The sequence below is a fragment of the Coptis chinensis genome, chromosome 1 (assembly GCF_015680905.1).
Source record: "Coptis chinensis isolate HL-2020 chromosome 1, ASM1568090v1, whole genome shotgun sequence".
Lineage (NCBI taxonomy): Eukaryota > Viridiplantae > Streptophyta > Magnoliopsida > Ranunculales > Ranunculaceae > Coptis > Coptis chinensis.
Window position 1 is genome coordinate 38,667,566 of NC_141456.1, and position 72,089 is coordinate 38,739,654.

At 36.6% G+C, this 72,089-nt stretch overlaps 1 protein-coding gene and 3 long non-coding RNA genes across 17 annotated transcripts; 3 read left to right on the top strand and 1 right to left on the bottom strand.

Annotated features, from left to right (window-relative positions):
• Window positions 1-10,733: 10,733 nt before the first annotated feature.
• Window positions 10,734-15,525, top strand: LOC147523902 (putative glycerol-3-phosphate transporter 4). Its single transcript, XM_086600782.1, is given in 4 exon segments — window positions 10,734-11,587; window positions 11,590-12,045; window positions 13,914-14,465; window positions 14,998-15,525. Coding segments are annotated over 4 exon segments (1,620 nt in total). The 5' UTR covers window positions 10,734-11,013; the 3' UTR covers window positions 15,036-15,525.
• Window positions 15,526-24,300: 8,775 nt separating this feature from the next.
• On the bottom strand, window positions 24,301-37,839 carry LOC147523903 (uncharacterized). The gene is made up of 4 exons (XR_015196810.1): window positions 37,689-37,839; window positions 37,021-37,126; window positions 25,179-25,244; window positions 24,301-24,410 (listed from the first exon to the last, which is right to left on the bottom strand). It is a non-coding gene; the product is annotated as an uncharacterized LOC147523903 (long non-coding RNA).
• Window positions 29,937-34,442, top strand: LOC147523904 (uncharacterized). 14 transcript variants are annotated; one of them, XR_015217974.1, is made up of 9 exons: window positions 29,946-29,963; window positions 30,096-30,117; window positions 30,737-30,920; window positions 31,825-32,060; window positions 32,307-32,386; window positions 32,491-32,649; window positions 33,159-33,244; window positions 34,003-34,095; window positions 34,174-34,442. It is a non-coding gene; the product is annotated as an uncharacterized LOC147523904 (long non-coding RNA). The 14 variants fall into 14 exon arrangements; XR_015217983.1 differs by lacking the exon at window positions 30,737-30,920 and having other exon boundaries at window positions 31,825-31,861; window positions 31,944-32,060; XR_015217993.1 differs by lacking the exon at window positions 29,946-29,963 and having other exon boundaries at window positions 29,998-30,117; window positions 30,737-30,797; window positions 31,825-31,861; window positions 31,944-32,060.
• Window positions 35,079-35,824, top strand: LOC147523905 (uncharacterized). Its single transcript, XR_015196809.1, has 3 exons — window positions 35,079-35,200; window positions 35,323-35,403; window positions 35,499-35,824. It is a non-coding gene; the product is annotated as an uncharacterized LOC147523905 (long non-coding RNA).
• Window positions 37,840-72,089: the final 34,250 nt, after the last annotated feature.

Here is a 72,089-nt window from a genome sequence, read left to right on the forward strand (position 1 = left end):
ATTCCCGTCAAAAAGAAACCATATGCGAACAAGAATAAAGCGGTCAACCTCACTTTAAAAAGAAACCTTACAATCCACGAAATTCATTGCTATATGTATGCGGATCTCGAGGTCATATAGCCCGGTTGTAAATTCAAAAAGGTCGAATGATGGGAAGAAAGACAAGGCACAAGCAAATGTAGTTCGGGATGGTAACTTTTTGCTGTGGTTCTTGAGGTTAACTTGGTGAGTAACATGGTGGTGGTGGGTAGACAGGGGGGCTACCAAACACATCTGTGGCACTAAAAGTGCATTTCGTCCTTCTCTCCTCGGGAGAAGGAGAAACATTCATGGGTAACTTCATCGCTTCAGAGTTGAAGGAAAGGGGACATTAATTTGAAGTTCATACGGAAATGTTCTTAATTTGAAGGATGTTCTTTATGTTCACGATATAAGGAAAAATCTGGTTTACGGTTCCCTTTTAAGTAAGAAGGGTTCAAACTTGTCTTTGAGTCGGACAAATTTGTTCGACTAAGGGGAACCTTTGTGGGTAAAAGGTTATTTAGATGAAGGCTTGTTTAAGCTCAATGTGGCGATTTTGAATTTAATAAAGCATCTACTTCTTCTTATATGGTTGAGTCATTTGATCGTGGCATAGTAGACTTGGACCGTTAATAATGTTTCAATTAAAAAGCCTGATGCATCTAGGTAACATATCCAAGAATACTATTTCTGAAAATAAAGAGATGTGAAGTATGTGTAGAATCTAAATATGCTAGGAAACCTTTCAAAAAGGTAGAAAGAAACACCGAGTTGTTGGCATTGATTCACTGCGACTTATGTGATCTTAAAGGTTACATGACTAGAGGAGGTAATAAATATTTTGTTACATTCATTGATGATGCTTCACGTTTACGTCATATTTATCTTCTTAAGAGTAAGGATGATAGTTTAGCTAAATTTATTTCCTTTAAAACTGAAGTTGAGAACCAGGTTAGACAAGAAAATAAAAATAGTTAGGTCCGATAGAGGAGGTGAATATTACGGTCCTTTCAATAAATTTTGTGAAAATAATGGTATTGTACATGAGACCACTGCCCCTTATGCTCCCCGATCAATGGGATAGCGAGAGAGGAAAAATAGGACTCTCAAAGATATGATCAATTCAATGATCAATAGCTCGGGCTTCTATGAACCTATGGGGAGGCTTTGCTAACTTTGTTATATTGAATAAGATACCTTTTAAAGACACGAGATAAAACTCCATATGAGATGTGGAAAAATAGGACACCGACTTATAGATTCTTTTAAAGTGTGGGGTGTTTGGCTAAGGTATCTATACCAACACCCAAGAGGACTAAACTTGGCCCTAAACTGTAGATTGTGTCTTTATTGGGTATGCCGGAATAGCGGTGCCCTCTGGGTTTTAGTCTTCAAATCTAAAAATAAATTTGTTGATGATAATACCATTATTGAGTCTAGGGATCTTTGTCTTTTTTGAGGATAAATTCCCATTTATTGAGATCGGGGAGGGACTCAGGAGTTCTTCTACACTTGCTCTAGAGTTAGAGAAGATTCTTGGCGAAGATGAAATTGAACTTCGGGAGAGCAAGAGACCTAGGACTAACACCTCTTTTGGACCTGATTTCCTTACTTTCTTAGTAGAGGAGGATCCTCGGACCTATCCGAGAGGCCATGTCATCTTTCGATGCCGATTTTTGGAGAGAGGCCATTCTAAGTGAATATGAGTCCATTATAACCAATAACACTTGGGATTTTGGTTGAGTTGCCCCTGGTAGTAAAACTATTGGAAATAAATGGTTATTTAGAAAGAAACTTAAAGGCGGATGGATCCATTGATAAATATAAAGCGAGATTAGTAGCAAAAGGCTATAAGCGAGAGAGAAGGGTTTGATTTCTTTGACACCTACTCTCTGTGGCCAAGGATTACATCTATCGAATGTTAATAGCCTTTGCTTCTACTTCGTAATCTTGTAATTCACCAAATGGGCGTTAAAAGCGGCATTTCTAAATGGGGAATTACAAGAGGGAGATATATATGGATCACCCGAAGGGTTTGTTTTAGAAGGCCTTGAGAGAAAAGTTTGTAGGCTAAAGAAATCTCTTTCTGGTCTCAAACAAGCTCCTAAAGATGGCATGAGAAATTTGATAGTGTGCTAATCTCTAATGGTTTTAATATTAATGAGGCGGATAAATGCATTTATTGTAAATTTGAGAAACAATCACGGTGTAATTATCTGTTTATATGTGGATGACATGTTGATCATTGGAACCGGTTTAGAGCCGTCAATAAGACTAAATCTTTTTGAGTAAGCATTTTGACATGAAAGATTTGGGTATTCATTTGATGTCATTCTTGGCATTAAGATTGTGTATAATTCTGATGGAATTACTTTGTCTCAATCTCATTATGTAGAGAAAATGCTTAAAAGATTTAATCAATTTTTTGTACGTATACCGCGAGAACACCATATGATCCTAGTATACATTTGACAAAAATTTGGATTAGGTGTATCTCCTTTAGAGTTTTCTAGGGTTATAAGGTAGTCTCATGTATCTTATGAACTGCACTAGACCGACATAGCTTACGCCGTAGTAAGCAAACTTAGTAGATACACCATAAATCCCAGCAATGAGCATTGGGATGCTCTTTATCGAGTATTGAGATATTTGAAATACACTTCAAATTATGGTGTTCATTATGGCGGATATCGGTATCTTTGGAGAGGGTAGTCTGATGATGCCAATTGGATTCTTGATTCTCGAGGAATCTAAATCCACTAGTGGTTATGTGTTCACTATGGCGGGGGGTGCAGTGTCTTGGAAATCATCTAAAGCAAACTTGCATTGCCCGTTCCACTATGGAATCTGAGTTTATAGCTTTAGACAAAGCTAGTGAGGAAGCGAGTGGATCGGGGAATTTTTGATGGATATCCCGCTTTGGCCTAAACTGTTCCACTTTGTCTCTATTCATTGTGATAGCCAATTTGCTATCTTGAGGGCCAAAAATACTTCCTATAATGGGAAATCTCGACATATTCGTGAAGACATAACTCTTGTCTTGGTTGTTGTTAAGAGATGGGATCATAGCTATTGACTTTGTGAGGTCGAAAAAGAAAATTTAGGCGATCCTTTAACTAAAGGCTGGCTAGAGAGGCTGGTTTTAGTACATCGAGGGGATGGGGCTAAAGTCTATTAAAGACTAATTGCCTATTTTATTAAATCACCGAGATAAGCACGACACTGACCTTGGTGAATGGAGATCCCGGGATCAAGGTTCAATGGGAAACAAGTTATCTGCGTGATTTGTGGGGGGTACTACACCTAGAGTGAAAACTCGTACCCATCCCTATGATGTAGTAGTACCTTACGTATCTTTTAAAGGATGAGTGAATACTCTTAATGCTTTCTATAGCTGGTTTTTCGATTGGGGTGTAATGATCTGATACACTCCTCGATAGAGGCACCTATATGAGTGAGGAAGTAAAAGCGCTTCCTATGAGAACTTATAGGCTTGTTCTCTAGAGCACTCATGAAACACAGGAAGCTCATGGCTATCACGAGCCTGTTGAGGGAACTCTATGATGATTTTTGAAGTTATGTGTGTTACTGTTGACTAGGCTTACATATATGTTGAGCAGTTCAAGACTAAGGTCAGCGGTCAACTAGTAATCCCGACAGGACAAACACCAGCGAAGGTTCAAGTCAGTATGACACCTTGACCCATTCATAACTTCTTCATACTCGGACATTCTTGTTTTGTTTTTCTTTTCTTACGTTTCTTAATAATTCCATTCATGTGGGGATTGTTGGAAATGTGAATGAATTTGTGTCCTCATGGGTTTGAACCCATGACCTTTTATATCTACTACACTCTAATGTGGGGGCTTTAGTCCAGCATTGGTTACTAAACTTAAGACTCTTAAGTTTATATTGGTTGCGGTCCTTATGGAGGGATAGTGTAGAGATATAAGGAGGTGCTGCTCAGCGCACACAAGGCGTCCTTGGTTTGGGGGCTCTCGGGAGGTGGGAGCTCAGAAAACCTTAGTCTTGGCGTGTGCCCACACACGTCGTGCGCCGAGGGAGGGGTGCAAATCCACCAATTGGGCTTCAGCGTGGAGTGCATCGTCTTGGGCTTGTTTTTGCAGAATCTTTTGGTCTTCTTTCTTTCCAAAAATAAAACGTAACCGTTTCAAAATCTTTCCCTTGATTCGAGTCAACACGTTTTTGCTCTCGGACGTGACTCTCGCCTTGAGGGGCGAGTGGCAGATCTATAAAACAAAACACTCTCTTGTTTATCCAAAAGGCGAAACGCAGCTTATTGTTTTAGTTCTTCAAATCAAAAACCTAGTCCGGGTATCCCGAGAGTTTCTCCGAAAGCTGGTCATTGGTGGTGACACGCATTTCGTCCATTGTTGTATCTGGGAGGCGACGGCTTGAATTTGGCGGCAACCATACGGGCGGCGTTTTTTCGTCTTAAGGAAATTGTGCCGAAACACAATCCTCGATGATAAGTTTTACCGCTTTATTATTCTTGTTTTTCAATACTAGATTACTACGGTGGTGATTTTACTTGGAATGCACTTAGTGGTAGTGTCCATTTTGTAGTACATGTTGCCGCCATTTTTGCAAAGTCGGGCTTACTAGTGTTGAAAGTGTGAAATAAGTTTTTGGTTGGTGTTGTTGGAATTATGGTGTTTTTATAGTAATGGGCCGGTTGGTTGAGATTTTAATGGATTTAAGGGTCGAAGGTTGTGATGAATTGGATGTTTAAGTTTTTATTAGTGTCTTGCTTGACGGAGAAGACGATGGTTTGGAGAAGAATGTTTGAGAGTAAGACTTTGGTCTAAGTTGGTTCAAGTTTGGTCTTAAAAGGGTAAAGTTGGCAATATGAAAAATATCAACGTTTGGGTGACGGATGAATGACAAAGTGGGAGCAATTACTAATGGTTTTGAAAATGGAGGGTTTTCACGAAAAAAAAGTACAAATTTTGGGGGATTAAGTTAAAAAAGCCCGGTCCTATTTAGCATGTAAAACCGTTCAAATGGGAGTTTTTTTTAGCGAGGTTTATGTTTAGGTGAGCAGACGAGACAATTTGTTAGGAGACATGGATAGAGGGCAGATGTACTAAAAATGATCTTCAACTCTAAGTTTATGCTTAAATTATGGATTTTGTTATAAGATAATTAAATAGAGATATCATAGAAAATACTCTTATGAATTCTAAATCAAAACCTTGACCAATAAGAAACAGTCCCAACTAATTAAGAGACTTGATTTTCTAAACATTGGCAAATTGGAGAGAATCCAACTAATACAAATATTTGCTTTTTGTTATGAAATCCATGGGCTTATGTGGATGCCCACCATTGATAGGTGTTATCCTAATCTTGGTATTTATCCTGATAACCTTCTATCTTGATGTTTATCCTGATCATCCTCTATCTTACTGTTTATCATGTTAATCCCTTATCTTAGTAAGGAGGTTACCTAGTTGTATATAAAGGTAACCTCCTCCCATTTAGTTTTATCTGAAAGGAATAAGAATTATCTCTTTCTCTCTCTTTTATTGATTCAATCTACATGTTAAGTTAATGTTAAGTTAGTGTGGTGTTTTCTCCAAATCGGTTTAATTCTAACACTTTTCTCTTTTTTGGGATTTTATCCCAAAACTAAATTAGATTATGTGAGTTTCGGTTTTTTTTGTTCTAAAACTCATATTACAATTTACATCATCCTGTTCATTATTAGGTAGGTACATTGCCCAAAATTTAGGGTTTAAATTGGGATTACAAATATCATTGTTTGGTTATTCTAAGACAAAATATCATAGTTTGGCACTATTGGTATCAACAATAATTTTGATTCGTGTATTTTTTGTTTCTTTCTATTATCCATGTTATATAAATATTTATCATAAAAATTTGATGAAACAATAAGCATAAACTTGTCTAAATCAATCCAAATATCTCAATGACATTATCATATGCGAATCGATTTCGCCAATTGCTAATGAGGCATATATGGAAATGTTATCCCAATGTTAATTGTGACCAATTTGTTTTTTTTGTAGATCACAACGTCATTTTTAGTCAATAAATTAGTTGGATGTTAGTCATTTGTCTCAAGCAATATTTGCAAGACCTAAACATCTTGTATAAAATAGTCATATCTGGGGATCCTCGAAATACCCAACATCTCGTGTGAATTGTGCTAAGCTCTTGGGCGCACGCGTCCCACAATGACTGCAAATAATTGGAATATTTATTGTATATAAATGATGTTGTGCCTTATATACGACATAGATACGCGCGTCTTCGGCGCCCCCAATGCGCATCCCGATACGTGCGTCTTCGGCGCCCCGGACACGCATCCCCCTCCCGTACGACACATATACGCACGCCTCTGGCGCTCCCGACGCATCCACCCCCGATATGACACATATACATACGCCTTCGGGTTTGGCGCCCCTGACTCACACCCGCCTCCTCCCTCTACTCATGTTTTCAGAGCCCAACATCTCATTAAAGTTCAGCCCAAAAATAGTCCACACTTTTTTGGGTGGGGTGGGTGAGATGAGAATTTTTTTTAAACTCACTCCAAAAAATTTATTAACTCACCCCAAGAAAATAATCTAGTGGCTATGGTGAAAGGGTGGCACGACCAAATATCACCTTATGAGGTGGAATTTGTCGTCCCACTTCTCTCTTCTTTGTTATATAGATGGGAAAAGAACAGTGCATATGTTAATTCAATTGACTAAATTACAAAAGCCCAAATAAAACAAATTTAAGTAAATTTTCGTCATTTAGATTTAGATTGAACATACTTCTCCCAAAACACTTGGTCCAATGTACATGTATGCGTATTTTTAACAACCCCCGTACTTTAGTTTATTTACGAATTAGCTATGCAATCATACTATGATACTAGTTGATTTAGAAATCCAACAATTTTAGATATAATCTAAGGGGGTGTGCATGGTGCATACGTACTGCATAAGCCAATGGGTCGGAGTTGAGAAACTAAAGACGGATTATTGGGGGTGTGCATGGTGCATACGTACTGCATAAGCCAATGGGTCGGAGTTGAGAAACTAAAGACGGATTATTCATGTTTTGGGATCTGATTAAGGGACAAGCCCAAAAGATCCTTGAGCAAAGAATCTTTGGACAACGTTGACTACATTTATCCATTGAACAACAACTTTTCACCAATAAACTAGAATGCGTCGTCCTCTTAATTTACTCATGTTTCGCTTCTCTGTAACTCATTCCCACTCTCACTATCACTCGCCAAAACTTGAAAACATCGACTCTTCAATTATTCATATTTCGCAGCTTCTCTAGTAACTGATTCCCACTCTTACTCTAGCTGCGTGTTATTATGGTGGTTCGATTCAACAACTTCAAATCTTCAATACTATGGACTCCCTCAGGCTGAGCAACATTCACGATGTGATATCTCTGTCGTAGGTAAGTGTGACACCAATTTCAAACTGATTAGATTTTTGTTCTCAAAGTTTAAATTGATACAATTGTGTTTTTATATATGTAAAATTCAGGTTAATTCTGAAGAGTTAGTCATTTTTAGAGAGCTTAACGGGAGACAACATGGTAGAATAACTGCTAAAAACATTGTCTTTATCGAAGGATTAGGTGTGCAAACTATTCATCTACTAGAGACGTTAACTGTAGTGCTTATGGGAGGCAACCCATGTTTTTATTTTTGTTGAGTCTTTTGTGTACATATCTCATACATTCCACTCTAGCACATTTTCTCTGCCTTTTTGTAGACGTGTAACTCTATGGAATGAGATACGTGACATATTTTAGTCATTGTAGTAATTTGGTTCCTTGTATATATTATTACTCTTATGTCTTTTGTGAGGTATTAATTTCTACAGGTGACTCGAGCTTTTATTTTTCGTTCATGTAGCCATTGGTAATCTATTTCTTTATTCTTCACTTGTCAATGATGTTAATTAGTTATTTCATTTGCACATATAGGTCAACATTGAGGACAATGTCTATGATAAGTTGGGGGTAGGAACAAAATGTTTTGTTTAGTGAAATTTATTATTTTATTTTTTTTATACTATGCACTTAGTGATAATGATATTATTTCATTTTCTGTGATGATAATAGTTTAGAAGTCTCACTTTAGGATTACAATTAAAAGTATAGTTTTTATAAATTTAGGTTAATATGTTGGTAATAGTAATTGCATTTGCTCGTAAATGTCTTGCATGAACATCATCATGATTGTACTTGGCAGTATTTTTCTGAGACCTAGGTTAGAATGTTTAATTTCACATATCCTGTAAGAATCTAGCCTAAAAGCCTCATATGAGTGAAATATATGAGCGATGACACAAAAGAGTAGTCAATTCCGAGTAGAGAAATCACACATCCACTTGTTTAATCACCGCACTATATCCTAAGCGATAATTTAGGCAATTTTTGGATTGATATAGCAAGAACTTCCAACCTTAAAGAATATTTTTTCCGTTAGTCGGCCTACTGAGTTTTTCATTAGCCTTTTCATAAACCACAAATTTCTTACCCTATATAAAACCCAAATAAAAATATAGTCTACCCATCTTGATAAGTTTGAGAAATATGATGAAATGAAGAAAAGATAAAAGAAAAACATGTGCAGAAACAAATATGGTTAGTTGCTACAAAAGAAATAGAAAGAAAAATAAAGTTTCCAAAATAAGAAAATCAAAGTTAGAATTCCAAAAATAAAATAAAAATGAGTCAAAATCCAAATCAAAATGACTAAGTATGGAACAAAAGTCTATAAGTAAAGCAAGAACAAATGTTTTATCTAGTAATGTAATTTATTTGAAGACCCTAATTTCTCAGACTTGTCTATTTAGTTTATCTATTCAATTTATTCTTAAACCATCACCTAAGTCGTACATAATACCTAATAAATACCTCTATCTTAACTAGCTAGGAATATATTAGTGTGATAGTAAAAAAACAATAAATTGGTCCTCAAGGCCTATTTTAAAGTAAAAATCACTCTCAAAACCACCGTTTTTTTTAATCACTCTCAATGACAAATTTTCGGGTGAAAATAACCTGGAAAACCAATTTTCGAGTGAAAATAACCCTTAAAGATAAATAACCCGGATTTGAAATAAATATTTTCCAATTTTATCTTTTCTGTCGTTTTGCTATGAACAATGAATGTTTATAACTTATGCTGATGTATGAACAATGATTGTTTATACCCAAATAGGTGAACGTCCCTCGTACAATATATTGATGTATGATCAATAATTGTTCATAGTTCATGTTGAGGTATAAACAATGATTGTTCATACTCCAATAGGTGTTTTTACTGATAATACATTATGTTTAGGGTATGAACAGTGATTGTTCATACCTATAAACCGGGTTGTTTCGGTATGAATAATCACTATTCATACTATATACACGGGGTCGTTTCGGTTGGACCGGGCAGTTTATTATTTCACACTAGGGATATACTTGACATTTCATCTACCTAAGTCTTTTTTAATTTTGCGTCAAGGGTATACTTGACCTTTCATCTATCCGGTCTTTGCGAGTGATTAAAAAAAAATGTGTCCTCTAGAGTTACTTTTTTCCCAATTTGTTATGGATAGTCACTTCTTATTAAAAAAAAATCGCTGATTTTGAGAGTGATTTTCACTCGAAAATGGGCCTTCGAACCAATTTAATCTAACTACTTTAAAGAGAAAGGTTTGGTGAACAGTGTCATTTGCCGATTATACCCTTATATGATTTTAATTATTACGATCACAATCAAAAGGGCATTATGTAATAACATAGTTGATGGAGGGGTAAAACTGTCTATATGTACAGTGAAATTCAGACGTTTCTCTCTTGATTTATCACAATGCTCTCTAATTTACGAATAATTGTGAGATTGCCATTGACCGAAAATAGAATTTTTGTATTGTCCGGCCCAAACTAGCTCACTCCACACGTGGCGTAGACACTTGCCAGTTAACTAGTTTATTGTAAAAGCATTTTCAATGCAGTCGACTATTATTCATCTCCATGTAGGCAATATTTCTCCTCTTTTCCACCGTTTTGGTGAAAAACAAGGTGAAACTGCCCAATGCAAAGGTGAATATTAATCTCGAATGGGATGTTAGATTCAGTCTGGATGTAAAAATCGAAAAAACGCTTCGGATGGAATGAAACATCCCGTCTGAAATTAAAAAAAAAAACCGAAAAATCATGCGAGACTGAATAAAACATTCCGTCCGAAAAATAAAACCCATTTAAAAAAGAGAAAAACACACGAGATGGAATCCAACATTCCATCCGAAATTCACAACTCAGTCACTATCTCGACTGAAGATTTCATCTTCGTTTTGACTTGAGAAAATAGTCAATATGGCAAAAATTAAAAAAAAAAAAAAAAGTGAATAAATTGAAAAACCCACCGTATCCACCTGCTGCATTGGGAAATGCTCTTAAATCGAATAGCCCAAGCCAATTGACCAATCTCTAGAATAAAAAATATCTAATAAGCCGGGCCATTGACAGCGCAGTGAACTATGCAGCCCAATTGACTTACACGTTGTCTGAACTCTAAACAAATTTTCCATGATAGAGACGCCTGATACACCACACGTCCACACCAGTTCCGGATTTCCAGTCAACAAAATCAGATAGGCCACCCCAAAACTCCAAAACCAGTTAAACCCAAAAAAACCTCACGTGTCATCACTCACGTTAGCAAAAAACAAGGTTTCAAAGCCTATAAACCCGCCACGTCTTCACGTCAATCCTACATTCAAGGAAACACAAACACTCAAAACTGATTCACCAAAACAAACCTAAAGTCCTCGAAAACGACATATATTGAGGAAGAAGAAAATTAAATCATTGTCTTTTTCCGCGTTGTTTTTTTAAACTTTATATCTATATAAACTGCAAAAAAAAAAAAAAAAAAGGGAAAATGTTTTTTGAGTAGTGTTAATTGAGTTGTTTTGTTTTTGAAAGATGAGAAGAGGAACACCACCTGGAATAAAGGTAATTGGAAAAGAATGGAGTTTAAAAACATATAGATACGTAGTTTTACTACTTACTTTTATAGCTTATGCATGTTATCATGCATCGAGAAAACCATCTAGTATTGTCAAGAGTGTATTAGATCGTGAACCCATTGATCACAATATTAAGCATTTTAATTATCCGTGGCCACTTGGTGAGGTTTTCGTCAAAGAAAATGGTAATGTTAATGTTGTGGGAAATGGCGGAAAGGGGTGGAGACCATTTAATGGGAAAGATGGGACAGTGAAGTTAGGAGAGATAGATGTTGCTTTTCTAGCTTGTTATTCATTAGGAATGTATGTGGCAGGGCATTTAGGGGATACTTTGGATTTGAGATTGTTTTTAACAATGGGAATGATTGGGAGTGGGATTTTTGTTGGACTTTTTGGTATGGGTTATTTTTGGAATATACATGTGTTTGGGTTTTATCTTGTCATGCAAATGATTGCTGGCTTGTTTCAAGCTACTGGGTGGCCTTCGGTTGTTGCTGTTATTGGTAATTGGTTTGGGAAGAGAAAGAGGGGTTGATAATGGGTGTTTGGAATGCGCATACTTCTGTTGGGAATATTACTGGTTCGCTTCTTGCTGTTAGTGTTTTGCAGTATGGGTGGGGTTGGTCTTTTATACTTCCAGGTGGTTTGATTTGTTTGGGAGGGATAATGGTTTATTTGTTCTTGCCTGCTTATCCTGAGGATGTCGGGCTTCCTTGCCCAAATGGATGGGACACTAATAAGGCAGTGAAAGAGGATGAAGATGTAGAATCTTTACTACCAAATGAAAATGCTATGCGAAAGGATGGTGTTGTAGAAGCGGAAACTAGTGATCTACAAAAACATGGGTCACTCAGTCGTACTAGTGCTGTTGGACTCGTGGAAGCTTGTATGATACCAGGAGTGATCCCGTTTGCGTTGTGTCTTTTCTTTGCAAAGCTGGTGGCTTACACTTTCCTGTATTGGCTGCCCTTTTATCTGAGCCATACTGGTATGTTTCGGTTCATAAAGTAGTCACATTAGATGAAATTGATCTAGTCAAGTAGACCTCTTGTAGCTCTGAAATTTGGTTAGTTTTAGGAATTTGTCTGTTTTAGTTGAGGAATCTTGGTCATAGTTACCTAATACCTAGGTTAAACATGATTATCACTCCTCATGTATTTGGTTTAATCTGCTGAATAGGTTGAATTTTTTTAATACAGGGTTCTGAATCTGAGTTTATAATTTAGCTTTCCAATTATTATCTTTGATACATTTCTGTTCAATTTTACTGATGAACGAACAAAAAGAAAAGATTATGGCCCTGGTCGGTGAGTGAAGCTGAAACTAAGAAAGTAGTCTGGAGTTGGGCAGTAGAATGTTGTACATACCATAGAAAATCAATAATGATATAGAGTGAGTGTGAAATCTTTAATTTGTTATTTATGTAGCAACTTTAGTGGCTTCAAAATTGACAACTCCATCTATTTGTTATTCATTTGGAGTCTTCCAGCATGAAACCACAATCTCTGATATAATCAACTGAAGTTTTGAACTTCATTGCAAACTTATTCATGCGATTACTATTTACTCTGGTCCCTAAACAGTTTATGGTTACTACATTACACACCATTCTCTGCGAAAAGAACCTGCAAATTTTTTTTGTTGGTTCATTTGCCTCAGATTGCGATAATATATATTTTGAGCTCCTCTCAACCTATTGTCTGCAATTATCTTAGACCTTCAAGTACAGTTCTTTTACACGTCTTGTCTTGGTTTACAGATTTGTAATATTTTGCGGATTTGTTCTCCCCACCTCTCCGCATTTGCGATATTTTTCTCGTTTTATAAATTTGCGATTATTTGTAAATCTTATTTTCCACTTGTTCCTCTTGTTTCAATTGAGTCTATAAGTACCCATCTTTGATATTTGATGATACTTTAAACCACATTTTTTTTCCCTTGCTTTGCTCCATAGATTTTTGGGATGTAAGTGGTTTGTCTTTTTGTTTTAGGACCACACAGAGGTGGTTTTGACTACGACTGATTGCTTTAAAGATCTATAAAGACTATAGTTTAGTTACATAATGTGTAGTGAGATGACTGAGATCTACGGTCATAGGAAGTTTTAGGTGTTCGGAGTTTTATTTTTCGCAGTTCTGTTTTTTTTATTTATCAGTTGGACATACAAAGTTTGCATGCTCTGACTCGAGGGGAGTGTAGAAAACTTTACAACCTTAAATTACTAAACAATGCCAAATTACTTGCTTTAGAATTATACAATCTGTTACTTCTTTATTGCTACAGTTATACCGAACTTCCAGGACTTGTGACTTCTTTGGGAGTTTTAATTCATTCTTACCACTAGTATTGTAAGAATTCACCTGTTACTTCTCGAACACCATGTATTTACTCTCAAATTTTATAAATGTGGCATTGGGCAAGTCTTAGCATTACTTTTAGAAGAATCATTTCTTGTATATTTTGACTTAAAGACACGTCTAAGCATTGACAGGATTGAAAGGGCTCCCCTTTCATTTAGGTTGCATCTTCATGGGATTATGTTATATGTAATGGCTGATAATTTGTTATATATGCGTTATTTTACGTATATGTATGTTCTTTTTTTTGGACAAGTGTGAACATTTTGATCATCTCTAGACATGTCATATAGCGTGTGGTGTGGACACAGGGTTCTCCAAGTTTCTTTGGATTTGGTCTGGTGGTGTAACTGCTAGGAGATTGATGGTTTTAGAACCTCTAGTGGCCCCAACGGCATGCCTGCATTTTCTTGATACTATTACTGTACCTAATGTTCCTTTAACTTATGCAGTACAGCTTAAACATAAAATTTTGACTCTACTTTGTTTTCTTTTGCAGCAATTGATGGGGAGTATGTGTCTGTGAAGTCTGCAGGAAACCTTTCCACTCTGTTCGATGTTGGGGGAATTGTTGGTGGAATTCTTGCTGGCTACATATCTGACAAACTAGAAGCTCGGGCTATTACAGCAGCTAGTTTTATGTATGCTGCAATTCCTTCATTGCTTCTCTACCGGTCATATGGAGGCACTTCAAAGTTTATGAACATTCTTTTGATGATGATAGCTGGGTTGTTTGTGAATGGTCCCTATGCACTTATCACAACTGCTGTTTCTGCGGATCTGGGCACACATAGCTCTCTCAAGGGAGACTCTCGAGCACTGGCAACAGTAACTGCAATAATTGATGGCACTGGATCGGCTGGCGCAGCTCTTGGGCCTCTTCTCACTGGTATTATTTCCACAAAGGGTTGGGATGCAGTCTTTTATATGCTTGTCATTGGGGCTTTTGTTGCTGGTCTTCTTCTGTCTCGCCTAGTTTTAGTGGAGATTCTAGAGAAAACTTCAAAACAGTCACCTCCATCTGATGTCTCAACGCAGCAAAGTATCACGGGTAAGACTTGCACCTTCTCATATAGTTGTATTTCTTTGAGTTTAGAGTTCTGGTCTTAAAATTCAAAGTTGATATTTTACTTTCTTAGATTGGGGAAGCTCGAAGTTAGCTTTTTATGGAGAGAAAGTATATTGCTGACTGTTGCTCATTTGTTCCCTCCCTCATCAGTTCTTAGGACAACGATCAGATGAGCTCCTTGACCTATTTGGTGTTTAGGCTGTGCTTGCTATTTATGCAAATTGAGCATTTGCACTAGGCATAACACACTAATCCCAGGATTCTGTAAAAACGTAACAATATTTTTTGATTTTCGTCCACAATCTTTTAATTTACGTCCAGCAAAGATTTGCGACGAAAAAATAAAAGTGAATAATTCTCTTAAACCCATCCCTTAGTAGTAATAGACTAAATAGTAGTCGTTGTAGTGGTGGTGGTTGTTGTTGGTTTTCATTTTGTTTTGTTCTTCAAGTAATAGTTTTCCTTTTTCTGGCCTCAAATGATATCTCACTTATTTAACATTATCCCTTTCCAGGTTCTGCATCTCAACCTCTTCTGAGAGATCAAAGGTGAGATGGTCTATATTTCAAGGGATACCTTCAGAATTTTGGAAATTTAGAGCCAGAAGTTATAGAGTAGAACGGTGTTACAATAATCAATCATAAATCTTTTTGAATTAAGGACGGAAAATCCTTCTGGCTTCATACTTACTGTACAATTTTGTCAATCTAGAGTTGTGTTTGGTATGTTTGTCTTGCTAGTTGCTATGCAGTTGATACATGTCTGAGATTCTTTACTTAGTACCACACTCGGAATAATTCTTTGTGGTTCAACAACATTGGATAAGTGATTGATCCAAAGGCGATCCTTCTGGAACGATGTATTTTAGAGCGTACCTTGTAATAATATCTGGCAAGGGGCTGCTTAACCTCAACACATCATAGTAAATAATAACATTTGCCGTTTGTGGCTCTATTACCTGCTAATACACAAATATTTATGTAGCTATCCTGGTAAGAACTGGGTTGGAGTACAATCTTATATAATATGGTTTTGGTTATCAGGATCTTATAATATTTTGAATCTAAATTGGACCTGGCTATACTCTGGATTGTCATTTCTGTAATTGTCAACTTGTTCATGCCATCTTCAACTAGTTTGGTAGTTTCGTTTGGTGGTGATTCCATCGGGCACTCATCAAATTGGATTGGGCAACCCTAAAAAAAAAAGAAATTTTATAAATTTGCCATATTACAAGTTTGCCATCAAAGCCCAAGCCCAGCAACCAATTCAACCGGTATTGCCAAAACGAACCCTAAGGTCGTTCGTTGTTTCTATTTCAAACGACTTGGCCAAGTCGTTTGAGTATACACACAAACGACGTGACCACGTTGTTTGAGTGTACACTCAAACTACGCGATCACATCGTTTGAGTGTAAACTCAAACTACGTGACCACATCGTTTGAGTGTTAGTTTGAGTTTGAGTTACACTCAAACTACATGGCCAAGTCGTTTGAGTGTATACTCAAACAATATGGACAAGTCGTTTGAGTGTTACTCACACTAACACTCAAACTACGTGACCATATCGTTTGAGTGTATACTCAAACGACTTGATAAGTCGTTTGAGTATACACTCAAACGATATGGTCACGTAGTTTGAGTGTTAGTGTGAGTAACACTCAAACTACTTGTCCATGTAGTTTAAGTGTACACTCAAACGACGTGGTCATGTAGTTTGAGTATACACTCAAACGACATGGCCGCGTAGTTTGAGTGTACACTCAAACGATATGGCCGCGTAGTTTGAATGTTAGTGTGAGTAACACTCAAACGACTTGTCCATGTAGTTTGAGTATACACTCAAACGACTTGGTCATGTAGTTTGAGTGTACACTCAAACGACGTGGACATGCACTCAAACGATTCCAAACGCACTCAAATGCATCCAAACGCACTCAAACGATTTCAATTGAATTAGAAAAATTGAAACCCGATTTAAAAAATTGGGTTAAAAACAACACAATTACATCAATAAAACTACATGCACTCTGCACTCTTTATCTGTTATGACATAATATCTTTATAACCAAGTTAAAACATGTAATCAAACATGCTAAAATCTAAAATAATAATTTGTTTTATATATAAACTTGTTATTATTATTATTTTTTCAATTGTGAATCATAAACTAGTTTGGGGTTTGGAGTTCAGAGTTCAGGGTTTAGAAATTTCGTACCAACATATTTCACTTAATTATTTGAAATAATAATTTGTTTTATATCTAAACTTGTTATTTTTTATTTTATTTTTAAAATTGTGAATTATAAACTAGGTTGGGGTTTAGGGTTTAGGGTTTAGGGTTTAAGGTTGTTTACAAATTTCATACTAACATATTTTACTTAATTATTCAAAATAATAATTTGTTTTATTTATAAACTTATTATTTATTATTTTCTTTTTCAAATTTTGAATCATAAACTAGTTTGGGGGGTTTGGGGTTTGGGTTTAGGGTTTAGGGTTTACAAATTTAAATGCAGACATAAAAAAATTTAATTTCAAACATATTTCACTCAATTATCCAAATCTAAAATAATAATTTGTTTTATATCTAAACTTGTTATTTTCCATTTTTTTTTATTCAATTGTAAATAATAAACTAGTTTGGGGGGAGTTTAGAGTTTAGGGTTTACAACTATATATCACTCAATTATTTGAAATATATCAAAATTTCAAATATATATAGAATACTCATTCACTCAGTTTAGAGTTTAGGGTTTACATAGAATACTCAAGTTTCTCTACATACTCAAGTTTCTTTACATATTATAATACTTAAGTTTCTCTAAATGGAACATGAAGATGAAGAAGAAGTATTTGAGGTAATGTTTGAGGTACAACAACAAATTAGAGAAGAACAACAAATTAGAGAAGGAGAAAATAGAAGATATGTTGAAAGTGAAGAAGTGGAACAAAATGTTGAAGGTCAAGGTGAAGAATTTGAAGATGCGACAAGTCGAGCAAATAAAATGCCGAGAAATCGTCGACGACAAAGTGTAAACCTAAATAATGAGGTAACACTTGATTAAAATGAATACAAAATACTTGATTGATTGAATGAATGAATGAATGGATGCAAAACGAATGAATGCAAAACCCGAGCCCAAACGACATGGCTGGGTCGTTTGGGAACACTATAGAACTACATGGCGGTGTAGTATGAGAACACTATAGAACGACATGGCGGTGTAGTTTGAGAACACTATAGAACGATATATCCATGTCGTTTGGTTACACTATAGGACTACATGGCTGGGTCGTTTGGTAAAACTATAGAACGACTTCTCCGGGTCGTTTGGGGACACTATAGAACTACATGGCCGGGTCGTTTGGACCCTCTATGAAACTACATGGCTGGGTCATTTGGACTAAATTTAATTAAAAGTTTTTTTTTTGTGACTTTGAAACTAAATGCAAATTGTTTGAGATTCTTGTTTTATTCTTCTATATGTATAATTCTTTGCCGCTATCTGGGAACCGATCCTCTGCAAACTCGAATGATGTGGATTGTCAACCGATTTTAAGTGATATAATAGAAATTTTTACTACGAAAGAGGTATGATTGAGTAGGCATTGATTTTATTTTATTTTAAAATTTTCTAAATATAATTTTATTAGTGTATTAATAATAGTTGTTGTTTTTTATGTGTTTATGTCTTTCATACACGTAGTGAGGCAATCGGTTGGGCAACCGCTAGAGGAAGACAAGTTAATGTTGTTGTGGTCATTGAAAAGTCGGAGTGTGCCAAAGGAAACCGAGTAGCAAGATTGAATTTGGCTTGCGAGTGCTCGGGTGTGTATCGGTCACACAAGAAGGAAGGCGAAGAGAGGGCTAATAAGAGAAGGTCGGGAACCAAGAAATCGGGATGTCAATTTAAGTTAAAAGGTGTTTTCCAACACGGCACTGTCGATAGTTGGAAAATTGTCGTTCTTAATGGTGTTCACAACCATCCATTAGCGAAGACCCTTGAAGGACATGCATTTGCTACTTAACTAACCGTTCCAGAGTTCGAGTATTTGTCAGAGATGAGTAAGTGTGGAATAAAACCTAAACAAATATTGGATTCCATCAAGAATAGGTATCATGATAACATCTCTAGTATATCCCAAGTCTACACTGCAAGGCAGAAAGTGAGGAAATTGGATATGAACGGTCTCACACAATTGCAGAGATTGCGTGAGTTGTTAGCAAAAGAACATTATTTTGAGGAGTTGAGACATGATGAGAATACCGAGGAGATAACGGAATTGTTATGGGCCCATCTAGAAGGTGTTAAATTGGCTCAGACTTTTCCAACAGTTTTCATGTTAGACGCTACCTACAAAACTAACAGGTATCGGTGGCATTTCGTACAGTTTGTTGGGGTGACTTCAACGTGGAAATCTTTCACCGTGTGTCAGGTGCTGCTTCAGTCTGAAACAAAAGTCGACTATGAGTGGGCCTTGCATCATTTTAGTGGCTTGCTTGGTGACATAAGCCCATCCGCGGATGATAGGTGTTCCGATAGGGACTTGGCCCTGATGAGTGCCGCTGACAGAGTTTTCCCTAACGCACACAAGCATCTATGTAGATGGCATATCGCTACGTGTGTCCTTTCAAAATGTTACGATATTTTTCCAACTACAGAACTTGTAGAGAAGGTCCAGTTCTCATGGAACACTGTAGTCAAATCGAAGACGGAGGTTATTTTCCAGCGTAGATGGGATGCTTTGGAAAAATATTACAGGGTTGAGTACCCCAATTTTGTTTGTTATTTGCGAGAGACTTGGTTTCCTCACAGGGATCGATTCGTATGTTGTTGGACTGACCAATACATTCACTTTGGGAGTACAATGACCAATAGAGTTGAAGGGTCTCATGCTCAGGTGAAGCGTGTACTAGGAAATGCAAACTGTCATGATTTTTTGAGTATGTTTAGCTTAATCCACCCAATTCTAGAGATCCAGATGTTCGAGATTAGAGCTACCTTCGAGAGAAGTATGATTGTAACTCAGCACCACCACCGGATTCCTTTGTTTCGTGAACTCAGAGGCCTTGTCTCACGCAAGTGTTTGGACTTGTTATTTGAAGAAATAGATACCCGCGTAAAGTGTGTTAAAGATGGAGAGATAAGGTGTTGGTGTTATTTGCGCACGAGCCATGGACGCCATGTGCTCATGAATTAATTGAACTTGAAGAGCAAGAGCGGTCCATCCCTTTGACTGCTATCGACCCCTTTTGGAAAACATTGTCTGCTTCTCCCAATATGTCAGTGGGTGTTGGTCCCGATGTTGCACCTTCGATGGACTTGTTCATGAATAGGTTTGCAATGGTTTCTGAAGAAGAGCAGAGGGTTATAACTAGGAAGCTTATGGAGATTGCCGTACCAAAAAGTACATGGCTAGTACCGCCTCGTGAGGAAGCAAAAACCAAAGGTCGGCCGAAAGGTAGCTGTAGCAGAAAGCTTCCAACTAGAGATGATAACTCTTCAAAGCGAGATCCATCTCATTTTGAACATTCTCAACGTGACCATGAAGAGTGGGTCTCGTCACAACCAAACACTACGCCCACCCAAAACACCCACACCACACCAAGAAAGAAGTCTTCTCCAAAAATACCAACCCAAAACATCCACACCACACCAACAAATAAGCCTTCTCCAAAAACACCAAAAACAACCACACCAAGAAATAAACCTTCTCCAAAAATACCAAAAACAACCACACCAAGAAATAAGCCTTCTCCAAAAATAGTCACACCACGAAATGTGAGAGATGGCTTAGACTTTGGAAAGACGAGGGGTCCTAAGGATTACGGGTTGGATATTCCTAAAGAAATGCATAAATACATTGTTAGAGTCCATGACCCTGTTGGCGATGGAAACTGCGGTTATAGAGCTTTCTGCATTACATTAGGAAGAAGTCAAGAAGAATGGCCATAGATGAGAAAGGAGTTGTACGAAGAGCTTACTGACAACCTCCCCCTTTATTGTACTTTGTACAATCAAAGTGACGTTTTTTATTCGATGAAGGAAATCCTACATGAAGAAGGTTACACACCCTTAAATAAGTGGATGAGCATGCCCTTTGCTGGATACTTATTTGCTTCAAGATTTAATGTTGTTGTTCTGCATTTAAGAGCTCGTCAGTGCTTCCTTCTCATGCCGCTGAGAACCCAAGCAAATCCTGAGAGAGTGACTCAAGTGTTGGGTAGCGCACATATTGGTGGAAATCATTTTGTCAATGTTGAACTTGTTGAAGATTGTCCGGTTCCTCCAGTAATGCGCCAATAGCTTAGAGCTCGATATGATATTGTTGAAAGTTGGAATTTGGCCTTGACAGCAAGGCAATTGCAATTTATGGCATTGAACATTCCCAATTTAATATGGGAAAACGAGCTCGTTGAAGACCCAACAGTACATGTTATCGACTAAGTTGTTTGTATGTTGTCGATATGATATTTTGATGTAATTTGTATTTTGATATAATTTGGAACAAGTGTAATTTGATTTGATTTTTATGTTATCAATGTTAGGGCTTTTATTTGATTTGATTTGGAAATCGAGTAATCGACTAAGTTGATTCGGACGGCAATCGAGTGATTTGGAAATCGAGTGATCGACTATGTGATATATTGATGTAATTTGATATTTTGATGTAATTTGGAACAAGTGTAATTTGATTTTATTTTTATGTTATTTGGAAATAATGTTAGGGCTTTTATTTGATTTGATTTGGAAATCGAGTGATCGACTAAGTTGATTCGGACGACAATCGAGTGATTTGGAAATAGAGCGATCGACTAAGTTGATTCGGACGGCAATCGAGTGATTTGGAAATCAAATGATCGACTAAGTTGATTCGGATGGGCAATCGAGTGATTGACTAGTTGATTCGGACTGCAATCGAGTGATTTGAAATAATGTTCGTATGTTGTCAATAATGACCGAAACTACACGGTCAAGTCGTTTGGCTTTAATCCCAAACGATCTAGCCACATCGTTTGGGATTAAAAAAAATGACATGAGCAAGTCGTTTGTATTTTATACCAAACGATGTGACCATGTCGTTTGGTATAAAAGTCAAACGATCTGGCGAAGTCGTTTGGCCTTTATACCAAACGATGTGTCCATGTCGTTTGGTATAAAGGCCAAACGATGTATATGGGTCGTTTGGGATTAAAAGAGAACGATCTGCCGAAGTCGTTTGGTATAAAGGGAAAACGATCTGATGAGGTCGTTTGGCCTTTATGCCAAACGATGCTGGGTCGTTTGGAAATTTTTTTTTTCAAAATTCATTTTGTTTTTACAACACTTTCATATTCATCAAATTCCACTTAATTCCATTCAAACATCAAATATCAAACACTCATTCATCAAATTCCATTCAAACATTTTCATTCATCCATTCAAACATCCAACATTCATTCAAACATCATATCCATCCATTCATTCGAAGTTAACAAAATTACAAACCCTAAACTGAAACAAATTACATCCATCAAACTAAAACTGAAACAAAGTTAACAAAGTTTCAAATAATCCATCCATCAAACAAATTACAAAGTTACAAACTCTAAACTGAAACAAATCAACTATAGCGCCCACCAATGTACTTGCACCTAGTTAAGTTATGCGCTGTTGAAGGAGGACCTTGCTTCCTCCTCGGCATATCATTCCCGACCAATTGCAGACCTCTCTCTAGCAAGCGACTGGTTTCATCGATGACGCCGTCATGTCGAAAAAAGGAAAATCAAGATAAGTTACCAATCGAATGCAAAAATCACGCAGTTAGAAACTCAATTAAAAATCACAATACTTACAATCGGTGAACGGTTAAGTGTCTCCAGGGAGGGATGAATAGGAAGAAGCTCAGGGTTCACCAAAACTACATGAGAATTCCTCACATACCAAGTCATATAGTTTTGATGACACTCCCATGGATAAGACGAGATAGGTCCTTGGTTGCAGGGTTGGATCAAGTGATTCTGCCACGACTCCCAGTAAAGTGGCCCAATATTGGTCCAGCTCACCTCATACCTGCGTCCTGCCACAGTTCTTGTTCTCCAATTTGGTATTGAAGGATCTTTAGGTACAAGCTGTACGTGACCCAACTGACGCACCACCCTTGCGACAGCGTAAAGCTCGACAATGTTGAAAAAGCATAGCAATCCCTCAAAAAATGCAATGTCATCGATCGGGTTTGTATCTCTGACATTTTTGTAGGGATGCCAAACAACTTGAAACAAAATCAAATGTGTCATTAACAACTCCAATGATCAATTACTAAAAAAAATAAATATAAACAAACTTAAATACTTACATACATTGAATTTAATACTTATATTGAACTCATTCAAATCATCAATTATCGCTTGATAAAACTGCAATGCATACGTTGTATCATAATAGTGTGGAACAACTGGGATGTGTCTATGAGCACGCGACTGAGACGAGATATAGTTGAAGTTTGGGACTGTCATGAATACCGGAAAATACTCATAGATCCATGCCTAGATATACACAAATAGTTAATATATTGATAGAGTAATAAAATTAACATTAAAAAAAATAAACTCTAAAATACTCAAGTTTTACCTGTAGAAGAGTCATATAGCCTGTAACCCCTTTCACCTTCACACATGTAGCAGCCCCGAGACCTCTATATAAAAACGCCAAAATTGTTGCTCCCCATGCATACTCTTCTATCTCACTGAATTTCAACAACGGCCTCAGATAACATATAAGCACTCCAGTCCCAGACTTGTCAGTAAAAATGGCACATCCAAAGAAAAACAGGATAAAAGCTCTAACAGTCCGTTGAACATCCTGGAAACTCGAGGCCTTCTCCACCACCTTCCCAGCAGCATCACATATAGGGCTATCATGAACCTTGTTCGCAAAATGCTTCCGAATGAATTCTAGCCTTACTTTTGAAGTGAACCTGCTAGATTCCATCTCCGCCCTAATCAAATCAATAGGGAGCCCCAGACCAAGATGTAGGAGATTTATCGATTGTTGTAAGTTCAGCTCACTGTCCCCTTGCACCGCTCTTCCTCTAACTGTGACTCCACAGATTTGGACAACATCGTCCAAAGTCACAGTCATCTCCCCAACTGGCATATGGAAGGTGTTGGTCTTCGGATGCCATCTCCACAAACCAGAGATCAATGGTGGATCCATATGCTCGTGATAACCTTCCATGAGATCAAACAACCCGATCCTTCTCAACCGCGGCAAATTTAGGAGACTTTTCACATTCATTTTTGAAATCCCATTGGGATAACCGCTAAGTGTGAAAACACACTTCAACGCTCCGCGATCCTCACGAAACAACCGAAAGCACGCATTAGATATATATGAGCGAAACAAAAGATTTTGTAAAAGAAAATCAAAGTACACAAGAAAAACAAAATATTACCCTTCTCTCCCAAACATCGCGAGCGACATGCACCGCATAGTCATACAACAACTCTGACTCATACGGGCCTCCCCATACACACCTTTTTTGAAACTCCAAATCATCATTGGATTTTCTTACGAAATCAATACGGAGGTGCTTCTTCCACATTTGGTGGTGCGTCTTCTACCACATATTCTTCCACATCATCATCCTGCTCATCCTCCTCCTCACTCTCCTCTTCTACTATACTCTTCCCTTTGTCCATATTTACATCTAAACCTACATTAGTATCACTATCTACACTATCTTCACTAAACGAATCAACCTCAGGAACCTCTTTTTCCAAATGGTCCCCTCTACTTGGCCGATCTTTGTTAAGCCGTCACGCGCTTTGTCTTTTCTTCCAACTGCGTCACCGCTAGAGGAACCGCCACCAAACAATTTCTTAACACCCTTGAATGTAGTTTTCGCTACATTCTTCACATTCTTTGATCGAGGACCCATCGCTACAAAGAAAAATAAAACAAGTATTAGTAAACCATATTTAAATAAACAATGTACAAAGAAAACCACTAGAAAAAAGAGATCATCCCAGTCGTAAAACTAATATACTTATAAGCTTGCTATGATAACTCCAAGTATATATGAAGAAATAGAATGAGGCGTTACACTATCCAAATTCTATCGAATTTTGGGCAGAGTTTCCTTTGTTTAGTCAACATTTCGTATACTTAAACCTGTCATAACCTGGAAATCAATAATGACATCCTTCCAACAACCATATGTACATAACACCCTATAAAATATTCAACCCACAATATAATTTCTAGCCACATAATAGGTGGACCCAAGTAGAAGGAAAAGATAGACTTCCAAAAGAAAAGTTTTTGTTCTTTCAAAACGCCATGGTTATATGTCTTGTAACTTGTTAACAATATTAACAGTATTAAGAAAGGACAACCACTACAAGTTACAAGAAACTATTAACAGATGTCAAAGCTCGAACAACTGATTATTTACTGACATGTGAGATCGAACAACCATATGTACATATAACCTAATTTTTACACGACAATGAAAATGTATATATATACAAGACTGTTTCTGTATGAACCGTCATTTATGTACATTAAGTATTACAACAAAATAACTGGACTCTCTCTACAACAAAATGAACTTGACTTTGTCCCTCGTCAAGCATAGGGAAACCACAAAAAAAAACCACCTTGATTGTACATTCAGTAAATTTGATAACCAAAGAAAGAGCTTCTCACCTATAATGCTTTACCGCTTCAGTTTTGTTCCCCTGTATCCAGACCTTAAGCAAGTACTCGTAAAAGCTGCATGTGATCAAGGTCATTACTCATTAGTCAAGACTCAAGAACATAAGCAGTATGAAAGGTGAGTAACAGAATGTACAGAAACACTAATCATAAAATGGTAAAAGTATCTTCTCTTATAACATCAGGCCCTAAAGGAAAATACTAGGTATGAAAGATGAGCACTATGAAAGTTTAAGCCGTTGCGGTAGAATGCTAAGATTGCTAGGGCTATTGAATCAAAAGATTGCGGTAGAACTAAAATGACACAGACACTTAGCCACCAGTCATCAAAATATGCTAAATGCCGCACCAAAATCATACAAGGAATCATTAAATATGCACCACTTTTAGCTGTTTTCCAATCCTTTTAATTCACAAACAGTAGTACAGCCCTACAGAAAAACCAACCAACCCAAGTTTTAATTTTCTTGCTCTTTTCTCTTTACTCTTTTCTCTTTTGTCCCAACAAGTCTTGCAAGATAAATACGTAGTCATGGAACATTTTAGATCCAAGTCATGTGGTGATGATAAGATGCAGATAGAGAGTTATACATGAGAAAGACAAACTTCTCACGGTGTGCATGGTTTTAGAAGTTACAGTACTTCTTATGCATCTTCTATGCCACAAGTTCAGATGGATAACAGAGAGATGAAGTTTAAAAAAGGTCAGGGTGGTGGGTCATCTTCTAAAAATTGGAGTTTCAATGATCCTGAGATACAAAGGAAGAAAAGGATTGCTAGTTACAAGCTTTATGTTGTTGAAGGCAAGATGAAAGGGTCTTTCAGGAACTAAAATGCTAGGATTGCTAGTATATAATTTTTTACTAGAATGCTAGGATTGCTAGGCACGGATTGTTGTGAAGTCTCTACCTAGTTCTTTCTTCTATCCTGATTATATATATGTTACCATTTCCACCAAAAAACTAAATAAGAGCAAGAGAACCAATGAGCCTTGCCACCGATTACCAGCACCCACATGCACCTCTATTCTTCTCTATCTCAAGGGATAGAACCAATCAACTTTTCTTACATTTACCCCCAACGACAGCCTAGCACAATAGCTAGCAACTTATAAAGAAACTTGCACTGGACTTGTATCGTTTTGAAAACTTGGTATGGTGTGCGTCTTTGTGATGCCTCCAGCCATAGTATGTAATATTGTATTTTTACGGCGATATGCTAGTGTTGATATTTGTAATATAATTTGCCAGTCCAGTGCAGTGCTCGACTAGCTAGTGCTGCAATTTCAGCCAAAAAACACAACTCTAACGGACGGTTCTGCTATGCCTCCACACCTACCTTGTGCTCGACAAATTGAAACATGTTTCAACAATTTTTTTTTACGGTGAAGTCGGAATATCTCAAAAACAGTTGTTCTCATTGTTTTTTACTTTGCTTTCTTAATTCAGGTAACCAATAACCAAGAAATTTGTTCCAGACCAGAATTCCAACAGGAGAGAGTAAGAAATTTTGTTCAAGACCAGAACCCCCACAGTAGAGAGTTAGTCAAGAATTAAAACACATAAAACAAAACAAAATGACAAATAAACTATTAGTTATCACTATTGTTGAACTTCAAACGGAATAAAACATAAAGATTACAGTCTTCCAACTTTCCACTTCAACTACAGAAATAATGCCAAAAAGCCCAAAATATGTTCTCACAGCTACAATCAGAAACTACATGCACAAAGAGACTAAAAATACATTGTAACCACTGGTTACAAAATATATGCACACAGAGATACACAATAATTAATTTGTACTAAAACATGTACATTACAAGCCTTCCAACTCCCCACTTCAACTACAGGTACATACCAAAATATGTTCTTAAATTTGAGGGGGAGTTATAGTGGGTCTGGAGGTACCCTAAGAAAATTAGAGTGGACAGTGTATACCATCAAAAGGTTTTAACAATTGGTCTGGGTGCTTGCTCTGAAATTGGTTTTATTACAATGGGGAGAGAGCTTCACGGTTATGCTGTTCATAGATGTTTTGATGGATTTGATATTGTTAAAAATGCATTGATCACAATGTATTCAAGGTGCAATGATAAAACTCGCAATACACTCAAACGATATGTATTGCGACTTGTAATACATACTCGCAACTTGCATACACACCCACAACTCGCAATATATACCAAGAACTTAACAGACTAAGAACTTAACAGACTAAGAACTCAAGATTTTTTGATAGTTCCAAACATACTAATCTAAAAAAGAAACACACAAAACACAAAAACAAACATGATTGTGAGTTTGTTGTAGATGCTCAGGAAATTCAAAACCACTAAAATATTGTGATCAAAATTCAAAAGGGCTACCTCAGAGGGCTAACAATGGCAAGCTGGAGAGTTAGGGAACCAAGTCAAAACAAGCGACAATCAGCCAGTGTGCGTGTTGTAGATGCTCAGGAAATTCAATACTCCATTGACAGCCACAATTCTAGCTATTGAATCACCTGGTAAAATTGTTGGGAGTTTTCAATTTAGAGGTGAGAAACTCGAATTGAGAAACTCGAACGAATTGAGAAACTCGAATCTAGTTTTCAATGACAACTTTCAACTTTCAATTTGGGGTTTTTTAACGGTGAGAAACTCGAATTGTTGGAGATTTGTGGTAATTCAATCGGGCACTCGAATGTTTGCACACGAATTGAAATTGGGGGGTTTTTTGTTAGGGTTTCGAAGGGTTTGGGCGAAAGAGATGACCGGTAAGGGTAGGTTTTCCCGGTTTCGCAATTTGGTGGGGGGGGGGGGGTATATTGGGCTTTGTTGTTTGGGCTTGGGCTGGAGGCTGCCCGATCTAATTTGAGTGGCGCCCAATACAGGACTCTTTATAAAAGAGTGGTAACTAGTTACTTATAATAGCCGGTTCTTTATGCATGGTAACTTTTATTTTTTTGGTAAAGTAATGAAAAAAACACACTAAAAAGGTGATCTGTTGAAGATTTTTTTCCCTTTTTTTATTCGGATTTTTTCATTTAATTAAGATTTAGTTTTGGTTTTGGAAATGATCCTAAACTCTTGAATGGTAAATTTTATAACTTTTTTCTTAATTTTGAGCTAGGCAAAACATATCCTGAAATATTAGGAAAATTTGTGATATATAACTTTTTTCTTATGTGGGGCATTTAGTTCAAGAATTCTAATGGTCAATATAATTTGTAACCTTAACAATTTTGGTCATTCAATAAAGTTTTCAATTCTATGCTTTCAAGTTTCAAATGATCAATTAGTTTTTTTTTTTTGCTAAAATGATCAATTAGTACGTTACGTATTGAATTACATCAATTGAGGGAAAATCTTTTGTAGTCTTGCCTAGTGGTGTCCAATAGTTCAATCAAAGTGGGTCTACTTGTATTATCAAGGAGAGACAAAAAGCTCAAATGTAGCCATTCTCTTTTCAGAGTCTAGACATTTAATAAAGACTTACAATACTGTATGATACATTGATACCATGAATGCCATCCTATTTTAAGGTGCAAGTTCAGAATTTCAGATACAAAATTTCCAAAAGTCTCTATATTCCGACAAGAAAGACCTAAATTTTCAGTGATATCTACACTTTTCGGCACATTCCAGTACTTTTAGACCAAATTCTTCCTAACTGAATTTCTAATGGAACTTGTGTTTACGCACTAAGTTTAGAACAATATTAGAAGTTTAATCCAAGGTCGTTAAAATGGAGTTCTTGGGCCAATAACAAGGATTAATGATCGATTTTTGTCATCAAGGACTCAGGGAAGAGTTCTCAGTGCTAGTGGAAGGTTGACATATAAACAAACTCATTGTCGTTGAATTGGTCCCATTAGAAAAGCATAGATACGGTTGGTTTTTGTAGGCATGATCTCCTAAGTAGAATCTATGATAAACCAAATTGCATACCTCAACCAAGTTGCATAGCTCTACCCCTTTTAGAAGTTGTTAAACATAAAGAGTACTCTAAATATAATTGGTGACCACATCTTGTATGTGCCTAGACATAAAGATAGCAGCTATAACATTTTAATAACACTTGGGGTTACCACTTCCACCAAGTGTGTAGGGACAAAGTGTGACTAACCTAATGATTTGGTTTGCTAATTTTTTTGAAAAGCTGTAGTGTTATTTCTATATATTATTAATTCTCTGTTGCATTTATTTTTCTTTGGTAGGTTCAAGATATAACTAGAATACTGAGGAAAGAAGATTGGGTCAACAAAAGAGACAACAAACCCTCCACCTAGATATACCCCCAAGAACTTTGGGTGTCTCGTCTCTAGAGTTTATGAAAATAGACATGCCCCCAACAGCAAGCCCAACTGCCACAAAAGTAAATTTGCCCCCAGCACTCAGTCCTACTTCTGCTAGATTAAGTGAGTCCCCTGCCCCCTCACTACACCATAACACTGATTTTGCAACATATAGGAAAATTGATTCCTAACACATATTCAACCGTTACAAAGCGTGTGACACATTCATTCCGTTAGAAATGTTACCAACCGTTACATATTATATAAGCAAATACTTGATTTATTTGGTCACGTTTAGATAGATATTATGTAACAGATACAGAAGCGTGACCAAATATAAAAAATAAAATAAACCTGAAAATAAAAACAAGATAAGGTGGATGGAAACTTTGAGGGAGAATGCTTTTCATTCTCTCGCTCACTGGAAAAGAAAACTTAAGACATCTGGGGTGCGTCATTTCTTTGGTGTTGCTCTTATCGATGTTGTTGCTTATTGAGGTAACCCATCATTTTGCTTTTCTCCTTCATTTTCTTCATCTTCTCTTCTCCCCATTTTATAACAGTTAGGGTTTTGGCTACGGTTTTCGATTTACATTTAATCAATTACACAAATTGTTCAATCTACTCAAGGAAGGATTCTCTTTGGCCAAAGGTAGCGTGCAATGCTTATCATTTAGTGAAGCCTCCTTTATGTAGGGTTTCTATTTTTCGAAAAAATGAATTAGCTTTGGCTAGACATGAAATTAGTATGGTTTTTTTCTTCTTGTTATTGGTGTAACCTGTCAAACATGGCTAAAGGTTGCATCTTTGAATGTTAGATTTCAATTCCCTTTAAATTTTCTTATGTATCAAAGACAAGGGTAAAAATCTGCTTGTGTTGGCTTCATTCCCTTTCATTATTCGAGGGAACCTAATTACTATAGAAATTTTGTTAAATTTCCACTTCAATTTTTTATAATCTAATTGAACTAAGTTGTATGTTGATTCTTATCTCTTTGGCTTTTCGAATTATGTAAAAAGCTTTGTTCTCAAAGTGAAGTTGTATATTTTGAAGATGGTTGATTGTTTAAATGATGGGTTACTTCACTTACTTGTGTTGATACTTAGATCTGGCATGTACGTTGTTATTGTTGGCCTTTTCCAAATGTGACTAATTTGATGAGGACCTTGTTTAAATACATGATTATTTGATTGTATAGTTTGTATGGAATTTGCTTTTATGTTACCATTTGCCCTTCTTGAGAATTGTATCTCTGTTTCCTCTATGTTAGGGTTGTTGTGCTTACCGGGAAAGTCTTGGCACTTCACCTGTCCAAATCCGAAACCACAAAGGTTCAAATAAAAGAGCAGGCAATACATGTTAATTTGAACAATATATATATAGCGTTGATGTTAATAGAATCTATTGATTTGAGGAAGACAAAAAAAAAAGGAAAGGAGTTTATGCTGAGAGTGGTGAGTATGACTGAATATAGTTGTAGTTGTCTTATTTTTTTTATTGAATTAGTACTATCTTATGGGTTTACCTATTCTTGGCATTTCCCTTTTTATTGAAAGTGGTTGTACTGAGTGAATATATGACCACATGACCCAGTTTCATTCACCTACTCAATCAATCTTTATAAGCCAAGGACTCGTAAGCGAAAACTAAGTCAGCTAATTTATACACCTCCACTTTTAAAATTAAGTATAGATTTGTAGTCATTTGAAGAAATTCATTATTAGGATGCATGGATGATTTGTATGTGCTCCTTTTGGTCACTTGGTCACTTGATTGTTGTAGATATTTTGGAAAATTACTATTAATGATTGTGAACAAACAATGTTTTGACATTAAATTAGATTGTAGAATAAGAATTTTATCATTATGAAGTCGATTGGATTGAATTGAATTCGTTGATCTTGTCTTTGCACTCTTGCTATGCGATTTCCGGATGATAAATTTAAGTATTGAAATTATACATTATGTAGATTAGGGTAGTAAACTTGGAATAGACTTGAGATAAACACGTTATTATCTCAAGTCCAATATGTACCTTAAAGGCTTAAATACTTGGGTGTCGATCTTGAATTTGTTTTCAGTTATTTGGCCATGAATAGATGTGAAACTAGCCTAATAAAGTGCTATTTAAAAGGATTGGGTTTTTACCCAAGGAAGTCAATAGGCAGATAGTAACGCATAATGAACAAATGGTTTGGGTTGGATTTTCGATGCTCAGTATGGGTGAGGAGAACTACCAAATGTTGTATCTTGCTAGTCAATTTAAAATGTACTCTAATTGTTGCATTTACTCCTAGTATACAATGAAATAAGAATACATGGAATGAGGTGGATTGAATTTAGTTTCTTTTTTTGCAGAGTTCTAGTTGTGGCTGGAGATATCAATGAAGGAATGGTAGAGGGAAAAATTTATGTTTTGGCCTTTTAATATTTTTATGTATTGGGCTGGAGATATCAATGTCCTATTTGGTGTTTAGGTAACAGGGGCAAGCTAACGTTGAGAATGGTCCAGTGTATAATGTCTGAGTGTTAACAAGTGAAGCGTCCTTGGTGCTTTCATGAGATGCTCATGATTTCGATATGAGTCCCCTGAGGTATCTTGTATTCTTTTCGTTCATTAGTCATAGCTCGTATCCTATTTGAGGCCTCATCCTATTTACTTATTCTATTAGGGGATACATAACAGAATATTAGGGAATACATAACAGAATAATGGTTGAGAAGATTTGGAGTTTGTGCACTGAACAAAATATGGTTGATAAGTTAGACTTCTAACTTCTGTGTGAAACTGTTCACTCGAAAGAAACTGATATTTTTTTAGTTCTATGCGAACTTTTAAGGTTATTTTCACTCACTACAGAACAAAGCTGCAAGGAAGAGTTGTGCAAGAGACGCACTGGTATATGGCATCTTTAAATAGGTATGCCTTCAAAAGAATAAGAAATTAGTATTGATCTTAAATCCTTTGTGAAAAGGCATGGGAATGGCTGTTTGTATTCTGTAATTCTTATCTTTGCTTTTGAGCCTTGAATCCTGATGGCAATGGCTAGAGATGGATTGCTACCATAGTTCTTATCAGATGTTAATAAGCGCACTCAAGTTCGTGTCAAGAGTACAATATTGACTGGAATAGGTGCTGCACTCTTGGCCTTCTTTATGGATGTTTCACAATTAGCAGGGATGGTAAGTGAACTTCATCATCATGAATCTTTTGTGTGTGTCTTACTGTATGTGCACATGTTTGAAATTAGGACTTGGGTACCATGTAAGATTTTTTACTTCTCTAAATTAGGCCCAAGTAAAAGTAAAATTATTATATTCTAACTTAAATCCACTGGGCCAACACACTAGGGACTGGTAGTGGTACCTACCATTAGATGGGCCAAATTGGATTTTTTGTTAGCATTTTCTAGTCTGCATTTTGATAAACTTGTTCACCACTAATCAGTTGCTCCCTTCACTCACTCCAATTCATGATATTTCGTTACCTGCTTCACTCACTCCAATTCATGATATTTCGTTACTATCAATTCATGATAAACTCAACTTCTTGTTCACTTATTTTATTCCCACTTCTTATTAGTTGGCTTGATATTATGTTTAATCTCTGTGTAATGAAGGACCTTTACTCTTTCTTTTCAAATTTGTTGAATATTTATCTCGTGCCTCATGCCTGTTTTACTAATTTATAGCAAGTTGGCGATGCTCTTATAAAGAATGACGATACCGCCTCTGAGTTGCGAGGAATTGCTCCCACCAATGATAAAAACAAGTCCAGGTTAGTGATATATCTTCTTTTGTGATAAGTGTATTGAATTAAATCCAGGTTATTATACGTAAATTCCAAGGATGTTACAAACAGAGCTATTAGTGGGGCCATATGAGATGCAATTCGCTGAAGAATGAAAGGTTGCATGATGCATTTGAGCTCATAGCCACATTATATGTTGGTCACTCAATGACGTCTTGTTTTTGTGGTTTAATTGAAAATAGAAATTATCTTTTGCTGGATACTTCTAGTACCAAAATTATTAGTATCTTAGCAACTTAGTAAGTTTGATTCAACTATCTTTGTTTTGAATATTGTTTCTAGGATCACACAGCGTAATAAAAGCAATTTACAACGGTTCTAAGTTCTTGAAGAGCTCATTTTGAATGAGTAAACACCATTTAGAAGGGCCTTAGGACAGCACACAACCTTAAGGTATATTTTAGAATCTATGAAGTCGATGTATTTATATTTTAGTGCACTATTGTCCTTTTTGACGAGGACTATATATACAATGATGCCTTTATATTAACTGTGCGATATGATGTACCATATTCATTTGTGTGATAGCCAACTGCTGTGTCTTATATTACAGAAGTATGTCTTATATTACAGAAGTATTATAGAGGTGGCATGATTACAGCCCATTAAATAGCATAAAACATACGGGCGCATCTTCTTGTGTGAGTAGGGTAGAGTAATTCAACAATTGGTATCAATGCACCATCTTTTTTATTTTGTTGATCGATTTCATACTTGTCCAACAGGCAGAGGTTGGTCACAAGAAAGGCTTTGAAGATGCATTACAAAGATTTCGAGGAAAGGATGCTGATATCTCTGAAGAAGCCGCTGAGATTAGTGTATGTTGTTCATTCATAAGGTTATGAGAAAATGATTGGGAAGACATGAGATTAGGCCATCTCCCTTTTTTGGTATAGGATTACACGGAAACCCTTCAACGCCTCTCAGAAGCTCGTGTATTAGACTTGTTTCAGAGGAAATATGCTCATTCCCTCTTTGTAAGACTTATGCTTTGTACAAGCTGTGGCCTGTTGACTATACATGATGTCTCTACTGATCTTCTGTTTCATTCAAATTCGTTCTAGATTGGAGTTGGACTGATGGTATCTCCGCAGCTTGGAGTTGATACCGTTCCAGTCCTTGTAGGCCCTGTATCTTACTTGTTGCTCTCTAAGCCTGCAAAGGGTGTAGAAATCATTTCGCCCTCGTCCTTTTCGGGGAGAATCACGCCAATTTACAAGTGTTGACCTTGAAGTCTATATGTTGATGTTAATATATGATAGACAATCCTTTGTAGGAAGTTGTGGCTGAATTGAAGGTAAAATTTGGTGCTTCTTGGATTCAATTCGATGAACCCACTCTTGTGAAGGATCTTGATTCTCACCAACTACAAGCATTTACTCGGGCTTACTTGAACTAGAAGCAACTTTATCTGGTCTAAATGTTCTTATTGAGACCTACTTTCTTCGATGTTAAATTTGAAGCATACAAGACTATCACCTCTTTGAAGGTTGTTACCGGGTTTGGATTTGATTTGGTTCATGGAGCAAAGACCCTAGATTTGATTAAAGGAGGCTTCCCATCAGGCAAATACCTGTTTGCTGGCTTTGGTTGATGGAAGGAATATTTTGGCTAATAATCTCGCTGCTTCTCTTAGCACACTTCAGGCTCTTGAGGGCATTGTGGGCAAAGGTATTCCTCATTGTGTGCAGCATCACATATATTATCTTTTATTTTGAGGAGAAGTGTTGTTTGAGTTGTTCATTTTCCTCCTGCAGATAAGCTTGTCGTTTCCACTTCAAGCTCTTCTTCTCCATCTTCTTTGTTGATCTGGTCAATGAGACTAAGTTGGACGATGAAATAATATCATGGATGGCATTCTTTGCATAGAAGGTTGTTGAAGTGAATGCTTTGGCGAAGGCGTTGGCTGGCCAAAAGGATGAGGTATAAAACTTATTCTGGTCACTTGCTCCAGGCATCCCCATTTAGATCTATGAGTGCCTTATCTAATGGTGTGGCATGTTTCGGTAGTTTTGTTTTCTCAATATGTATTGCTATATTTTCAGGTTTTTTTCTCTGCTAATGCTGCTGCTCAAGCTTCTAGGAAATCCTCCCCAAGGGTTAACAACGAGGCTGTGCAAAAAGTTGTAAGTGTTCAAGGATTATTTTATTTTGCTTGTATCATCATTGTACGGAAAATAAACCTGGTATTTACCCTGTTATTGTTCTCGTGCTTGTGCAGGCTGCTGCTTTGAAGGGTTCTGACCATCGTAGGGCTACAAATGTGAGTGCGAGGTTGGATGCTCAGCAGAAGAAGTTAAACCTTCCCATCCTTCCAACAACCACTATTGGGTCTTTCACTCAGACCGCAGATCTTAGAAGAGTACGTCGTGAATACAATACCAGGAAGTGAGTGTGGAACAACATTTTTATAAGAATTGTTTATTGATTTGTTGTGACAAACTTAAATTTATGGTTTGACTGTATCTATTTTTTTAGGATCTTGGTCGGATGAAAAATGTATGCTATTTGATGGAATGTAGTAATTACTTTGTTAGCATCACTGTTGGTTCACTTTGAAGAGATTGTTCTTGTTGAATTGTAGTTCTCAAATCTGTTTTTAAGTGTAGATATACCAATTGTAGGGCCAGAGAAACCAATTTATTTTTTTTATACAATGGAAAATCGTTAGTAACGGATACAGAACCGTTAGTAATAGATTTTTTTTTTATACAATGAAAATTCGTTAGTAACGGATACAGAACCGTTAGCAATGGAAAATCAAAGTGACGCTTATATCCGTTACTAATAGATGATAAACAAATTTGATAACCGTTACTAATAAATTATAACGGTTATATATCCGTTACTGAAATTAATTTTAGTGACACTTTATAACCGTTAGTAAATTTTGTAACGGATAATAAGTGTTACAAATATCCGTTACTAATATTAGTCACGCTTTTGTGTCAACGCAAAATAACCGTTACTAATATTTTTTGTAACGGATGCATATCCGTTACAAATAGGCTGTTATGGTGTAGTGCCTCCACATCTAGAGCTAAATCATCCATAAAAAGTTTATTGCCGCGACTTAGTTTCAAGTTCAGGAATACTACTTCAGAGATAGAAAAAGCTGCCATCTTGTCAGTAGGTGCGTCGTCTGCGGGAGTTCGAGAAAAGTCTATTGTGTCAAGGATATCATCTCTTACCAAGATATTTATTCCTAAGGTTTGGAGAACATCTTTCCTTCCTGTTACCTCATTTGAACACTCAAATCCGGAATCTTTGCATGGAGGTAGCATGGTCAATCCAATCACGTCAACTGTAAGTTTCCCTCCCTTATTTGCTTCAGAACTAGGTTACATTGACAAAATCCTATAGATGCTATCTTTTATGTGTTATTAAAGCCAAAACCATAAGTACCTAATAACAGAACTCTAGGTACTTATATACACTCTTATCATCGATGCTCTAGACAATCATCTACAGTCTCTAAGTCTAATCAAATTGGAATGGCCTAACATGATAAAGTGGAATACTTGGGATCATGAAATATGTACAAGTGTACAACATCACTTGGAATATGGTTCTTGCAGCAGAATATATGATTAAATAAGGTCATAAAGAAAGGGAGGAAGTAAAAGCTCATGAACTGTAAAGAAACCCAACTACTTCGCCTTAACACAAAGATTCAAACATCATAATATCATAAACAAACAACAAAACTAAAGAAAACAAAAGTTAAGATTTATGTAATGTACCTAAAAAACGCAACGACCACTGGGTTCACCAGAAATTCTCTTAACACCTCTTTGATCAACTATTCTAGTTGCACGCTCAAAATTCTTCCCAAATAAAAAATGCAAACTGCATAAACAAAAAACAGCCAACACTTTAAAACGTTCTACATATAATTTTTTTTTCCTTCTAATTGACGTGAAATTTAAGAGAAAATAAGTATAACTTGGGGATGTGTAAATTCTTTTTATATAAGCCCCATTTTAGCTCAAGTTTCAAGTAGTTTTCATTGGTAGTTTATAGCATGTACTACAGTATTGAATATAACTAGTTTGGGCATTGAAGACTATTGTATAAATCTGCAACATAGAAACCAATTAAGATTCAAGCATTCGGTAGAAGCATGTTAAAAGATTGCTTGTCAGTTTAAGCATTGCCCATTGCAGCCTCGAGATTTTTATTTTTTTGCCTCGATAAAAAAGGGGTTAAAGTTAACATCGTGTTGAGAATGCACAATAAGCAAAGTTAAAGCAAGGACTGAAATTCTGGCAGTGGTAAAATGAAATAAAATATTGGGCTTCAAAGCTCACACAAACATAGTGATTGTAAGTTTGGTTGTGACATTGGTGTTTGCATTCACTATGCAGGTGCAGGATATGAAGAACTAAATCAAATTTCGTGAAGAACTAACCTGTTGCTGGGCTTCAATCCATCAAATTTCGAGAGATTGTTGTTGTGAGAAGAACTAAATCAGTTCAATCGCGAAGAACTAACCTGCTCAAGTTCTTCAATCCATCAAATTTCGAGAGATTGTTGTTATGAGAAGAACTAAATCAGTTCAAACCAATAAACAATAGATTGTTTGATTGTTTATGTTGTGAGGTTGTAATTTCGTGATTGTTTATGGATTAGATTGCTTCAATTCACGAAATTGATTTTGGGTATTTTTTGTTAGGGTTTCGCGATAACGTCGAAGGATTTTGCGCGATAGAGATGACCGGTTGAAGGGGTTTTTCCGGTTTCGCGATTTGGTGGGGGGTGTACTGGGCTTTTAGTTGGGCTTTGTTGTTTGGACTTGGGCTGGAGGCTGCCCAATCTAATTTCAGTGGTGCTCAATACAGCACTCTTTCGTTTTTGTGGTTTTAAGGACGGTTATGAGGACCTTTCTCGTTTGTGCTCGGTCCCTACCTTACTCACTAGCCAAGGCCCAAGGCTAACAATGCCTGGAGGCTGGAGAAGTGTACATGGGCCTATTGTGATTTTTTTTTTTGGTTTTCCATTTAGTAATTGCAGTTCCTATTGGGCGGTCTTCTTCAAACCAAACTTTTATTTTTGCAACTTTTTTTTTTATGTGATGGTTATCAATTTAAGTTGTTTCTTCATTTCCAAACATCATGAAGAAATTGGAAATGTTTCTAGGGTAATTGCCTGAATCGTCCCTGATAAATCCACATTGTTTTCCAACCGGCTATGTCTTTCAATTTTAACCAATTCAACGTGTTTTTAACCTTTTTGCCCTTCCGTAAAACATTCTCTTTCCTCCTGCCATACTCTTTCTCCTCTGCAACACACACTCTCTCCTCTTGTACTTCTGATGTTGACATGCACAATGATAATTATCCGTTAGATTCTCTTAGCGAGACGTACTAGCGATTAATGACTGTTGGATTTCAACCCAGCAAAAATGAAAATGGACTTTAGCTATTGTGGGAATCAGGAACCAGCAACTTATGAACCTACTATCAGCAATTTCTAGCTTGTTTTTGTTGTATGGACATGAAACAACGTTCACCTCGATTTTTGTGCCAAACTATAAAAGTATTTACAAAACCTCCAAAGCTTTCAATTTTTTTTCTTCATCTTCTTGGTTATCCTCTCCTTTGTGATTTTGGTAAGGTTTTTCATGGAGGACAAGAACACAAATCTTGATAATGGATTTTTCTAAGGTTCATCTTCTTGATTATCCTCTCCTTCTACGGTTTTCATTGTTTATTGATATGTTTTGAAATTTGGTTTGTTGTCTTTAGTGTTGGTTTCTTTCTAGGTTGTCTTGGGTTTGTTTTTACGTAGTAGTGTATAGAGTTTTTTAAGGTTTCCATAGTTGTGTTTACTATTTCTACGTTTATTTTGTTCTTGTTGCATGGAGTGAAGAAGTATGTAACATGTGAGGTGAAATTGAGAGTGTTTGATGTGTATATTTTCTTAGAAGGATTCATGTGTCTTGTGGAAGGTTTGTCCAAGTGCATGAAATTGAGTTTTTGTATGATGTACTTGATGAACAAGTCCTTTTCTAGATCCATGAAAAAATTGACTACTTGAATATGATTCAAGGCATGATTCAAAAGCAGAAGAAAACAACTGAGCAATCATTGTGGTGAGCTTGGATTGCCTTTTCAGTCGCGGTTCCGCCAGGTTTTAGCAATGAAGACTCTGTGGATTCCACCATAAGCGACGCTTACATGTACCTTTGGCAACTTGGGTTTGTTTTTACGTAGTAGTGTATAGAGTTTTTTTAAGGTTTCCATAGTTGTGTTTACTATTTCCATGTTGATTTTATTATTTTTGCATGGAGTGAAGAAGTATGTAACAGGTGAGGTGAAATTGAGAGTGTTTGATGTGTATATTTTCTTAAAAGGATTGTGTCTTGTGGAAGGTTTGTCCAAGCGCATGAAATTGAGTTTTTGTATGATGTACTTGATGAACAAGTCCCTTTCTAGATCCATGAAAAAATTGACTACTTGAATATGATTCAAGTCATGATTCAAAAGCAGAAGAAAACAATTGAACATTCATTGTGGTGAGCTTGGATTGCCTCTTCAGTCGCGGTTCCGCCAGGTTTTAGCAATGAAGACTCTGTGGATTCCACCATAAGCGACGCTTACATGTACCATTAGCAACTTGGGTTTGTTTTTACGTAGTAGTGTATATAGTTTTTTTTAAGGTTTCCATAGTTGTGTTTACTATTTCCATGTTGATTTTATTATTTTTGCATGGAGTGAAGAAGTATGTAACAGGTGAGGTGAAATTGAGAGTGTTTGATGTGTATATTTTCTTAGAAGGATATATGTGTCTTGTGTCTTGTGGAAGGTTTGTCCAAGCGCATGAAATTGAGTTTTTGTATGATGTACTTGATGAACAAGTCTCTGTCTAGATCCATGAAAAAATTGACTACTTGAATATGATTCAAGGCATGATTCAAAAGCAGAAGAAAATAACTGAGCAGTCATTGTGGTAAGCTTGGATTGCCTTTTCAGTTGCGGTTCCACTAGGTTTTAGCAATGAAGACTCTGTGGATTCCACCATAAGCGATGCTTACATGTACCGCCAGCAACTTGGGTTTGTTTTTACGTAGTAGTGTATATAGTTTTTTTTAAGGTTTCTATAGTTGTGTTTACTATTTCCATGTTGATTTTATTCTTTTTGCATGGAGTGAAAGTATGTATGTAAGGTGAGGTGAAATTGAGAGTGTTTGATGTGTATATTTTCTTAGAAGGATTCATGTGTCTTGTGGAAGGTTTGTCCAAGCGCATGAAATTGAGTTTTTGTATGATGTACTTGATGAACAAGTCCTTTTCTAGATCCATGAAAAAATTGACTACTTGAATATGATTCAAGGCATGATTCAAAAGCAGAAGAAAACAACTGAGCAGTCATTGTGGTGAGCTTGGATTGCCTTTTCAGTCGCGGTTCCGCCAGGTTTTAGCAATGAAGACTCTGTGGATTCCACCATGTTTAGCGGCTTACATGTACAAAGAACTTGGGTTTGTTTTTACGTAGTAGTGTATAGTTTTTTTTAAGGTTTCCATAGTTGTGTTTACTATTTCCATGTTGATTTTATTATTTTTGCATGGAGTGAAGAAGTATGTAACAGGTGAGGTGAAATTGAGAGTGTTTGATGTGTATATTTTCTTAGAAGGATTCATGTGTCTTGTGGAAGGTTTGTCCAAGCGCATGAAATTGAGTTTTTGTATGATGTACTTGATGAACAAGTCCCTTTCTAGATCCATGAAAAAATTGACTACTTAAATATGATTCAAGGCATGATTTAAAAGCAGAAGAAAACAACTGAGCAGTTATTGTGGTGAGCTTGGATTGCCTTTTCCATCCACGGGTTCCGCCCTTGAGTTTTAGCAATGAAGACTGTGGATTCCACCATATGCGACACTTACATGTACCGCCAGTAACTTGGGTTTGTTTTTACGTAGTAGTGTATAGAGTTTTTTTAAGGTTTCCATAGTTGTGTTTACTATTTCCATGTTGATTTTATTCTTTTTGCATGGAGTGAAGAAGTATGTAACAGGTGAGGTGAAATTGAGAGTGTTTGATGTGTATATTTTCTTAGAAGGATTCATGTGTCTTGTGGAAGGTTTGTCCAAGCGCATGAAATTGAGTTTTTGTATGATGTACTTGATGAACAAGTCCCTTTCTAGATCCATGAAAAAATTGACTACTTGAATATGATTCAAGTCATGATTCAAAAGCAGAAGAAAACAACTGAACAGTCATTGTGGTGAGCTTGGATTGCCTCTTCAGTCGCAGTTCCGCCAGGTTTTAGCAATGAAGACTCTGTGGATTCCACCATAAGCGACGTTTACATGTACCATTAGCAACTTGGGTTTGTTTTTACGTAGTAGTGTATATAGTTTTTTTTAAGGTTTCCATAGTTGTGTTTACTATTTCCATGTTGATTTTATTCTTTTTGCATGGAGTGAAGAAGTATGTAACAGGTGAGGTGAAATTGAGAGTGTTTGATGTGTATATTTTCTTAGAAGGATATATGTGTCTTGTGTCTTGTGGAAGGTTTGTCCAAGCACATGAAATTGAGTTTTTGTATGATGTACTTGATGAACAAGTCTCTGTCTAGATCCATGAAAAAATTGACTACTTGAATATGATTCAAGGCATGATTCAAAAGCAGAAGAAAATAACTGAGCAGTCATTGTGGTAAGCTTGGATTGCCTTTTCAGTTGCGGTTCCACTAGGTTTTAGCAATGAAGACTCTGTGGATTCCACCATAAGCGATGCTTACATGTACCGCCAGCAACTTGGGTTTGTTTTTACGTAGTAGTGTATATAGTTTTTTTTAAGGTTTCTATAGTTGTGTTCACTATTTCCATGTTGATTTTATTCTTTTTGCATGGAGTGAAGAAGTATGTAACAGGTGAGGTGAAATTGAGAGTGTTTGATGTGTATATTTTCTTAGAAGGATTCATGTGTCTTGTGGAAGGTTTGTCCAAGCGCATGAAATTGAGTTTTTGTATGATGTACTTGATGAACAAGTCCCTTTCTAGATCCATGAAAAAATTGACTACTTGAATATGATTCAAGGCATGATTCAAAAGCAGAAGAAAACAACTGAGCAGTCATTGTGGTGAGCTTGGATTGCCTTTTCAGTCGCGGTTCCGCCAGGTTTTAGCAATGAAGACTCTGTGGATTCCACCATAAGCGACGCTTACATGTACCGTCAGCAACTTGGGTTTGTTTTACGTAGTAGTGTATAGAGTTTTTTTAAGGTTTCCATAGTTGTGTTTACTATTTCCATGTTGATTTTATTATTTTTGCATGGAGTGAAGAAGTATGTAACAGGTGAGGTGAAATTGAGAGTGTTTGATGTGTATATTTTCTTAGAAGGATTCATGTGTCTTGTGGAAGGTTTGTCCAAGCGCATGAAATTGAGTTTTTGTATGATGTACTTGATGAACAAGTCCCTTTCTAGATCCATGAAAAAATTGACTACTTAAATATGATTCAAGGCATGATTTAAAAGCAGAAGAAAACAACTGAGCAGTTATTGTGGTGAGTTTGGATTGCCTTTTCAGTCACGGTTCCGCCAGGTTTTAGCAATGAAGACTGTGGATTCCACCATATGCGACACTTACATGTACCGCCAGTAACTTGGGTTTGTTTTTACGTAGTAGTGTATAGAGTTTTTTTAAGGTTTCCATAGTTGTGTTTACTATTTCCATGTTGATTTTATTCTTTTTGCATGGAGTGAAGAAGTATGTAACAGGTGAGGTGAAATTGAGAGTGTTTGATGTGTATATTTTCTTAGAAGGATTCATGTGTCTTGTGGAAGGTTTGTCCAAGCGCATGAAATTGAGTTTTTGTATGATGTACTTGATGAACAAGTCCCTTTCTAGATCCATGAAAAAATTGACTACTTAAATTTGATTCAAGGCATGATTGAAAACAAACAAGTGAGCTTGGATTGCCTTTTTCAGCGGTTTAGCGAGGTTTTCCGTGGATTCCACCAAAAAACATGTGAAAGAACTTGGGTTTATTTTACGTAGTAGAAGTGTATGAGTTTTTTAAGGTTTCCATAGTTGTTTACTATTTCCATGTTGATTTTATTATTTTTTGCATGGAGTGAAGAAGTAAACGGTGAGGTGAAATTGAGAGTGTTTGATGTGTATATTTTCTTAGAAGGATTCATGTGTTTTGTGGAAGGTTTGTCCAAGCGCATGAAATTGAGTTTTTGTATGATGTACTTGATGAACAAGTCCCTTTCTAGATCCATGAAAAAATTGACTACTTAAATATGATTCAAGGCATGATTCAAAAGCAGAAGAAAACAACTGAGCAGTCATTGTGGTGAGCTTGGATTGCCTTTTCAGTCACGGTTCCGCCAGGTTTTAGCAATGAAGACTCTGTGGATGCCACCATAAGCGACATTTACATGTACCATCAGCAACTTGGGTTTGTTTTTACGTAGTAGTGTATAAAGGCCTTTTAAGGTTTCCATAGTTGTGTTTACTATTTCCATGTTGATTTTATTCTTTTTGCATGGAGTGAAGAAGTATGTAACAGGTGAGGTGAAATTGAGAGTGTTTGATGTGTATATTTTCTTAGAAGGATAAATGTGTCTTGTGGAAGGTTTGTCCAAACGCATGAAATTGAGTTTTTGTATGATGTACTTGATGAACAAGTCCTTTTCTAGATCCATGAAAAAATTGACTACTTGAATATGATTCAAGGCATGATTCAAAAGCAGAAGAAAACAACTGAGCAGTCATTGTGGTGAGCTTGGATTGCCTTTTCAGTCGCAGCTCCGCCAGGTTTTAGCAATGAAGACTCTGTGGATGCCACCATAAGCGACACTTACATGTATCGTCAGCAACTTGGGTTTGTTTTTACGTAGTAGTGTATAGAGTTTTTTTTTAAGGTTTCCATAGTTGTGTTTACTATTTCCATGTTGATTTTATTCTTTTTGCATGGAGTGAAGAAGTATGTAACAGGTGAGGTGAAATTGAGAGTGTTTGATGTGTATATTTTCTTAGAAGGATTTATGTGTCTTGTGGAAGATTTGTCCAAGTGCATAAAATTGTGTTTTTGTATGATGTACTTGATGAATAAGTCCCTTTCTAGATCCATGAAAAAATTGGCTACTTGAATATGATTCAAGGCATGATTCAAAAGCAGAAGAAGACAACTGAGCAGTCATTATGGTGAGCTTGGATTGCCCATGATTCAAAAGCAGAAGAAGACAACTGAGCAATCATTGTGGTGAGCTTGGATTGCCTTTTCAGTCGCGGTTCCGCCAGTTTTAGCAATAAAGACTCTGTGTATGTCACCATAAGCTACACTTAAATGTACTGTCAGCAACTTGGGTTTCTTTTGAAATCCCACTTCCACTTCACAGATCACATTATGGAGTTTTGGAAGTATGTTTCACTGTATAGGTTTGGGCTTGAATCGATGTAATGGTATTTTGTTGTTTGTGAAACGGCCGGTTCATTGTGCTTGAGTGTCAGCACAGTAACTGTTAATGTTCATATGTTTTGTTTGTGATTATATTAGGGGTACCCTTATATCACTGTTGTTGTTTATAAGGAGATAATGAGCTAATAGAAAGAAATTTGTATGGAAACTCAATAAGAAGAAAAAAGAAAAAATGCATTTAGCATTCACAAAACTGGGCTGGACGTGTTATTCGAAACGGAGGTAATTGGCAGCATTTTATGTATGATATATCAGCAACGGAAGCCATAAACAAGAACACAATTAAGACTATCAGGTTGGCTTTAATATACACATATAACTTATGTATAAAATAGTATTATCCAATAACAAGTTAAACAAAAGTTAACTTTGATAAGTTTATTCAACCCTTTATTCAATATAAAATAAAGCAAAAGTGTAGCATTTAATAACACATACTGAAGTTGAGAAGTAGTAACTAGCATCTCAGTGCCATATTTCACCATTGTTCGCACCCAACTCAGTTACAAGCTTGTCCGGAGCTTGTCCGTAGTTCAATATTTAAAAAATTTTCTTATACAAATAGCCAAAATGTTAGGAAGTCCCACCCTTTGTAAAATGACCAAACTCAGAAGTTGCTGATAGGTAGTACATAAGAACATGTCTGTACTAAGATAAACTGGTGAGATGAAGAATCTAGTTTGGGCGGGAAAAATCTTTGCCACGTGTTAGGAACGATACAATAACATTAATTATTTGCCGAACTGTTGAAGAAATTATGATTTTTTAACCTTTAACTGACACGTGTCGGTAGTAATATGTTTGAGGGTATAAGGATGGTTCAGTGTTCATTTTCGGACAAAAAAAACCGCCCAAATTGAATACCTTGAATCCCTAATTTTCCGACCATTTCCAATCTTTCAAAAATGAGAAAGCTTAATTTGACTGTTCGTATGTCACTCGATAAAATGCATAAATTGTTCAAGACATTCACTACTGAAGAGAGGGAAGATTTTGAGAAGTCTTGCTTCGGGAAGTTTTTAATCATTAGCGAGAGAATGCACACCACTACTACGCTAGTATATGCTGTTTTGGGGCACCAAGTAGGTAAACTTTGCTACCGAATTGGTAAGAAGGATGATAAGAGCCCAAAACTGTAGTTTTAACCCCTTAACAATAATATTTTTAGACCAATTATGCGAGTAATAAATAAGAGTTAATGCTGATTACGTGTTTTTATGTATTTCAGGCATTGGAATCAATTACGTGCAGAAATGTGTCATTTTTGCGAGATAAAGGAGCAAGGGTTGGTTGCTAAGAAGTTCTGTGATTAAAGGCCAAGACTCAAGGAGAAAAAACCTTTTTAAATCCTGGTAAAAGCTGAAAAGTCAATGCGGGCAGAAAAAGCGCCCAAAATTCAGCAGAACTTTCGAAGACTGTATCTTTGGACTCAAACCTCAGAATTGGGCCTACCTTATGTCAAAACGACCATCTTGGAAAGAGATTTCCAATGGTCCAAGCCTTGACCCAATCAGAGGAGCAGAAGTAGACAAAAAGGCTGCTGAAGTCAAATCTAGCTGAAAAAGCCTCTGTGGACTGAAGAAATTGGGTTTTGGGCTCGATTTTTCGGCCCAAAACATGGCTCCAGGCCATGCACGAAATTGGGGATCCCTTTCTCTTGTTGAAAAGAAGAAAAGAGGGAACTCATTAGCTAGACCTAGATTAGAAAATAAATTAGCTTAGACTCCATTAATTAGCTTTATTAACTTGTTTTGAATTCAGTTTTGAATAAGTATTGTTATTATTCATTAGATCAATAAAGTTAGTTAGTTATTTATAAATCTAGTTTCATTTCATTAAATCATTTTAGCTTCAATTCATAGATTTAGTTAATTATCATTACTAGTTTCAATTCAATCTTGCATGATTAGATTTCCATTTTAAATCAAATAAGTAAATTTATAATCTTTTTTATCATGTCTTGTTATGATTTATATATTAATGATAGCATAATGATTCGAGGCTAAAACCTCCATTAGAGGGGTTTGAAGAAGCCTTGATTAAGCTTGCTCTTTGTTAGCGTAGAATAGTTCGTGATATTCCATTCCATTCTAGAAAACAATTAGTTCACCATGAGAATGGGTTTGATTGTTTCATATGTTAGTTGTTAGTTGATAGATATTATCATGAACAATTAGGGATTAGGAAGACCAAATTGCTATGCGAAGGCATTTCAATTCGGATTACGAAAATTCTTCGTTAGTAAATTAAGTCGAGTTAAGGTGGAATCAAATCCCCCTAATTCCTCCTCATATCGTCAAATTAGTAATTCCGTAGTTCGAATTATCGTATCTTGTTTCGTACAATTTCCATCGTAGTATAATTTCCATCGTTACTCTCATTGATTTTTGATAGACTGATAATCGTAATTAACTTAGAATTCTAAAGAACTAGGAGTGGAACGAATATTCTATTCCAACTATATTGCAATAACATCGAGAGTAGAAAACTTTGATAACATTAAGTGTAAATTAGTTTTAGTTTTACTTTCATTTGAGTTTAATCGCTTATTCATAGGTAAAACTATTGTTTTCCCTTTTATCAAATGGCGGTGCCGCCATCTTAATTCCGTTTAGAATTGTTTTCATTAGTATTGTTAGTCTTTTCAAAGTCCCATTAAACCCACCCACCCTTGTTTGATTCTAACAGTGATTGTCTGGTTCAGAAACTAAAACAATTTCAAAGAACAAGCCTGAGTGCTCCCCGCGCCCATACAAGGCTAACTTCGAAGCCTAAGCCCAAGCTGGAACTGGAACTCAAATTGGACTTGAGCGTGACCCACGCCCTACCAAGGCAAAGTTCGAGCGCCCCCCGCACTGAAGCGCCTGAAACTCGAGTTGGACCTGAGCGCACTCGCGCCCTACCAATGCCATTTCTGAGCGCGACTCGCGCCCTCTTTTGGAAAAGCCCGATTTTCACTGGTCAGTTCAAACTTCCATTACTTCAAGTTATTCAGTGTTTTTAACTTGTTACACACACTAAGCTCAGCGATACAAGACGCTATTCATAAGCGAAGCAAGGAGGCATTCAAATACTTCTTTCTTCCACTCCTCGCATCTCCTGTTAGAGGTTTATACTAGCATATCAGGATTATTTTGAGTGTTGTCGTGTTTAGTTAAGATTGGTCTTAGCCTTGCATGAGATTAATGTCAGGTAGAAGAAAAACGTCTAACGTAATCAACCAACAACGTCAACAAACACACCTTTCTAGTACACCACTTACTACACATCTAGCTAATATACCACACACTACACCTGAAATACTGGCTGAAGAAAGAGAGTTTCCTCCCTCTGACTTTTACAAAGTCTTGACTGATAGCCCAAAATGTTGCATCGTTCTTGCAGACCCAGTGGGGGGATTCGGAAATCCCCCCAAATATATTTAATTTGTTACCCGTTTTTTACGGGTTAGACCATGAAAAATCTTATCAGCACATGCGTAGGATTGAACAAGTCTTTACCACATTCCACCATCCTACGGTTGGTGCTGAACAAATTAAACTGAGGTGTTTCCTTTCACCTTAGCCAATAAGGCGGCGTCTTGGTTAACTGCCCAAACGCCTAATTCTGTGGACTCATGGGACAAACTTGTTCAACTATCTATGGAACATTTTTACCCTGAAGACAGATGAAATGCTTTCCAAGATTCATTTCTTTCGACAGAATCTTCATGAATCATTTTCAGAGGCTTGGAATCGTTTCACCGATCTTCTTATAGTGTCCACACTATAACCTCGCGAAAACCACGTTAGTTCGTGCCTTTTTTCAAAGGACTTTTACACCACCATAAAGAAGTCCTTGACATAATGAATGTGGGTAGTTTTCTCAGTAAAGGAGCCTCAGAGGCTTATAAATTTTTAGAAGATCAAACAAACCGTAATAATAACTAAGGGGGGGGGGGGGGTTGGTGACGATATCTCCCGCTCCGCTAGTTCTTCTACAACAGTTAAGGCCGCCGGTATGTTTTAGATTAAACCCGATCTTGAACTAAAAACTTTAATTGAATCTCTCACTAAAAAGGTAGAGGCTATTTCTATTCAACAAAAGCCTATCCCCGTCATGAATGTCAACTCCAATCCATGTAATTTCTGTTTGAGTCCTGAGCATCCCGACTCCTATTGTCCTCTCACTTACGAACAACAAACATCACAACAAGATAATGTTTGCTTAATTAATAGTTATCCTATTCCTAACGCCCCTTGGAGACAACATCCCAACTTCAGTTGGAGAAATAATCAACAAGTAACACCTCCAGGGTTTAATAATCAAAATGTTAGTCTAGCAAACAATTACAACCAAGCTCCACCACGTCAAGGACAAGGTCAGGGTAATTATAATAATTATAACAATAATAATTATAATGCTAATAGAGGCATCGTTCCGGTAAATAATAACTATCACAACCCACTCATTAATAATCAACGTGACATAGTTCCTGTCACATAACCTATAGCTAACACTCCTCCACAACTGGATCGTTTTGATGCCTTTATGCAAACCCAACAACAGATTTTACAAGCCATCCAACTTTTCTTACAGCAGTTATCCCAAGAGAAAGTACAACCCAAATGTGTGTTTCGAGGTCAAGCGATACCTAATCCTAAAATAACAAACACAACCTTTGAGGTAAACGGTAATACTAGTAAGGAAAATGCAAATGTAGGTGAGCTAAATGCCATCACCTTTCTCCATTCTGGCATAGTGGTTGATAATAACGAAACTATGCCTATAGTTACCCCACCAGTAGTCCTTACACCAGATATTGTACTAGATACCGACATAATAACTGAAGATCCTACCCCAGTAAAGGTACTAGTTAAACCACAACCTAAGAAATAGAAAGCCAAGGTTAGACATCTTGTTGATCCATACGCCAAATATAGAGAGAAACTACCGTTTCCCCAGAGATTAGCAATGTTAAACAAGGATACAAACTTTGACGAAATTAGGGAGGTTTTTAAAAATCTAATGATAAACCTACCTTTTCTCGAAGCGATTAAAAAGTTACCTCACCATGTTAAGTTTCTCAAAGAGTTGTGCACTACTAGGCGTAAGACAAATATTCCTAAAGACGCCTTCCTAACTGAATAGTTTCCAACTTTATCAGAACATAATGGAATCGTTAAGTACAAGGACCCTGGTCATCCTACTGTACAATGCACCTTAGGAGATTCCCACACGACCACCGCTTTATTAGACCTGGGGGCGAGTGTTAACTTACTCCCATATTATCTATACAAATAAATAGGTCTACAGGAGATGTAACCTACTAAAATGATGTTGCAATTAGCGGATCGATCTATTAACTATCCTAAGGGTGTGGTTGAAAACGTGCTTGTTAAGATTCAGGATTTCTACTATCCTGCTGATTTTGTTATCCTCGACATGAAAGTTGTTAACGACTCTGTTCCGATAATCTTAGGGCGTCCCTTCTTGGCGATTGCCAACATGCTTATACATTGCCACGATGGTTCAATGTCCTTGTCTTTTGGCCATCTTTCTGTTGAGGTAAATGTTTTTAAAATGATAAAACAATTACCAGATTAGTCTATAGATGGGGAGGTTAGCATGATCGAGAGCCTAGCTCAAGACTATTTTAATAACACGTTTCCCGAAAACCAGATGCATAAATTCCTTGCTTTTGGAAGTTTAGATTTCACTGATGACTCATACTTAGAGGAAGTCAACACAATCTTCGAGTCTACACCTATCATAGACCCTTCTGTTGCTCCATCTACTGAGTTTGAAGACTTGTTGCCTAAGCAAGTTTTCACTACTCAAGATGAGGACCCTCCAAAAGAATTTATCGACATTCCTTCCACCCCGGTGCTTAAACCTCTTCCTTCTGAGTTAAAGTATATTCACCTTGATCTGGATGGTAGTCATCCGGTAATTATATCTTCTCTGTTATCTAAGGATGAAGAGGCACGTTTGATTAGGGTGATTAGGGAACATCGTTCTGCGATTGGTTGGTCCCTAGCCGACATTGAGGGAATTGACCCTAATGTTTGCACTCATCGTATCCATTTGGAGGATAATGCAAAAATTCTCGCGAACCTCAGCGTCGCTTGAACCCTGCCATGAAAGAAGTGGTTAGGGAAGAAGTCTTACGGTTACTCGATGCGGGTATCATATACCCAATCTCTAATAGCGAATGGGTAAGTCCCATTCATGTAGTTCCTAAGAAATCAGGGATTACCATGGTACGTAATGCCAAGGGTGAATATGTTTCAACGCATGGTCCTATGAAATGGAGAATTTGTATCGATTACAGACGTTTAAATGGTATGACACGAAAGGATCATTTTCCTTTACCCTTTATAGATCAGATGCTTGAACGTCTAGTTGGTCATGCTTTTTATTGTTTTTTGGATGGCTACTCTGGCTATTTTCAGATTATTATTGATATTGATGACCAAGAAAAGACTACCTTCACATGTCTATTTGGAACATATGCTTATAAACGAATGCCTTTTGGCCTTTGTAACGCTTCTGGTACTTTCCAGTGGTGTATGCTTCATATATTTAGTGACATGGTAGAACGCTTCATAAGAGTTTTCATGGATGACTTTTCTATCTATGGAGACTCTTTCACTGACTGCCTGTCTAACCTATCTAAGGTTTTGAAACGGTGTGAAGAGAAAAGTCTGGTGTTAAATTGGGAAAAATGTCATTTCATGGTGAAAAAGGAATAGTGCTAGGGCACATAGTATCTAGTAATGGCATCGAAGTAGATAAGGACAAACTAGATAAGATAGCATCTCTACCTATACCACGGACTGTTCATGATATTAGAGCCTTTCTAGGCCATGCAGGTTTTTATAGGCGTTTTATCAAAGATTTTTCAAAAATAGCTAGGCATTTAACTAACCTGCTTTTAAAGGATGACATATTTGATTTTAATTTTATCTGTAAATAGGCTTTTGAAACTTTAAAAGCCGCCTTAACCTCTGCACCCATTATACAGCCACCTCCTGATTGGTCTAAACCTTTCGAACTCATGTGTGATGCTAGTGATTATGCTGTTGGTGCTGTCTTGGGACAGAAACTAGATAATAAATCCACTGTTATTTATTATGCTAGTAAAACTTTAAATGATGCTCAAAGGAATTATACAACTACTGAAAAAGAATTCTTAGCTGTCGTTTTTGCTTTAGATAAGTTTCGTCCTTATTTGGTTAGTTCTAAGACTTTAGTTTACACGGACCATGCAGCCCTTAGTTACCTTCTCGCAAAGAAGGATGCTAAGCAGAGATTAATTTGATGGATTCTTCTCCTGCAAGAGTTCATATTAGAAATAAAAGACAAAAGAGGGGTCAAAAACGTTGTTGCCGACCACTTATCTAGACTTACAAATGACGATGATAGTGATTCTGAGTCGATACCTGACTCTTTTCCTGATGAGCATCTATATGCTATTTTTTCTGTACTATGGTATGCTAATATTGTGAATTATTTAGCTTTTGATATTATTCCTGATGATTGGTCAAGAAATGAACATAAGAAGTTCTTGGCCAAAGTTAAGCTATACTACTGGGATGAGCCCTACCTTTTTAAGTATTGTGCAGAACAGATTATTCGTCGTTGTATTCCCCAGTGGGAATATAATGAGATTATATCATTCTGCCATGACAAAGACTGTGGTGGCTATTTTAGTGGTATGAAAACAATTGCTAAAAGTCTGCAATGTGGGTTCTATTGGCCTACCATCTTTAAAGATACCCAAGTGCATTGCAAAGTGTGTGTTTGTTGCCAATAACTTGGGCGAATCATGAAGCGTAATATGATGCCATTAAATCCAATCATGGTGGTAGAAGTTTTTGACGTATGGGGCATTGATTTCATGGGTCTTTTTCCTGTTTCCCACGGTTTTATATATATTCTAGTTGCCGTGGACTACGTGTCTAAATGGATAGAGGCCATGGCTTACCGTAGCAATGACCGTAAGACAGTTGTGTTTTTTGTTAAGGAGTATATTTTCTGTCGATTTGACATTCCTAAAGCCATCATTAGTGATGGTGGAACACATTTTTGCAACAGAATTGTTGCATCTCTAGTAAAAAAGTATGGAGTTACACATAAGGTAGCAACTCCATATCATCCACAAACTAGCGGACAAGTAGAAGTTTCTAATAGGAAAATAAAAAAAATATTAGAAACAACTGTAAATCTTGATAGAAAAGATTGGTCTAAGCGTCTAACTGATGCCTTATGGGCGTATATGACTACTTTTAAAACTCCTATAGGTATGTCTCCCTTTAGACTTGTATTTAGGAAACCTTGTCATTTCCCCGTTGAATTAGAGCACCGTGCTATGTGGGCTATAAAAAGCCTTAACTTCAATTTTGATGAGGCGGGTGTCAAACCCAAGTTGTAATTGAATGAGCTTGAAGAAATCTGTAGCGATTCGTATGATCTCACGAAGGATTATAAAGCTAACATGAAACGTGTTCATGATAAGCAGATCTTACGCAAAGTCACCTTGCAGGAATCCTAGTATACTGGAGTTCTTGCATTGATGAAAGACACTGTCATGGAGGGTCCGTACAATCCGAATTCTCATTGTGTTCGAATATCATCTCTGCCGAACCAAGTCAAAATCCCAACCTTTAGTCAAGGTAGCTTCGATGGATTGGTAAGAACGTCGCCATCGGGAAGGAGAAAGTCGGCGACATCGGTTTGACATGTCAAACGCGACGCGTTCTCTGGATATGCAAAGGAGAAGAGGTATAACTTCGCATCCTCGAAGTTTATTTTAAATATGATTAGAGGCGTTGGAAAGAGTTTTAAGCCCTTTCCATTTTCCACACGGTTCATGATCATCATGGATCACTAAGATCATCTTTGTCTTTTAGAGTTTGTCACAAAATCTGTTCAGTATTATGATAAAATTGTATTCAAATGCAATTATTTATACGGAGTGTATCCAAAAGACTTGGAAGTTGCCGGAGGATAGGGTGGTTGATTCGGATGAGAAAATGGAGGATATGACATGTTTGGATGAAAATGCCTTGGAGAGGTGTACTTCTAATTTAGAACGCATGTCAGTGCTGCATAGTGGCTTGCGTTGCGTTTATGGTATTTGTAAAGATGTACGGGATAGGCAGATTATAATTTGAAATAAACAAAAGAACCTTCAAACGAATTTTGAAGTGCTTTCGACAAAGGGTCAACAGGGATTTAGGAAACGGATCTCAGTTTAACATGGAAACTAAACCGATGAAAATCGTCAACTCTCCGGATGGGGATGCACATTATACCCGAGATGAAGGCAGAGATGGAAGCACTGGCTTCGCCCGGTTTCGAAGTAGAGATTCTACGACGATGCCACCACCACGGGGTTACATTTTAGATGAGTCTGAGAGGCATGAGCGTCGTCGCCGAAGGATGGATGGCTCGGGCCCTTCTTCATCTCAGGCCCCATCTTCATCCCAGACCCAATCTTCATCTAATGGGCCATCTTCATCTTGTGGCTAGTGGTTTAGGAAAATTTGTTGTTTTGATGTTATTTTTTATTGTTTTTTATTAGTTCAGATGTTAAGTTGTTAAATTCAGTAGTTAAATTTGAATTCGGTAGTTAATTGTATTTTGAATTTCGATTTTTAATTTAATGTGGTTCTTTTCAAATTATGCGATGATTTTATCATTAATCCCACCTTCCCGAATTGTTTGGGGGTGGTATTATTTCTTTTAGCATTGTTTTTATATAATCCACAAATTTAGAAGTAATTTCGCGATGAGTGTTGGGAATGTTGCCGATATTGGCATGACTATGATTAGATATTGTGGTAGGATAAAATTTCAATGAGTTAGGAAGTTGCTATTCTAAATTAAATCTAAAAGATATTAGGTTTGTTTTGGAATAAGGAATAGGGGTTGTTTCCATTTTCGGTTTTGGAAATATTTTGTTTCCAACAATTGCCTTAAAGCTTTTTGGCAACTTGTCGATTTGTTTTAGAAACTAAAGCCCTATATAAACTTCCTTCATTCTCCACACATAACCCACACATCTCACATTCATCTCTCACCTTAAACCTCCAAATTTTTCCTTTTATTTTTCACTTCACCTTGCTCAGAACACACGGAGCGTGACTCGTGCCCTCCCAAGACAAATTGTGAGTGCGGCTAGCACTGGCACGCCTATTACTCAATTTACACCTGAGTGCGACCCGTGCCCATCCAAGGCTAAATTTGAGCGCCACCCACGCCCTGACCTCCGTAGGCACGAAAAATTCCAATTTTTTGTGGGTTGTTCCAGGATCGTTTGCAGCTTTTCTAGAGAGTAGTTTTGTGATGACATCTCCTACAGTCATACCTGAGCAGTCTTTCGAAGACTTGTTGGGAAGCGAAACCTATGGAGGTTGGTTCTGCGACATGATCTTGCAGTTAGGATGGAGGCATCTCCTGGTAAGTGATGGCGACTCATATTCACCTCAGTTTACTACATATTTCTACAATAATATTAATTTCTATTGTAGCCATGATGGAGAACAAAAGTTTTCCCTTGCAATTAATGACACGACAATGGAATTCAGTAAGAATTTGGTAGCTTTGGTTTCGGGATTGCCTTTGCCTAATTCTACACACATATGGGGATATATGACTGATAATGCATACCTCTATAACTATGCATATTTCCACGAGTATTATGGGGGAGGGCTATTTCGTATAATGGACCAAGGGTGATATAACATAACCTTTGGTAGCCTGTCCCTGAATGTAGGCACTACCATGTTATTCATCCTGATAAACATATTAGGGGAGTGGCATTTTTCTTCTGCGAATGACGCCACTTGCGACGTTTTCCTTGCTCTACCTGAGGGACGCCTGCTATATGACCTTCCTAAGACATTAATGTCTAGTTTAGCACGAGCCCAGAGTATGAGGTATAATTACCTTCTTATGCCTGTTTTAGTTTGCCGTATTATGCTATGTTTCTTCCTTGTTTTTTGTGCCCGTTTCACGGATTGGGTTAGGTCAACATTGTGAGACCCACTAATTGTATTATTCGATCTTTTCGTGCTATGACTTGGCCGGGATGGCAGGTGCAACCTTATTGGGTTGCCCCCTACACCCCATCCGACCAAGTGGCGCTAAACAGGTTAGCGATTATAGATGATAAATGGCATGAAGCCTGGCAAATCACCATGGCGTGGCAGGATGCGAAGGAACCTCATTTCTTTATAGATGAGGATGATGCTTAAACGCGGGAGATAAGGTAAGTTTTTAGTTTTAGTTCGTGTTTGCTTACGTCCCAAGCAATTTACTTCTTGTAACCCCATAACGGGTGAAACTCATATAGAGTTGCATCTGTTTTTCTTTATCTATATTAGTATGTTTTAACTTTGTTTTACAGATGTTCCAAAATTTCACGCGTTTCCATGGTATTTTTCTACCCTTTTTATTTCAATACTTTGAGGACAAAACATGCTTCTTGTTTGGGGGTGGCATAGAAACACGTGTAATTAAGGCATCTGTTAGGATATAGATATATATAATATGCACTTGTTTTCTAGTAAAAATTCAAAAATTTCAAAATTTTAGAAATATAAATAAAACGTTTATGCTATACACTTAGGAATATTGATATTGTTTTCTTTCTCTATGCTCTTAATAATCTAGAAGTCTCACGTAGCTTTTGCATTAGAATAGTTTTTAGAAACTTAGGTTAATATATAGATAATAATCTTTGCATCTTTCTATAAATATATTGCGTGAGTATCTATGATTGTTTAGCAGTAAGTTTATGAAATCTAGGATAGAGTACTTATTCAACAAATACTGTAAGAATATAGCCTAAAGCTTTATATGAGTGAAAAAAATTGAGAAATGACACAAGGGGAAGTAAAATCCGGATAGAGAAATCATACGTCCACTTGCTTGATCATTATACCATATTTTAAGCGAGAATTTAGGCCCTCGTTGGATCGATATAGCCAGAAATTCAAACCTATGAATTATTTTCCGCTAGTCGCCCTTCTGAGCCTTTCATAAACCGCAAATCCTTGACCCTTTTACAAAAACAAAACAAAATAAAAAATCAACCTACCCATTATAGAATGAGTCTGAGAATAGGATGAGTGAAGAAAAGAGAAAGGAAAAACCTGTGTAAACAAAAATTAGTTAGTTGCTTCAGAAAAGAAAAAGAAAAGAAGTTTCCATCCAAAGAAAAGAAAAATAAAAATAGAAACAAAATAAAAACTCCAAAAATAGAATAAAAGGAGTCAAAAAGCCAAAATAAAAAGGCTAAGGATGGAAACAAAGTGTAGAAACAAAAGAATAAGGGTTTCTCTAGTTACGTAATATGAAGACCCTATTAACTCAGACTTGTCCTTTTGAATATCCATTTCTTTCCTTCTTAAACCATCTCCTAATCCCTGCAACACCTAAATAAGACTTCTAGCTCAATTAGGAATATGTTAGTGTGATAGTAAGTGTCAGATGCGTTTGATCAACTTCGGCTTCCTTGTGTGTCATTGAGATTGTAAGGTAAAGTGTGCCCACTGCACACTGGAGTAGCGAAACTTGAGCGGAAAAATCAGAGTGTTTTTGTTTTGACATTTATGTGAGGACCTACTTAAGGACGCTATTCCAAAGTTTCAGAAACGGACCTACTAGTGCATTTCATAATATTACTCATTGTATATATATTTATTCATAGATGATTGATTATTATGCATATATTAGTTTAGGTTTCGACTTGATTATTCTGTATTCATTGCTAGTGAGATGTATAGATAATTGAGACATAAATAAGGAAACAATAGTTTTATTTCTTAGTTATTGTAGTATAGATGAAGTTTGTGAGTACCTTCACTGGAAAACTCTCACGAGGCTATAACTCATCCACTAAGGAATTCCTAGTGGTTTAAGGCCTTGTTGTATCTGGTCAATGCAATCGCACTCGGCGAAACGAGAGTAGTTAGAACTCCATTTTTGGTCACTTATTTTAATTTCTTATATTTGCTTGAGGACAAGAAAAATACTGTTTGGGGGTGGTTTGATAAGAGCCCAAAACTGTAGTTTTAACCCATTAACAATAATACTTTTAGACTAATTATGCGAGTAATAAATAAGTGTTAATGCTGATTACGTGCTTTTATGTATTTCAGGCATTGGAGTCAATTACGTGCAGAAATGTGTCACTTTTGCGAGATAAAGGAGCAAGAGTTGGTTGCTAAGAAGTTCTGTGATTAAATGCCAAGATTCAAGGAGAAAAAACCTTTTTAAAGCCCGGTAAAAGCTAAAAAGTCAACGCGGGCAGAAATAGTGCACAAAAGTCAGCAGAACTTCCAAAGACTGTATCTTTGGACTCAGACCTTAGAATTGGGCCTACCTTATGTCAAAACGACCGTCTTGGAAAGAGATTTTCAATGGTCCAAGCCTTGACCTAATCAGAGGAGCAGAAGTGGATGAAAAAATTGCTGAAGTCAAATTAGCTTGTAAAGGCCTCTGTGGACTGAAGAAATTGGGTTTTGGCCTCGATTTTTCGGCCCAAAATATGGCTCCAGGCCCATGCATGAAATTGGGGATCTCTTTCTCTTGTTGAAAAGAAGAAAAGAGGGAACTCATTAGCTAGACCTAGATTAGAAAATAAATTAGCTTAGACTCCATTAATTAGCTTTATTACCTTGTTTTGAATTCATTTTTGAATCAGTATTGTTATTATTCATTAGATCAATAAAGTTAGTTAGTTATTCATAAATTTAGTTTCATTTCATTAAATCATTTTTGCTTCAATTCATAGATTTAGTTAATTATCATTACTAGTTTCAATTCAATCTTGCATGATTAGATTTCCATTTTAAATCAAATAAGTAAATCTATAATCTTTTTTTATCATGTCTTGTAATGATTTATATATTAATGATAGCATCATGATTCAAGGCTAAAACCTCCATTAGAGGGGTTTGAAGAAGCCTTGATGAAGCTTGATTTTTGTTAGCGAGGAATAGTTCGTGATATTCCATTCCATTCTAGAAAACAATTAGTTCACAATGGGAATGTGTTTGATTGTTTCACATGCTAGTTGTTAGTTGGTAGAGATTACCATGAACAATTATGGATTAGGAAGACCAAATTGCTATGCGAAGGCATTTCAATTCGAATTACGACAATTCTTCGTTAGTAAATTAATTAAGTCGAGTTAAAGTGGAATCAAATCCCCCTAATTCCTCCTCATATTATCAAATTAGTAATTCCGTAGTTCGAATTATCGTATCTTGTTTCGTACAATTTCCATCGTAGTATAATTTCCATCGTTACTCTCATTGATTTTTGATAGATTGATAATCGTAGTTAACTTAGAATTCTAAAGAACTAGGAGTGGAACGAATCTTCTATTCCAACTATATTGCAATAACATCGAGAGTAGAAAACTTTGATAACATTAAGCGTAAAATAGTTTTAGTTTTACTTGCGTTTGAGTTTAATCGCTTATTCGTAGGTAAAACTATAATTTTCCCTTTTATCAAAGGATTTGGTGTTTAAAAAAAGTGATGTTGCTCTTATAATGGGTCTTAGTGTGAAGCCGGTTTCTAATTCATTCTATACGGCAGACATCAAGATCCCATCCCAATTTCGTGCAAGGTTTTTTAAAGGAACCACGGTTTCTGAAACAGAAATATTGGAAGCTAGAAACTTGGCAAAATCAAGTGTTGGTGAAGAAAGTCAGAATGATGTGTTTAGGCTGAATAGGTTGTATATACTGTTATAGGTTGTGCTTCCAGGATCTGCTAGGACAGTTGATGGGAGGTATATTGATCTGGCAGAGAATTTAAATGCATTTGATAGCTTTCCTTGGGACACACCTCTGTTTGAAATGTTGGAAGAGTCTTTGGAAGACATGTCTAACCTGGTGAGTGTTGGAAAGGATTCTTTCGCTGTTTATGGTTGTTTAATTTGTTTTGTTATTTGGGTATATCTTCACACCCCATTTCTTGGGGCTCGGAGACAAGTTGATGGTAGGTTCCCCAGAATACTAGATTGGGTAGACTTGCCTTCCAGAAACATACATCTACATACTTATAAGAAAAAGCTTCAGCCTCTTAAGGGGAAAGCAGTGGTGTTGGAAAGTCTAGATCTTTCTAAAGGAGAACTGCTAAAGGATGCTTTGGGGCAATAGCTCATGCAAAGTGGTGCAACAGTTTCAGGGACATACAATAATGAGGAACTTTTTCAAAGACAGGCAAAAGTAATTAAAGGCCTTGTAAGTAACTTGTTTTCTTTACTGTGTTCAACAATGTTGCATGTTGTATCCTAGAATGATAATAGGGTACCCATGGTAATATAACCAGTTTTTGACATTTGAAGTACTCATATAATCTTATAATGTTATAGAAGTTGTAATATGATAATGGAATTGCAAATGTTGTTAGGACCCATGTTGTTATATGAAGCACTGAAAATGTGTTGTTATTAAACTGCATGTTGCAGCATTGTTTCATATATGAGGCAGTAATATGTTATGGTACCATGAGTGAGCTATTGTGATACAAGATATGTCAGCAACTACAATGTATAAATAGTGAAGTGGGATCTTGCATGTTGAACCTAGAATGGTAATAGGGTACCCATGATAATATATGGGTAACCAGTTTTTGACATTTGAAGTACTCATATAATCTTAAAATGCTATAGAAAGTTGTAATATGATATGGGTACTGATAAATAACAAATTTAGGCAAATTAACTATCTATGCATAAACACAAATAATCAATTAACTAAATAAGTGCTTAATCAATATTTCTACTCTCAAGTCATTATGCAATATATAAAGAGTACGGATTCGTTCCACTCATAAACTATCAAGACATAAATAGAATTCAACTAATCAAACAAAAGGAACAATGATGAGAGTAATGATTTGAATAAGAAATTAATTATTATGATGATACTACGAATTTATACTAAATTAACTAACAATATAATGATGTGAATCAAAGATAGAGAATGTTAGAGAGAGAATTAAATATACTTTTCAATTCCTAGAAGTGTTAGAATAGATTGTTAAGAAACCCTAATCTTTATATTCTCACTAAAATGTTAAATATAAATCTTAGACTTTTATGATCCCTAATTCAATTATACCATCTCTAGTCATAATCAAATTAGCATGAGAGGAATGTTTGTTTTCCATTCTCATGGAAAAACTCACAATCCTCTAGTTTAGATTTTTCTCTTATTATCTCTAAGTCAAGAAAAATCCAAACTTTAAACCTTAATCAACAAATCTATGCTAAACAAATCAAGTCCTCTAAAAGCTTCATTAACCTCCCTTTAATGGGAGTTTAGTTTTGATTCATTGGACTGAAATTACTTAAACAATAAAGGGAAAACATAATAAAAAAAACTTAAAGGTATTTTTATTGAAGGTTTAATGGAGGCTACACACATAAACTAATTCTAACCCTAACCTAAACTATATAGGGAGAGAGAGAAAACCCTAATTTAAAACTAAACTAAAGAGGGGAGTAGCCTATCTTTGTTTTAGCCTTAACCCTCTTTATATAGGAGAGGGTTATGTTACAATTTCGTGCATGCGCTTTTAGGTTAGGTTATGGACCCATTAATTAAGTCCATAACCCAATTGGTTAAATCTAAGACTTTTAATTATGGTCGTGTTACTGTAGTATGTAATTTCACCAATTTATACTACTCTGATTGAGTCAAGGCCTGAATCATTAGAAAGAGATTTCTGAGCCGGTCATTTTGATATAAAATGGGCCTAATTCTGAGGTCTGAGTCCAAAGATATAGCCTTTTGAAGTTCTGTCGACTTTTCTTCAGCTCTCTAATCTGGTTTGACTTTCACTTAACAATGTTGACTTGGGCTTTTAAGGGTTTTTTTCTCCATTAAACTTGGGCTTTCTTCATGGAACTTCTCTAGCAATCACTTTAGCTCATTTTAGCACCTAATTAGTAACGAATTGACATTTATTCAACTCCAAAGCCTGCAATACTCAAAACACGTAATTAGTGATAACATAATTGGTTAAATAGAAATACTATTAAAGGGTTTAAACTACAGTTTTGGGCTCTTATCAAACCAGTCCCAAACAGCATTTTGCTTATCCTCAAACAAATATGTGAAATTAAAATAAGTGGCCAAAAATGTATTTTTAACTAGTCTCGTTTCGTTGAGTGCGACTGCATTGACCATATGCAATAAGGCTTTAAACCACTAAGAATTCCCTAGTAGACGAGTTATAGCCTCATGAGAGTTTCCAGAGAAGATACTCACAAACTTCATTTATACTATAACGATTAAGAAATAAAAGTAATTGTTTCCTAATTTTATCTCAAAATCTATACATCTCACTAGTGTTTAAACAAGGATGATCATTCTAAAACTTAAACTAATACATGCATAATAATCAAATCATCTTAAGATAAACAACTATACAATGAACTATGATATGAAATATAATGGCAGGTCCATTTCTGAAACTTTTGGGTAGCGTGCCTAAGTAGGTTATGACAAGGAATGTGTCAAAACACATAACACTCTGATTTTTCCACTCAAGTTTGCTAACTCCAGTGTGTAGTGGGCACACGTTTCCTCACAATCTCAATGACAATCTAAGAAAGCCGAGGTCAATCAAACACATCTACCATTTACTATCACACCAACCTATTCCTAATTGAGCTAGAGGTATTTATTAGGTGATACGGGGCGTAGGTATTGGTTAAAGAAGGAAGGAAATAGATATTCAAAAAGACAAATTTGAGAAAATAGGGTCTTCATATTATGTAACTAGAGAAAACCTTGTTCTTTTGCTTCTACACCTTGTTTCCATCCTTAACCTTTTTATTTTGGCTTTTTAACTCCTTTTATTCTATTTTTGGAGTTTTTATTTTTATTTTTCTTTTATTTTCTTTTCTTTGGATGAAAACTTCTTTTCTTTTTCTTTTCTGAAGCAACTAACTAATTTTTGTTTACACATGTTTTTCTTTTTTTTTTTCTTCACTCATCCTATTTCTCATACTTATCCAGATAGGTTGGCTGATTTTATTTTTTATTTTGTTTTATTTGGTAAAAGATTTGTGGTTTGTGAAAGGCTAATGAAAGGCTCAGTGGGGCGACTAGCGGATAATAAATTTCATATAGGTGTGAATTTCTGTCTATAACATTCCAAAGAGGGCCTAAATTCTCGCTTAGGATATGGTGTGGTGATCAAACAAGTGGATGTGTGATTTCTCTACTCGGATTTGACTTATCCCTTGTGTCATCACTCAGATATTTCACTCTTATGAGGCTTTTAGGCTAGATGCTCACAAGATATGTATTAAGTACTCTAACCTAGGTCTCAGAAAATTACTGCGAAGTACAATCAAAGATGCTCATGCAAGATGTTCGTAAAAAGATGCAATGATTATTACCTACGTATTAATCTGAGTTTTAAAAATTAAATCTTAATTCAAGTAGTACTATGTGAGATTTCTAGACTAATATCATTGTGGAGAAGGGAACAATACCATTATCACTAAGTGCCTAGTATAAACAATATTTATGATTTTTAATATTTATAAAGAAAAGTGCCTAATTTTTGTAAATGTTTCTATCCCACCCCCAAACAATCGAACGCTTTGTCCTCAAAGTGTAAAGAGATAAGGAAAGAATTTGCCATAGAAACGTGGGAAAAATTGCCAGTACCTGTAACAGAAATATTGTAAAGAAGCGATGATGACATGAAACACAATTAAACTGTTACGTACAAACTAACATGGACTCTACTAGATTAAACATGACAGGCAAAGGGTAGCAAAAGGATTTGAAATGAAATACCAAAATACGCCACCCCCAAACAAAATTTGAAAACTCTTTTTAAGTTTGAAAATTTTTGTGACTTATACTTCATTAAGGTGGTATTTTACAAAAAACTTGGGTCTTTTAAAGTCAGATTCTCTAGACTTAATGTGGGGTCGTTTTAAGTCAGATTCCCCTAGACCGTGCACACCTCCAAACAAGTAAGAAACTGTGGTGGCACAAAATGGATGATGCGTGGTCAACTATAAACTAATAGTCGAAAGAGTTGGGGGTCTAGCCATAAAAACATGATACTATTTAAATTGATTCTTAATTATTGATAAACCATAAAATTGGTAGTTTACCTACGAAATGAACGATGAACTCAAAACGTAAGTAAACTAAAACTATTTACGTGCCTATATTTTATCAAAGTTTCTACTCTCAATCATATGAGATATAGTGGAGTAGGAAGTTCGTTCCACTCTTAGTCCTTTCAAGATCTTTGTGTTCTCTACATTATAAGTACTCTTAACTCTAAAGTCTAATGAGAGATTTACGAAGTGGCAACTAGACTACGATGCAACTACCCACAAGATGCAACTAGTCGACTATTAGAACAGCTATGGGAATGCTACGTTGATTCTATGATAAGGAGTTAGAGGGAGATTGATTCCACCTTAACTCAACTTAATCCTACTAACGACGAATCGTCGTAATCCGAATTGAACTGCTTCGCAGAACAATATGGTTACTCCTAATCCCTAATTACACACGACATTTCTACCAATTCATAACTAGTATGTGAACAATTAAACCCATTCTCATGGTGAACTAATCGTTTCTAGAGTAGAAAGGAAATTACGATGACTCTACGATAATCGGAATCAAGCTTTCATCAAGGCTTCTCAACCCCCTCAATGGAGGTTTAGCCGAGAATCATCACGCTATCATTCCCAATGGAATTCAAACAAGACATGATATAAAGATTGAAACTTTGCTTGTTTAAACCCAATTCAAAACTACTAATGCAATAATTGAATTAAACTAATAATGGCAATTACTTGAATCTACGAATTGAAACTAAACAATTAATGGAAATGAAACTAACTTATGGAGAACACTATTTTATTAATCTAATGAATAATAAAACAATGATTCAAATACTAAATTAATAATCTAACTAATCTAAGTCTAGCTATCTACGTAATAAGGGAAATTAGATCTAAACAATTGTAAATGACAAGAATCGAAATTGACAAATAGCTATTTTATTTATCAAACTAATTAAGAACAATGATTCTAAGAGTTTAATCTAAAACAAGAATTGAATTTAAACTAAACTTAATTTTATTACATGAAAACTAGATCTATATTTATCTATATTTTTAGGTCTAACTAGCTACCATTAACTATCTACCATTAACAAAGAGCTAAGCTTTGGTTTTTATATGTTCAGATCCAAAAATCGTGCATGGGCTTGGAGCCATGTTTTGGGCCAGAGAATCAGGCCCAAAACCCAATTCTTTCAGTCCAAAAAGGCCTCTTCAGCTGCAGTTGGCTTCAACAGACTTTTCGTCCACTTTTGCTCCTCTGATTGGATCAAGGCTTATACCATTGGACAGCTCTTTCCGAGCCGGTCGTTTTGACATAAGGTAGGCCCCATTCCGAGGTCTGAGTCCATAGATACGCCGGACGTTCTGGCGACTTGTGTGTCTTGCTTTTACGCCCACGTCGACTTTTTAGCTTTTGATCGGGCTTTAGAAAGGCTTTGTCTTCTTGAATCTTGGCCTTTAATCACGGAACTCCTTAGTAACCGACCTTTGCTCCTTTATCTCGCTAAAGTGGCACATTTCTGCACATAATGGACTTTGAAGCCTGAAATGCATAAAAACACGTAATCAGTGTTAACTCTTAATTATTACTCACATAATTGGTCTAATAGTATGACTGTTATAGGGTTAAAACTACAGTTTTGGGCTCTTATCAATTATCTATAGATGAATATAAACAACTAATGATCAAATACCTTATCAATATTATTCCTACTCTCAATTCATTATGTAATATATAAAGAGTTAGGATTCGTTCCACTCCTAAACTACAAAGACTAAATAGAATCCAATTAATCAAACAAAAGGAACAATGATGAGAGTAATATGTGATATGAAGACAATAAATAAGATGTCAAAACAATAGATATAATGATGATAAAAGGGTATAGAGAAGATTCAATCTACCACACAATTCGATTGACCGTTAGGTTGATTATCAAATTGCCTATTGATCCCTAGTGAACACCAAGTCCTCTCGGATCAAGGCTTCACTAGTATGAGAGTTTAGCTCCACCACAAATCTCTTTGGTGGTGGCTCTAAACTCTAGTTCAACTCTTATGGTCTTTATCTCTAAACAATCATAAGAATCAAACTTAAAATGCTAATACAAATCCACAACCATACTAATTACCAATCATCCTCACATGGCTTCATAAACCTCTTCTAATGGAGGTTTAGCCTTGTATCATAGGAATCATATTAACTAAAGATTGAATAGAAGACATAATTTAAAGATACTTGAATTGAATAAACTAAAGCTTTTATTAAAATGTTCTAATGGAGGCTACAAACTAAATCTAATTCTAACCCTAACCTAAACTATAGAGGGAGAGAGAGAAAACCCTAATTTAAAACTAAACTAAAGAGGGGAGTAGCCTATCTTTGTTTTAGCCTTAACCCTCTTTATATAGGAGAGGTTTAGGTTAAAATTTCATGCATGGGCATTTAGGTTAGGTTATGGACCCATAAATCAAGTCCATAACCCAATTGGTTAAATTTAAGACTTTTAATTTTGGTCGTGTTACTGTAGCACACGATTTCACCAATTTATACTACTCTGATCAAGTCAAGGCCTAAATCATTGGAAAAAGCTTTCTGATCCGGTCATTTTGATATAAAATGGGCCTAATTTCGAGGTCTGAGTCCAAAGATATGGCTTTTTGAAGTTCTATTGACTTTTCTTCAACTCTCTAATCCGGTTTGACTTTCACTTAACAGTGTTGACTTGGGCTTTTTAAGGGATTTTTCTCCATTAAACTTGGGCTTTCTTCATGGAACTTCTCTAGCAATCACTTTAGCTCATTTTAGCACCTAATTAGTAACGAATTGACATTTATTCAACTCCAAAGCCTACAATACTCAAAAGCACGTAATTAGTGATAAACCTATATTATTAATAACATAATTGGCTAAATAGAAATATTATTAAAGGGTTTAAACTACAGTTTTGGGCTCTTATCAGGTACCCTATTATATAGTCTTGAATTGGAATTGCAAATGTTGTTAGGACCCATGTTGTTATGAAGCACTGATAATGTGTTGTTATGGAACTGCATGTTGCAGCATTGTTTCATATATGAGTGAGTTATTGTGAAACATGATATGTCAGCCACTACAATGTATTTGTAGTGGTTTACAAATAGTGAAGTGGGATCTTGCATGTTAATCCCAGAATAATAATAGGGTACCCATGATAATATATTGGTAACTAGTTTTTGACATTTGAAGTACTCATATGATCTTAAAATGTTATAGAAAGTTGTAATATGATATGGGTACCCTATTATATAGTCTTGAATTGGAATTGCAAATGTTGTTAGGACCCATGTTGTTATATGAAACACTGATAATGTGTTGTTATGGAACTGCATGTTGCAGCATTGTTTCATATATGAGGCAGTAATATGTTAATATACCATTAGTGAGCTACTGTGAGACATGATATGTCAGCCACTACAATGTATCTATAGTGGTTTACAAATAGTGAAGTGGGATCTTACTTATATTCTTTGTTATGTGCTCTGATTAATCTAAAACATGTCAGTAAGGAGGTTAGGGTTGTTGGGGATATACTCCAGAGTGAAATAAGGACTGACATGGAAACAATAATTCAAGAGATTGCTCATGGTGGGTTGAAAGGTGTATGGAAAGTTCAAAGGTTGAGGTTGTGAAAGGGCCTGGGTAGAACAAGGAGTAGGAGTAGAACAAGGAGCAGAAGTTTAGAGGTTAAGGTTATGAAAGGAGCTATAACTAGAAGCCCAAGCCCAAAAAAGCTAAGCAATGTAGGTGCTGATGCTAAACTGAAAACACCAACAAGGTCTTCCCAGAAGAAGTCTTCCCAGAAGAAGTCTACCCCGAAAAAGTCTTCCCAGAAGAAGGCTCACTCAGAACCTAAGAAAGGGAGTTCATCTGCTTCTAAGAAAGTTACCTTTGAGGTTTCTCCTAGTTCCTCATATAAAAGAAAAAGAGCATTGGACAAGGATCAAAGCCTTAAAGTTGTGGGAGATACTTCAATACCTGCTCAGTATGAAAGAAAGAAAAGGAAAGTGGTCAAAGTTTGTGGTACTCGAGTTCAACCATCTAGGGCAAACAAAAATGATGCTATAAAGGCTAGTGAGAGGCAAAACTTGAAGGAAAAATATCAAATCAGTGAGAAAACAAGGGAAAGGGAGCTGAAGCTTAAGGAAGCTGAGACACCCAAACAAAGAAGGAAGTTGATCCAGGCTGAGTCAGATGAAGATGAAGATGTTGCACAATAACAAAGAGGGCAAAATGATTTGGAGTCAGCTGTAAGTGCTTTGCAAGAGATTAGTGAGGTCATACCCAAGGGGACATACCAAGAACATAGTGTGGAGCTGGAGGAGGACCTGGTGGGGGTACAGATTGCTATAGTACCTTATGCTGAATCTTCAATGCTTGATCATGTTCCCTTTTACTCTCCTTTGTCTTCTGCTTTTGTCCCTCCTCCTGGGGATCTTGATGGGGAAACATATCCTTTGGCTTCTGTTTTAGTCCTTCCTCCTGGTGATCTTGATGGGGAAGCAGTCCTGAATAGAGAAATGGAAAAATTCAGTTTTGTTTCTCTATTGGCTGGAAGTGCAGAGCTCCCTGACATAACTTTATTGCCAGCCCTATCACCATCAGAAGGAGCAAGCACTGAACATGTTGTGGTAGCTGTAGATGATGATCAGAACACTGTGGGTCAGCATGATGCTGGTGATGTGGAGGAACCTGATGTGCTACTTATTCACACTTAGAAGGAGAAAGAAATGGATAAGAAAACTGAAAAGAGTGGCCGTAGAAGAAGGAGGAGGGAGAAAAAACTGGGAAAAGAAAGTACTAGTTTATGGGAAGAGAAGATGGGAAAGGACTGTGACTCATTAATCAAGGTTGCTCTGTCATCAACCTTTTACAAGAAAACAACTACCACAGGTGAGGTAAATGTTGTCAATTATTACTGGAAAAAGTTCAGTAGGAAGAAGGATCAACAGAGCTCTCTAGATATGAGAGTTTTGGGTATGATCAAGTTATTTCAGTGCATAATTTTCATTCGTTACATGGAAGACAATGGGTGGATGGTGAGGTAATGAATCTACCATTAGTAATTTGCTCTAAAACTATCAGCAACTTGGTATTAATGTGCAAAGTAAACTACTACAAAAAATTAATTGTTACTAATTCCTATTTGATTATTTTCTAGGTTCTCAGCTTATATGTCAAGCTATTGATAAGGTGGTATAAGCAACACTGTAAGGAACATGCCATTCCGGAAGATGAAGTATATACTATTGTGGAGGATGTTTACTTTGCTGTGAGTTCTCTATACTTTAATACTAAGTTTCTGTTAAAGCTTAATCACTATTCTTACTTAAGTTTGATAAGCTTAATCATCACTTTGGATGTAGAAATTCATGATAAGAGAGTATGAGATATTTAAGAATAAGCTTTACAAGACCCAAGTTTTCGAGCTGCAAGCCCAGAAGAGAGAGTGGTTAATGGTTTGTACCATACAGATGAAATTTTGAAAGAGTATTTGGACCCCTTTGAAGGAAGGATTAGAAATCAACCGCATCCAGTACAGGGTAAGGGAGTAATTGTACCTCTTCAAGTTCATGGTAGTCACTGGATTGTTGATGTCTTTAACTTTAAAGAGATGAAAGTGTGCACCTATGATTCTCTTGGGGGAAACCAAATTTCTGATGAACAACTAGCTTTGGAGAGAATTATTCTTTATGTGATCAGGTGTGTTGATCCAAGCTCTACTGTTGATTTGAACACATCATGGGCTCATGAATTTGTTAGTGTCACACAACAACCAGATTCCAATAGCTGTGGGTTATATTGCGTTGCCTTTATTGATAGTCTTCTTAGAGGTGTTCTTGAGAGGGTAAGCCATATTGACATGCAACCATTTAGAATGCGGCTGAGGATTGGAATGGACATTATATCCTTTGGATTAAATCCAGATGAAGTGGCTAAGAAGAGAAGAGAATTTGACAGAAGCAAGTCTGCAAGCAAAGAACCAAGTGTCCAAGGATATAGTAGCTACTGGGATAGAGGCATTGAAGCAAGTTGACATTGGCATAGAGGTACAGAGTGAAGCAGATTCAGCTGGGATTGACAAAGAGCCCAAGGATGTTGAAGCAGCTATTGAGAACCAAGTGTCTATGGATGTAGCAGCTACTGGGACAGAGGCATTGAAGCAAGTTAACATTGGCATAGAGGTACAAAGTGAAGCAGATTTAGCTGGGATTGACAAAGAGCCCAAGGATGCTAAAGCAGCTACTGAGAACCAAGTGGACATTGACCAATGCTAATAGAGTCAAGTGATAAAGGATGTTGAAGCTAGAAGTGACCAAGTGAACAAGGATGTTAAACTTGAGGATGTTGAAGTTGGATGTGACCAAGTGAACAAGGATGTTGAAGCTGGAAGTGACCAAGTGAACAAGGATGTTGAACCTGCCATTGAGAACCAAGTGGAGACGGAGAAATGCCAACAAAGGGAAGCAGATGCAGCTGCAAGTGACCAAGTGAAGGAGGATGTTGAACCAACTACTGAGTTGGTCCAAGTGGAGACTAAACAATGCCAACAGAGTGAAGCAGATGCAGTAGGAAGTGACCAAGTGAAGGAGGATATTGAACCTGCTAATGAGTTGGTCCAAGTGGAGGCTAACCAATGCCAACAGAGTGCAGCAGATGCAGCCGGAAGTGACCAAGTCAAGGAGGATGCTGAAGCTGCTACTGAGGACCAACTCCGCATTGACCCAGATGAAGAGACTCATGATGATACAGCTGGAAGCTAGGTACAGCTGAAGGATGCAGAAAACAACAAAGCTAAGGATGCTGAAGATGGGTATGCTGACCAGCAGGAGAAAAAGCTGAAGACAAGAACTAGGGGACATTGAAATGCTCTTATTTTCAGATGTTTCTTATTATTTTGGAAATTATGTGTCTAATTTTGCAGTACTCCGTTTTGACAAACATATGGATTTTGAAGTCAGTGGTTTGTTTAGATAATGTCTCTAATTTTCAAGTTACAATCCTAAGTGTTTCAATTGTGGCGTTAGGGTAGGTTGCTCTGTTGTGTCCAAGGGCACCACAATGGCTGCACCTTCTCCTTTGCATTGGCACACCCTCCCCTTTAGAATGTTTCCTCTTCTTTTGGGGCCTGCCAGGCATTACCTCATCTGTGGGAGGACGAATCATGATGTTGTAACTTCCCCAATGCCACTGTTCTTTGCCCTTTATCGGTGTCCAATTCTCTTGGTATGTATTCATCATCGTTTCCATTGAGTAGCACGGCAGGCAGAAGTCATATACACAGAACCGACCATCGTCAATGGCTTTCATTGCATGGCTGCAAGGAATACCAACTTGTTAAAAAAAAACCACATGTACAACATTTTTTTAGTAGGTCAATCAGATCCATGCCCTCTACTGGTGGCGAGTATACCGCTCACTAGCCCTTATTGTAGTGAACGATCGACTAACATAATGAGAGGAAATGATTACATCCTTAGCTGATTTCGTCAACTTTGTCTTCAGCTTCGAAGCCATGACCCGATAGTCATAAAAGTGCCTCATAATGTTCATTCAAATACCATTTAGCAGAGATGTAATTGGCATAGCTCGCTCAGGCATAATCATCTTATTCCAACTCTCGATATGATTTGTATAACAAATTCCATACCTTCTCATTTTAGCATAGGCAAATGACCACTGTTCATTCGGAATTTTATTATTTTTGCGTAACCTTTACTATCACTACACCAAATGCAACACATGATTCTCACAGAGTCAGCTTTATCATAAGTTTCTACTGCGACCTTAATTCTCCTTTTGGTGTCTTCTTTGCTAACATTGTTGGAGATATGTTGTGCACAAAAATAATGGTACGCATTTGGAAGGATTTTTTGCACTGCCTGGAGAATGCTTGTATGCCTATCTAATAATAAAACAAACTTATCTGTAGGACTAACTACAACATCTCTGAGTTTTTGAAAAAACCAATCCCAATGTTCATTATTCTCTTTTGGGACTACACCAACTGCAATTGGAAAGTAATGACTATCTCCATCAATAGAAAGAGTAGTTAGGATGACAGACTTGTATCTACCCTTCATGAAAGTTCCATCGATCATAATCAATGGACGAAGGCACCTTCTGTAGGCACGAATAGTTACGCCATAGCTCAGAAACAAACGCTCAAACCTGTGCTCGCTTGTTGTTATTATATCAGTGTGACAATCT